At 46.2% G+C, this 69,113-nt stretch overlaps 1 protein-coding gene across 5 annotated transcripts; it reads right to left on the reverse strand.

Moving 5' to 3' along the window:
- Positions 1-3,619: 3,619 nt before the first annotated feature.
- Positions 3,620-37,222, reverse strand: TMX3 (thioredoxin related transmembrane protein 3). Of its 5 annotated transcripts, XM_036244404.1 has the most exons (16): positions 37,098-37,222; positions 36,135-36,189; positions 33,242-33,281; positions 31,935-32,058; positions 25,626-25,671; positions 24,216-24,296; positions 21,484-21,583; positions 20,457-20,534; positions 15,951-16,017; positions 14,874-14,972; positions 11,780-11,837; positions 11,551-11,604; positions 10,730-10,786; positions 7,096-7,225; positions 6,358-6,426; positions 3,620-4,677 (listed from the first exon to the last, which is right to left on the reverse strand). In XM_036244404.1, the coding sequence occupies exons 1-16, from the start codon at positions 37,141-37,143 to the stop codon at positions 4,411-4,413; spliced, it is 1,371 nt and encodes a 456-aa protein (XP_036100297.1). In that variant the 5' UTR covers positions 37,144-37,222; the 3' UTR covers positions 3,620-4,410. The 5 variants fall into 5 exon arrangements, with proteins under 5 accessions (XP_036100297.1, XP_036100298.1, XP_036100299.1 ...); XM_036244405.1 differs by lacking the exon at positions 10,730-10,786; XM_036244406.1 differs by lacking the exons at positions 31,935-32,058; positions 37,098-37,222 and having other exon boundaries at positions 36,135-36,190.
- Positions 37,223-69,113: the final 31,891 nt, after the last annotated feature.

Consider the following 69,113-nt stretch of genomic DNA (forward strand, 5'->3'; position numbering starts at 1 on the left):
TCTGCCCTCGGCAGCACGCAGGATTCAATACACACGTGGAAAAAATAAATGGCAAGAAAGTAATCGCCTTTTCCCTAGTTGTTCAGAAGACCTTTCCAGCTGCAGGAGATCAGCCCAGAGAAAAGCTGAAGGCTTATCCTACTGTCAGGAAGACAGGCAGGAAAATGAAAGAATTTTCCCATCTTAGTTCAATATCCTCTAATACTCTACATCTGTGTCGCGGTCACGTGTATCTCTCCCTAAACTAGTCACACACACCAGTAACCCTACTGGATACTTATATCCCTTTAAGCTTATTCGTTTTCATTAAAAGCGCAACATTCAAAGGATTCTTCAGAAATGTTTGTGAACCTAAGGATTTGTAATTAAGTGTAATTTCGATGTTAAAGAAATCACTTTTTCATTTCTATTCAAAATGTCACACTTTAGAGAGAGGTCGAGCAAATTAAAACATTAGGATTCTACATTCTTCACATCCTTGCTTTTATATAAATTCAAATGAAGTGAGAGGAGAAATACATTGTTGGATAACGACACAGTTAACTTTGGGGCTGTTACTATGTGCCAGTCACGTTCCAAATATGTCTTGTGTTCCTCACGAAATCTTCATAATCCAGGGAAACAGGGCCACCATCCCCAAGTGGCAGGCCCAGGAGCAGTGGTTGGCACAGGCGTGACAGAGCAAGCCTGGAAGTCGCCGTGTGCTGTGACGCAGCGGCCTGGCAGGGACGGGACTGTCATACTCCGGTGGAGTTCACACAGCTGAACACGCTCTGTCCTCCTATCGGGAGCGGCCTGTGCTAACCAGCTGCTCTGTACATGCCCGCAAGTCGTGTGGGAAAGACCTTTCGCCAGGGTGATTCTCCCTGAGATATGCCCAAGGTATAACACATGAAACAGAAATTTAAAAGTTCACATTTGTGTGAACTCGTTTTCCTACGATTCTCCCCATTTGATGCTATGTATCCCCTCTGTGTCCTCTCCCTCCTCCCCCGCCCCCCTTCATGGTCTTTCAGAAAAGAAAATCTGAGGCTTCCGAGTCCCACGTGACAATGAAGTGAAGGAGGGGTGACTGCTGTGTCCACATCAGAGCTTAGAGTGATCTCGGACTTGAATCCCATTATTCCAACTTTACACGCTGTCATTCATGCTGAAAAATACCAGGTTTCAAAAATACAAAATGTATCAAACCTATGACCTCAGGTTCTTCATAGAAAATATAAGGGAATTAGATTAGAATGTCATGTTTCTCAAGTCTGTTCAAACTCTAAACTTGCTTCTATAATTACAAATTACTTACAACTTAATAAAAGGAGAAAATGCTCTGTGGCACACCAGTCTTCTCTGTCCTCTGCTTGCATGCAGAATCATTCATGTCGCACAAGAGATAAATAGTAAAAATAGGCGATGACATGTTTTCAATTAATTTAATTTAGAAAAACAAAGGTTTACAATTGGTGCCCTATGACAGGATATCAGGATTCAACGAGTAATACAGACTTTCAAAAAACCCTTAGAGATTAGTCCAACGTAGAAAACTGTTTGCCCACTCTTGGACTCAGACACATCCAGAAAAAATAGATATTTATAAAAATAAAATGGCAAACCCAACCCCACCTACTGGCAGGCCTGACATCCCACACTGGTGTACTGAATAGTTCCTGCCTCGGAGCAGCCACATGACTCGTCCTTGTCCTACCTCTGCACCAGACTGCAGCAATGACAAAACTATTAAAATTACTTTTGCAAAGTCAAAACAAATACAAAAATAAAAGCCCTGAAACAAATCACAAGAAACAACAGCAATCTACTAAGCAAACACAATATGGCTAATCGCTTAGCGACCCATTCAGACCCTGCTCTGGCCTCTCGGCATCTGGCCCTTCGGGTGCCGACTGACGACCCCGGAGCGTGACGTGCAGGAGAAGGTGGAAGCCCAGGCGCACCCCCTCAGAGAAGCTTCAGAAGCAGCACTGGAGACACGGGAGTGGACAAGGGCCGCAAGCACGTGGTGTGCGTGGCGTGACGAAAAACACGCACTTTCTCCCGGAAACGCCTGTGACTATTGTCTGAGCACCAAAATTAAATTCAGCAACAGCAAGCATCTAGGATTTTGGATTTTAGAAGAAACAGAACTTCACAGCAACTAAAAGGCAGGAAAGTCCCAGACTGAAGGCTACTCCTTCTGTCGACACGTAACCACAGGAAGACTCCTCACTGCATTAGGGCATCTGTCCTACAAGGGCCCTTAAGAAACCTACCTTTACTTGGAAGGATTTTTTCCAGAAATGAAGAAAAGCACCTCTACTAAGCTGACAGCACACCAGCGGGGAAAGCACGGCCGTCAGCAAACATTTAAACTTGTTTTGTGAAGAGTTGAGACATGTAAAGAGCAAGATATTAATACATGGAGGAAGAAATCGACTGTTCACTTACAATCTCTACACCTTTTGTCTTCCCAGTGGACACACTCGGAAGCAGAGACAACACGGGACAACGGGAGAGCCGAGAGGAGGGGAACAGGAGACCACGGCATCATCTAGAGACGAAAAGCTCAGAAGACAAGGATCGCTGGGCTTCTGGTCGCTGACACTGAGCTTGCCGCCCTTTCTTTCTTCCCCTAGAGGCCTTCCATCTGATGCCTGAGAAAGGACAGACGCGTGCACATGACGGACATCCGACAGCGATGACCATGAAGCCAAAAGCAAGGACAAGCTCTCCAGCGTCCTGCTGGCAAGGGCAGCGGCTGAGCGGACTCCTCGCTGGACACTCAAGGGAGGCGTCCACATTAGGGCCAGCTTGTCCCTGCTGAGAAACACGTGCGACCCCTGGGAACACTAAGGTTATCTCCCCAAACAATCCTCGTTACCCTTTGGAGAAGAATCTGCTGGTCAAATTAACAGCGTTTATCTCCAAATTCCACTTAAGAAAACTTCGTTCTAGTATTTCCTGAAACTCCCTGAGATCGCACATGCGATTCGTCATGAAAACAGCAACAGGCTGGCGCACACTAAGGCCCGGTGCCATTACGCACTGATAAAGCACATGGATTCTAACGCTTCAGCCTTAGGATACAGCTTCAGTTTAGTTGTGACCAGCATGGCATCCGGAATAAACAAGGCTGCCTCGAGGGCCCTAAACAATGTCAGCGTCAGGACCAGGGATGACGGTTTTAAAAGGGATGAACATTTTAAAACACTTAATAAAATTCTTTACATTGAATAACTCAAACACTCAATGGATAATCACCCAAATAAAAGCCACCTAATAAAAATCCTCAACTTAGCTAAAACAGCGGCCTCAAGGGCGGTCTGCATTCCTTGGACGGATTTCATCAGAGCTGACAGGCGGGAAGGCTGCAGAATGGAGAGGATAGAGCAGGCGACTGGTCGACCTCCTAACACTGACCATGATTTTGTTGACAGGCTGATTATGTCACTCATTCCCTACTACGAACATAGATATGCCCATAATAGTACCTAACGGATGTATGCGGACAACTTGGATATGTGTATGTGTGCACATGTACACACACGCACATATGAGATGTTACCATAAAGCTACTGTGCCATAAACAATGACATGAGATACATATATATGATATCATATATATACTTTTTTAAAAAGTAGGTGTTTTTAATAGCAGGAAATTTGTAGAAGAATCTCAACATGGGAAACAGAAAAAGCAGGCTGCTCCGGCAGAGCCCCGCCCCTCCCTGCGGTGACCGCGGGACCCAGGAACTGTCACAGTGTGTGGTCCGAGTCGCCAGGCCGAGGAACCCTGTTTCAGCTACAGAAACCAAACACAAGACTCTTTTTGCCACTATATAGGCCAATGTGAAAATTTGCAATGCAACTAAGTATAAAGTTAAAAAGTAACATTTCTTCTCCTTTAAAAATAACAAAATAAAATTGCTATGCTATATAAAGCCAAATTTTTAAAATTTCATAATCTTAAATTGACCCATGGAAAAAGTTATTAGTTCGCCTTAAAGTGCCTAAATTTTCAAGACTTAATTTTGTCCTTATAAATTTTATCTAAAATATAAGAGGACGATGCTAGGAGGTGGAAGGGCTAGTTTTTCCTATCAAACCTTCTACCCGACAGACCCACTGAAATATTCTGCCCAGGAATCTTAATTCTGTTGCCGAATATTCACACAAAAAACCATGCGCACAGAACTGATCGGTTTGAACATCTAGAAGGTCATCTTCGATGGAGTATTTTTTGTTTTCGACAAATGTTTCCTCTCTTTGCTCCAAACATCTCCCCATTTATGAAGGACTACTTTAATCCATGCAGTTGATATTAGCAAAATACAAATAACTTGTTCTCTTCTGTAAAGATCATGATTAAATGTGTGAATTCAATAAATAGACTCTTTAATCATCTGAAACCCGAGCTAAGTCTCAGTCTGTCTTCTTCTCTAGCACGTCCTTGGGCCCCTGCCCCGCAGGCAGCAGAGGGCGCCCGCCCCGCGGCTCCTGCTCAGCTGCGCTCTCCTCCTCCTCGTCCGCTTCCTGGCTCTCCAGCTCGCTCCTGGACACTTCGTACCGCTCCTCCAGGTGGCCTCCGTCCGTGTCGGCCGTGTAGATGCCGTAGCACATGATGCTGATGACACCCAGAGGCAGGCCGAAGAGGAAGCAGCCCATGACCGGGGAGCTCTTGAATACGGACTGTGGAGAGAGAATCAGAGCTCAGCCCTCAGGCTGCGTCTGCAGTGCAGCGGGACTGAACGGGGACTGAACGGGGACTGAACGGGACCGCCGCGTGCAAGGCCTCCGGCGGCCACCCCCTGCTCAGGGCGGGTGTTTCTGCAGTAACTGCCGTGGTACAGACAGCGAGAGAGGAACTTTATGGGTGGGTGGATGCGCGCATGCGCATGCTTGTAACCAGCTCCTGGTGGTAGAAAAAGCATCAGCCCTGGGCAGTGGTTAGGGTGTGGGCCCGAGCACTGACGGGTTCCAGGTTCGAACCCTGGTCAAGGGCACGTACCTGGGTTGCAGGTTTGATCCCTGCCCAGGTTGGGGTGCATGCAGGAGACAACCAAACAATGTGTCTCTCACATCAATGTTTCTCTTGCCCTCCCTCCCTTCCACTCTCTCTAAACAGCAATGGAAAGAACATGCTCCGGTGAGGACTGAAAGAGAGAAAGGGAAAGGCACCAGATGCCCCATCGCCTTTTCTAGCGACGTGTCTTTCTCTCGCACTGGGCACAAGCGCGGGCGATGGCTCCCGCGTGCCTCCTGCCAGAGCCGCTCCTGGGCTGCAGAGCTCCGCCCCCCGAAGGCTGCCCGTCAGCCATGAGGAAGGCACGACACCCCCTTTGATTACATGTACATGTTTCACTTCTCTGGTTAGTAGTGAAGCCACATCAACTTAATAATTTCCCTCCATTTATCTGTCGCTTCAGCTCCCCAAAGAGTAAAAGCAATTGCCCTGGTTAGGTTTTCCGACCACAGTCCACCCTGTGGCCGGGACTGACCCCGAGAGCCATGCAGACTGACCCAGAGTGCAAGGTCACTGTGGACTGAGAAGACGAGCAAGCTTCACAGAACGCAGGCGTCTGGAGCAGACACTGAGCGAGGGGAGCCGCGGGCCGGGCGCAGCACGCGCAGCAGCACGGGGAGGCCGGCAGCGGAGCCTCAGAGGACCCGCGAGCCCTGCAGCGGAGGAGGGGCAGGGCCGAGCAGCCTGTGCTGTCAGCTGTCAGTGGTGCCGAGCACGGGCTGGAGACAGGGCAAGGGAAGGAGGAAACCAGTGGACGCCGGAGCAGCAGCTGGACACCAGGTGCTCGGGGCCATCACGTCGGGGTGAACGGGGGAGGAGGGTCCCTGGTGAGCTGAAAGATGCGTGAAGAAACCTCAGAACCCATTTCTCCCCAGAGAAGGGGAGCTATGATTTGGCTGCTGTTGGCCAGAGTGGATGAGAACACCCGTGGCGTAGCCCAGACAGGCAACTAGGACTAGCTGGAGGCTCAAGCAGGCTCAGGAAGGCCTCGCTCTCAGGCTGGTCGAGCCGAGGCCAGGACAGGAAGGTTCTGAGCGTTCTAAGCGAGAAGGGTTCAGATCCCAGGACTGATGGGCAGAGGAGGGAGACGGAGAACAGGAAGCCCTGCTGTCCAGTGGACGGACCCGGAACCCGTTACTCACCAGTCACAGCAAGGGAAGAAACAGAAACACTTTCTCCCTGACGAACATGAACTCCTAATGTAAATTCAGACGTGCTCTTACCTTGCAAATTAAATGGAGAGCTTCACCCACACCTTTCAAACCCAGGTTTCACCTTAGTCAGACATACAGAACCCAGACACCTATCTACTGTCAATTATCAACGAAGGTCAACGTCACACTTACCACAATGGTGGATTTGGCGTCAAATATCATTCTTTTCAGTCTCTGCAAAATGCTATCACCTCCTTGGGCCTTCAATGTAACAGAAAAAGGCAATTAGCCCGAGTGTGAGTACTAGTCCCTCTCGGTCAGGCCGTCTCACAGCTGCCGGCCGAGGGCGGGGCGGTTCCACGAAGGACCGAGGTACAGGGAGGTGAGCCACGTGCTGAGTCTTCCCGCCTCCTGCATGGACCCTGCTCTGCCCTGGGGAGCGTGTCCTCCCTAGTCACAACCCACCCGGGCCGGGGCGGCCCGACGCTGCGCCCAGCGCACGTGTCCCCAGGATGAGGCTCACGGTGAAAAGTGCCGAAAGGCAGAGACTGAAACACTCCTGATGAGCAGCAGTCCAGTCCCTGGCGTCAGCCACCCTGAGGTCCGCCTCGCTCCCTGACTTCTCGGCCGTGGGGCCACCGAGGCCTCCTGGCTGCCCGACGCCCGAGCTGGGTCTCACAGACCCACAGACAGGACGGCGCTCACGCACACAGGTGAGCTTCATTTCAGCAGGTGTTTGCCCACACTTATAAACTCCCAGGTGACTTCCACAGCAGAAACAGCTGCTGCTCTGGGAGCCAGAGGTGAGACTGCAGGGGGAGGCGTGCCCCTCCCTCCCTCCGCAGGTGAGGTCCACTCTCCTTCCCAGAGTCGGAGGGGACGCTCCTCCGCCTCCTCCCAGCCCCTACGGAACAGAAGTGAGCCGCTCACCTGGACTGTGCCGTCCAAAATCCTATTGATGAACTGGACCATGTCTTCAGTGCTCTGAATCTGTCTGTCTAGTAAGAAGTACTGTTGGTTTGAAGTGTTCAGTACAACGACAGTTGGGACATTCAATTCACTGAAAACAGAAAAACAAAGAAATCAAAATACGCGCTGAATACACAGATAACACACATTCTGATATGTATTTGTATTATAACACACATTCTGATATGTATTTGTATTATAACTAAGTAGCTATAATTAAAAAAGAGGGGCTGTATTAAGAGCTTTGCTTCCTTTTGCCTCCATGAAAAAAATTTCATTTAGCAATTAAAAACATAGCTAAATTAAGATTATATGGAAAATCTTTTTTTAACATATAAGACATATATATATAACATATAACATAAGACGGCAGAGTTTTCATAATGAAACTTAAGGAGAAAAATGATCATTTACGAAGCATCAATTTCTGGGCAGTAGCACTCCTTGCACAGACACACGTCACACGCCATCAGCGGTCACAGGCCGCCCACCGCCGTGGAATGGACACGGGCAACCGAACGGGGACGGGCGTGGTCTCCGGAGCCATGCTGCTTGCGTTCAGACCTGGGGTTGTCCACCGCTGAGTGTTCACAGCTTAGTTCTCATTTATGAATGAGTGCAAGGTGCGGGGGGCCTGCTTGCTATACAATGAGACGAGGAAGCGTGGAGTTCAGTAGTCAGCTCGGGACCCCGCACGTAACGCAGGTCGACACCAGCTCACCCGCACCTCCCTGCCCGCAGCACTGGCCTGCCACCCTCACCAGCACCCAGCTGGGCTTCAGACAGACCTGTGCCACCCACGTGCCATCTCACTGGGATGGGGGCTTGTTCCTTTCGGCTGTTACATAATCACAGAAGGAAGGTGTGTCTCCTACACACCCCGCCTATGGTTAGCTGCATGTCTACACACGTGTCACGCAGGAGGGAACTCTGCAGCAGCAATGACGCACATCACTACCTGTGAGTAACTGAGTCCCGGAGACTGCTTTGCTGATTGTGATTCCCCACCCCTCCCCCACCACAAGGTGCTTGCCCATCAGACGGAGGCTGGGGCGCAGCACGACCAGGTGAAGGGGAGGTGACAGCGGGAGGAAGCTGTCTGGGCCTGTGCCCGGCGCTGGGCTTGCTTCTGGAGCTTTGCGACTGCCAGGAGAGAGGGCCCCAGGACAAGATCCCTCCAAGGTCACGGACACTGAAGCCAGTGGAGCAGACCTGGGCCTGACCGGGGATCTGGAGCCACGGAGCTGAGCCCCAGCTGGCCAAGGGGACCGGGCGCATCCAGTGCTGCTGCTGGGCCCCTGGGTCCCCAAGGGAGCCAGCACCAGCACTGCTACCGGGCAGGGGTGCCGGCTGTGCTATCACTGCAACTTGAGTGATGATGGGAGATGGCATCTCGCTCTGCTGCCTCCAATTACACTCACGAGATCTCAGCACAAACTAACTTAACAGACCAAGGATTCGGTGGTATCCTGTTCAGCTTGAGAGAAAGTGAAACAATGTAGCCAACACTGCGATGTGATCATTTCCTATGATGTTCTGCGCACACGATGATGTGCTGTGTGTACCATGTTCTGCGCACACGATGATGTGCTGCGCGCGCAGCTGCGCTGACACGTGTCCATGTGGAGCAGCAGAGCTTTCGAAGCAAGAGCCCTGAACTTCCAAGCCCCCTGCTTGCGGCCCCTCGGCATGTCAGTGCCCCCTAAGCTGGGGATCGGGTGCCTGCACCTTACTGACCACGCAGCCCAGCGTCGGCCCAGGTGAGGGCCCAGTGAGGACTTTCAATTATATTATCTAACCAGCACTATATGCCTTCTCTCTTCTCTCAGAGACAAAACCATAAAACCACCACCACCACAAAAAGCACAGTATGAATAAGAAGAAAAATCACCACCCCAAACTACAAGAGGCTGGTGATAGAGGGTAGAGATCATTGTTGTTCTCCTATCATAACTTTAGCTTAAAACTTGTAATGTCTCACAACTCACATTAGAAATCATCCTCATGAAGGGGTGTCCATCTCTACTTACTCCGAATATTATCCTGGGTCAAGCAGTTCTTTATTGGACCCAGACTGCTCTGGCCTCTTGCAAACACTGTTTCATTGAGTCAGTATACTGGCCTGCCTCGAAGGCCGTTATGAGAAGTGGCGTAGCCAAGTCCCTACTGTATACGTCGTGAACACCCATTCACCACCCTTCATGAGGCGGGACAGAACAGCAACTTCTCTTAGGTTTGCACAAGGCCAACTGCACTCCTATAACGAAGGGATTTAATAGGTGATGGAAAACGTGTCGGTAACGTTTTTCTACTTTGTGTTGAGTATTAAAAATTCAGGCAGGGCCCAATTTTTCAAGTACCTTTAATTATTCTACAGATCCTATATTCTGTTTTCCTTTGTCTTGATTTCTTCATTATATGTACGACATCTAGTACTTTGTATCTCTAGTAAACCCTCTCAAATTAGAATCAGAGGGATAAAAGCTCGAATATAAACAGAAAAAGGTAACATTACTTTACAATTTTAGGCTTTTAACCAAACAATACAAATTTCCCTTTGAGTTGGTAAGTTTGGTTTCATTTCCCCACTGTGTTCGCTGGAAACCCACTGACCGCATGAAGAAATGAAGGCATCTGCTACACCCATGCCCGTAAGCAAAGCGAGAGATCAAATCACAGCATCACGCTGCCGACTTTACCTGGACAGGGGCACCTGTCTGCAGGGAGCTGGCCCGCTCCAGCCGGGTACGCGGTACACACAGCCCAGCGCACTGCTACGCCCTATCCTGCTAGGCCTCCTGTTCTGCTCTCACAACCTGCCTGAGGTCACCTCTCCCCACCATCCGTTCAGCTCTCGTCACTCTTCAGGTCGTCCCGGAATCACTGCCTCCTCTGGCAAGCCTTCCGCGAGGCCGTCCACCTTCCTGTGCATCGGGGTGGGGGGTCTCCACGCTTCCAGAACCCTCTGCCACACCGACCTTTTCTGTGAGGACCACGCTGTCTCCCCCAGCACCTAAAGACAAGGACTCTAAGCTGTCACGCCCCTATCAACAGTGCCAAACGCCACAGATGACACCCAGCGAAGACGCACTCAATGCCCACTGAGCTGCGTAGGCTCTCAGCTGAGACGTGGTGACTCCGGGTAAGTGTGGCGAATGCTTCCTAATGTCCACTTTGTGAAGTAACAAATCAGATCTTCACACCATGGAGAGAACTGACGAGATCATTTTAAAATTGCATATTTTCCCTATAAAGTTATTTCAGTCTGTTAAATTCTTCTAGGATAGCAATTAATTCTTGAGTGTTAAAAATCTTCTTAAGTTAAATGTGTTCATTAAAACTGAACTGAAGGTAAGGTGTGTATTAAAAAGAAACTACAAAATTTGTAAGTTTTTGAATGATGTCTTCTTTTCAAAATAATATACATTATTAACACAGAATGGGAGACTTTTTTGGTGTGGGAGAGTCTGAAAGTTTAAAGGCAGATTTAAAGACAAAGTGTTCGGTGAGAGATCATGCATCAGCCATTCTAGTCCTGTCTCAGAAACCGAATCTAAGAACTGACGGAATTGATAGGAAAGTAATTTACACTTACTCCATCAGCAAGGTGTTTATATAGTCACTTCCATCCATATGTCCAAACTGAAAATCCCTAACCAACAATGACAATAACAAAAAAAGAAAAAAGAAAAAAAAGAGAGAAATATTTAATACAAAAAAGGAACTGAACTTGGTAAGCATGTAAACACTAAATATTTAACATAGAAATCACGTACAGTAAAAATAGAAGAGCTAATTCTATATGCCTATGAGATAGAATACACATAAGTAAAATTGAACCACTTGCTCACATGTGCTTCAGTGCAGGCAATACAAGCCTGCCCAGCTACAGCGTGTTTAAGAGCCGCACAGCCTAGAAGGGACTGCTCGGAAGATGCTCAGGTACAAGTATCACCCTTGATACATCGTTAGAAGATGCAATGAAAAGGGAATAGCAATTAAATAAAATAACTTATACTGACTGTCTCATGTCAGCAACAAACAGCATGATTTAGCACACAGCAGAAGCATCACTTGTTCTTACATCCCGTTATTCTTTGAGGTCCTATCACAAGCATCATTTGTCTCTCCGACTTGTGATCGCTCATTTAATTTTGTCTCAAATGTGTGAGCATACTTGCATATCTTCTTATCGTAAAACTATCCCAAATCCTGTCAAGAAGCAGGTATAATACAAATCTGTGGACGGGACTCATCAACAAACTTCCAGTCCAGATAATTCGCACAGATGTGCAATGTGCTGCCGTCACTTCAGCTCTGAGCATCTCGGAAAGTACGAAACCCACCATTTGGGTTTATTGTCTCACAAAACAGTTAAACAAAACTGGAGGACTCGGCCGGCATGCCAGCACCTACCTGTGGAACTGATCTCTGTAATCTCTAGCAACTTCCTGAATAATTGACTTCAATCTGTAGACGAATAAACACATGAATCTTTTATTTTTCACTTGAAAAATAAATTATAATTACTCAATTATAACATCTGCCACCTTATCTAATTCTGCAGAAAAAGATAGTTCATCTGAGGCCAAGTAAAGTCTAAATTAGGTGACTTGGAGCTTAACACTCTTTCAAGGCACTTTACCTGGTATGTTCGACTGACACATTTTTCTCATCGATCACTGCGACAGCCACGAGCTTCCCTGAAATGAAGGACACATCTACATTCAACACACTCATTATGCAGACTTCCCATTGCTACTGTCGCTGTGAGTGGGGAATAGTAAACACTGCTCCTATGACGGAATTCCAATGATCTCACACGGGATGTGCTCAGTAGAGTGGATCAGTGAGTTAGTCCACTCCAAGTGATAAATTCCCTCCCAGCTCCCATCCTTAAAATTAAATAATAAATATTTAACACTTCATATGCACAACTTGTATTTTTCCACACAACCCACACCTGATTAAAATGAGAAGTTTGTCAAAAGCAAAGAGCGGAAGACATGCACTGAATCACTGGCTCCACAAGGGTGCACGTACGTGTAACAAGAATGACGGCTACATGCTGTTCCCTTCGGCACCACGAGTCACCACTCGCCAGTGACACACACACATACGCTGGACTCGAAGTTCCTTAGCCCTGCACAGAGCAGGGGTCCCCTTCACCTCGGATATCCTCTGGGAAGGACGCACGACCTTCAGCGTCCACTACGCCCTGGGCCTCGGAAGCACTGTCACTTACAGGCTGTGGGACTCAACCTCCGCCAACCTCACTGGCTTCAGAATCCAGTGTCGACCTCAGAGCTCGGGCAGCCGAACGAGATGGCGCAGACGCATCTGGCTCAGGCAGGTACATGAACGCAGGACTGAGGCAACACTTTCTCACGACCATCCCCACACTGACTCCTTCCCTCAGTCCACACTGCCACGTGGGTCTCTCAGGTCCACACAATCTTGACTCTTCTTTAACCCTCAGCTGAAAACATCAGTTCGCAATGATTATTTCCCCTCTTGACAACATTTCATCTACTCTTCAGTGCTTGGTTTTTGCTGTGCTTCTTAATTCTCAGGTGCTTCACGACCCTCCCGGCCTGCAGACGCCCAGAGCGCAGACAGCTTCCTGCGGGCCAGCACGGCAGACCTCACAGGGAACCCATCCCGACACCAGCCACGCAGCAGCGCCGGGCTGGTCCGCAGGACACGGCCACGCGCAGACACAGCCCTGCACTTGGGGAAAGCCCAGCCCAGCAGGAGGGACCATCACAGACACCTGTGGGGTGACATCACAACAGTTCTGAAGGAAGGAGCAGTACACAGATGCAGTTTGAGGGGATCACTAAAAGATTTCCCAAAGGAATCAATATTGGTCTGAGTTTGATGCATGCACAGAAATTAGCTATGTACTGCTATGCAAAGAAAACAGGATGGTGCAAGGTACACAACCTCTCAGGACACTGAAAGGTCAGTGTGGGAGGGGAGGAGGAGAGGAGGGGGAGGGAGGGGAGAGGAGGGGGAGGGGAGGGGAGAGGAGGGGGAGGGGAGGGGAGAGGAGGGGAGGGGAGGGGAGGGAGGGGGAGGGGAGAGGAGGGGGAGGGGAAGGGGAGGGGAGGGAAGAGGAGGGGGAGGGGAGGGAAGAGGAGGGGGAGGGGAGAAGGGGAGGGGAGGGAAGGGGGAGTGAAGGGAAGGGGAGGGAGGAGGAGGGGGAAGGGGAGAGGAGGGAGGGGCGAGGGGAGGGGAAGGGGAGGGGGAGGGGAGGGGAGAGGAGGGGGAGGGGAGGGGAGAGGAGGGGGAGGGGAAGGGGAGGGAGGGAAGAGGAGGGGGAGGGGAGGGAAGAGGATGGGGAGGGAAGGGATGGGCAGAGGAGGGGGAGGAAGGGAAGGGGAGGGGAGAGGAGGGGAGGGGAGGAGAGGAGGGGGAGGGGAGGGGAAGGGGAGGGGAGGGAAGGGAGGGGAGAGGAGGGGGAGGGAAGGGAAGGGGGAGAGGGGGGGGAGGGGGGAGGGGGGAGGCTGGAGTGAACCTGAGATGCAGGCAGGAGGCGGAAGAGGCACCAGAGCTTCTGAGAAAGACAGTGAGTATCTGAAGCCCGAGACCCAGGAGGTGTCCGATGCCTGCCTGCTAAGTGGCCAAGCGGTACGACACAAGGCACAGCCGAACCTGACTCCTAAGAAGGCCGAGGGTCAGGCACGAAAGGAGCCTGCGCAGCAACTTCTCTCCACGCTCACCGGGGAGCACCGACCATGTGAGCGCCGCTGCGGCCGCCTATGCAGCTGCCTCGAGGTCACGCTGTCTCCCAGGGTCACTGCACTGAAAGCAAAATGTCCCCTTTCCCCTGCACTGGCCTGAAAGAATCGGAAAGCGACTCCTCAACACCGGACAGTATCCATGTCAAGGCCCAAGTCTGAGCCAACACGCGCCTCCCCGGGTGAGCACAGGGAAGGACCCAGCCACCGCCAGACACAATGTGCGAAGCAGGCTCAAACCCAGAACAAACCCGCAGCCTCGCTAACTTGTGTTCTCCACCGGATTCGGATTCAAGAGCAGGAAGTCAGGGAGAGGCGTCGCCATGGCTTCCTCCGGAAACCCACCAGCGTACGTGGTTTCCCTCTCCTCATCCAACCCCCTGCACCCTGCTGACTGTACAGGTGTGGACGGAGCGAATGTGGCAACACCAACCAGGACGTCTTTCTTCTGTAATTCATCACACATTTATAAAACGCTTCCTTCTAGAACTTACACGGTCAGCATTTTATAATTTTTGTAGTCTGCACCTCTTTGGACCATACTGTTAGCTCTTATACAGCTTTCATTCTTGAATCTATGTTTGCTGTGCCTGTCATTTTCAATCATGTAACTCTAGGAAACTGTGCCAATTTGATATTAACATTCTCTGCACAAGCTAAGGCAGGCTTCAGAGGGTGGGATAAATCCTCTTCAGGTCCGATTACAAATTCAGCCTCCGAACATTGCTTCCGGGGGGACATGCTCTCTCCTTCCTGCCCCGGCTGTTCCCTGCCGCCCTCGCTCCACCAGCCCTCCCGCTAGCTTCGGCCCACACACAGAGGCATGCTTTGGGTGATATGAATCTATATTCTCATAAATCAGACTGGCAGTCAGGTGTAAAGAAGAAATGAAATTATAAAGTAGGGCTCAGAATTCTTGTCCTAGAGAATCAGACTGAAGTGATCGACCAAGGAGAAGTTCTGTAGAGGGATGGAGAGCTGTGTGTATGTTTGTACCGGTGTCTCCAAGTTCATACAAGAGGAAGCCGTCCATAGTCAGGTAATTCTGAAACCTCTCCCGGTTGATCCAAGATGACAGGTCACCATCTTCGTACTCTTAAAAATAAAAGAAAATGACAATTATAGTGTAAATATGTCTTTGGGATGTTTACAATGTCCTACTGCATCCACATGGACAGAACGCCAGGGTCGCAGCCCCAGCTCACGAACCCATCCACAGCGTGCGGCCCGAGCACACCCACGCAGGAAGGACGAAGACGCACAGCCATGCCTCACTGAGTCTGCCGCCCTGCCCGGCACCTCGCGGCACCGTCTGGGAATTACTGTTAATTCTGCTAAGTGCTCTAACAGCATGTGGCTCCCTAAACATAAAAAGGCCACATTTTTAAGAGACACAGAACGAAGCACATAATAATGAAATGCCACCAGGACTTGCTTTCAAATAGTTCAGCAAAGAAAAAAACCTGCGAAGCAAATGTGGGTACGAGCTCGCCCACGGTCTCAGCCACGGTCTCGCCTGGGTGGCGGGCATGTGTGCCGGGACCGACGCCTTTAGCAGTGTGTAGCACGTGTGTTCAATATAACAACAACATTTTAGAACCAGCCTGAGTGTCTGCCTCAAGGAAGCAGAGCCGAGTCGTGCTGCTTCCGCGGAGCAGAGGTGGAGCTGGGGAAGAATACACTGGGCATCGCCACCAGTGGCGCTGTTTTCTTTCTTTACCTTCTTGTGTGTCTGAAATGTATCTTTTTAAAAAATCAATCTTAAATATTTTAAATTAATGTATAGAAACTGCATAAGGCTCACTTCTGAAAAAGGCAAATGACCTGACCCAAAAAAAGAACAAAAAAACCAAAGGCACACACACAACCACAAGCCAGGACGAGACGAAAGCACACAGTGGAAACGCCAGGGTGACGCGGAGGAAACGCATCACCAGCCCCTGGACCAGTCACGGAGCTGCAAGCAGCACGGACACGTCACACCCACTAGGTCTCTCGTGGACACCTAGGCCTGCAGGAGGCACGGCATTCTGACTCCACAATGTTCTGCGTGAGCTAAGGCTTCGGACTCACCGTCGTACACAAAGTACGCTCCGTCTTTGAAAACAAGCACGGCGGGCAGCTCCTTCAGTGTTATGTGCTGCAGAGATCAGACGTGTAAAGAATCTTGTCATTATACATTTTCAACTGGTAGCTGTGATTTCTAATTAAAGGATGCTAGGGAAACAAAAACCTAATGACAAAATTATTCCAGTTAAAGAGCACAGTGAATCAAGGTGCGTCCAAGGACAGGGTCTGACGTCTCCGCGTACCCGTCGCCTGCACGGCGCCCTGCCTGCCACGTAATGACTGTGGGAGTCCCTCCGGGCTGAGAGCACACCCAAGGACGTCATGGGATAACGGACAGAGGCTGAAGAGCCGGGCCCAGGCATCCACCAGCACAGGCAGGGTCCAGTCCCTCACTGGGACGAGCTTCCTCCCTGAATAGCGAGGACCCTGAGCCCCCGCCTCACAGCGAGTTAGGGGCTGGACCGGCTAACATACGTAGAGCAGGATGAAACTGTAAGTGCTTTATAGAAGGGAACTTATGGTAATTAACAAGGGATTCATTCAGAAGGTAGCTGCTTCCTACACTTATGTTGTAATCATTTCAAAATAGTAAGGTTATTGTAGGGAAATCAGTATTGAGCAGAAGAAATATAATTTGAATAAGCCACACGGTTATTACAAGTGTTGTAATACTGAAAGTAAATAAATAAATCCGTAGGTAACTAATAAAATAACATCAATCAAAATAAAAGCAGCTATCCTGGAAAGCTTAAGGAGTAAGAAGGGGAGAGGGCACATCTCAGGCAGCACGGAGGGCTCTGGCCACATCACTACTAAAAGGTCAGCACCAGGAAATGGGTAGACCAAGGGCAGGGGTAAAGCTTAGGTACCACTCTGCCATCAAGATGCCTCTGTCCACCCTTGGCAGCCCTGCCGCAAGTACGTGTGCCACCAGCACCTCTCTCGAGCCCGTCCCCAAGGCCACCCCGAAACAGTCCAGCAGCTGAAGCCTGCAGCCCTGTCCCCACATGTTCTCAGTCCCTCCTCTTCCCTTGTGCTCTCTAAACTCTCTCTTCTGTTACAGTTTTCTGCCCGCATGAACATCTTCTCCATTCATCTTTAAATATCCTGAAGTTAGAAATGTCTGAATTCACCTTTATATCCTCTTACTACACTCACTGAGGTTCATAAATATCAGTTGTAAAGCTAAGGAAGCTTTGCATGACCACACATTAAAATTCAAAACATGGCAAGAACATAAAATCATGGGCTCTGTCCTTGTTTGGGAATTCTTTTTTATTTTTTTATTTTGTTTTCTTTATTGATTTTAGAGAGAGATGAAGGGAAAGGCAGGGAGAGATGAAAACATCAATGAGAGAGAACCTCGATCAGCCGCCTCCTGCACGCCCCCCACTGGGGATCAGGCCCACAACCTGGGCGTGTGCCCTGACCGGGAATCGAACTGGCGACCTCTCGGTGCATGAGTCTAAGCTCAACCACTGAACCACAGCAGCCTGGCCTTATTTGGGAATTCTTTATGGAAATAAACATCCTCCTATTACTTTGAAATAACTATTACTCCCTGAACAGACTTTAGCAGCCACATACTCAGAACTAAAAAAGAGATGACAAATATTGATATTTGCAGTAATAATCAAAGAAAGCTAAAGAAACCAGTTGAGAAAGCTAGTCATAAAAAATAATACCTTATAACCAAGAGTGCCCACGGAGCAGGTGCTGCCCGGGCCCACCCACTTGCTAGGCTAGGGAAGCCCACCTAAGACATCTGATGGCTCAGCAGGGACGGACAGGTGCTGGTGGTGCTGGGGCCGGGGAGGCAGAGCGCCCCCTGGTGCACTCCAAGGGAGGCTGCGTGGAGAGCTGCGCAGACGAGGGCCTGTGAGTTCCCTTTCCAATACTAAGATGTGGTCCGTGCACGTCTAGTAGAAGTTCTAGTTCTGCTCATTCTAGGCCTTCATATCACATCAGTAAACCCTGAGATGTTCCAAAATAGTGGTTCATAACCTTGGAGGCATCTGCTTTAGAATCGGATGGCAAGTGCGGCCAATCTTCCTCCCGATCTTCCCCTCCTAACTCAAAGTAAAGCGTACACATAAAGTACAGCAAAATAACTTCTTAGACCAACTAAGGAAACCCAAATGAGTGTAAGCTGACCGGACACTGTCGGAGGTTCCCAAGGAGCTGAAAATCATTTCAGAATACATATTTCTAAGATAAACATCTATGTACATATTACAGGAAGCATTAAACACACACTCTAGGTAACTCTGTAACCTTGAAACAAACAAAATAAATAGATATTTTTATTTTTTTATTGTTGTGAATCCTCACCCAAGGATATATTTCCACTGATTTTTAGACAGTGTGGAAGGGAGGGATGGAGGAGGAGGGAGAGACAGTGAGAGGGAGAGAGAGAGAGAAAAACACTGATGTGAGATTCATCGATTGGTCGCCTCCTGCATGTGCCGCGACCAGGGCTGAGATCGAACCTGCAACCCAGGTAGGTGCCCCTGACTTGGAATTGAACCCTCGACCCTTAGGTGTGCAGGCTGACACTTTAACCACTGAGCCGCATCGGCCAGAGTCAAAATATTAAAATATATTAAACAAAAAGTAAACAAACGTGTATGATAGACCTTTGTGAAAAAAATTGTTTTGATTTTTATAACTTGTACTGATTAAAGAGAAAAAGCTTCCTTAATTTATTTCATTTTTCCCTCAGTCACTGCCAAACATCTCGGGTCCCCTACTCAGAAACACTGGACTGAAGAGAAGTGTGTATTTGTGGCCTTCAGTGTCTCACCCGCATTCTCTCAAATGGCACCAACGAGGTCCCTGTCCCCACTACTCCGAACCTGAGTGTTTCTCTTAAAACGACCAACCTCCAAGTGGACAAACACAGTGCCTCTCTTCCCCTCAGCGTGGTCCCTTCGCCCTTGGCTTCCTGACTCGTGACTTCCTTCCTTCTGATTTAGCTCCGGCCTCTCACTTCCTTAAAAGTTCGCATGCAGTGCTTAAGGAGTTTGTTTATACAGCTTTTACCCTAGACCCCCAGACCCAACTCCACACTTGATGCATGTACTTGGACGTCTAATATGCTGAATCAAATTAAACTGAACAATTCAAAACTCTTCATCACGCCCCATTCCCCAACTTGTTCCTTCTGCAACAGCCCAAGCTCATAAAACACCCATCTACCCAGTTGTTCCAACGAAACCCTAAGTCATCCCTGGTTCTTCCCTTTCCCTCCCATCCGAAGCTCCGGCGATCCTCCTTCCGAAGCATAATTCCTTCACTTCTCCCCAATCCTCTTACTAACCTCAAGCCCAAGCTTCCTGTGCTGCTGCGGCAGTTCGAGACCTCTCTGGACCTACTCTCATCCTTACCCAATTCGTTCTGCACCTGGCAGAGTCATGTCCTTAGAATGAGCATGAGACCAAGTCCTTCACCAACTTCGACTGCTCACATGACCGGCCGTGACCTGCAACACCTCCACGGGCTCCTTCCTTTCTCAGTGCATGACGACCGCACGGGCCCACTGCTCTGCTCCTGCAATGTGCCAGGTGTGTTCTCATCGCGAGCATCTGCAACATCTGTTTCCAATTTCTGGTTTCCTCTGGCCACAGGTCTCTGCGTGGCTCCTTCCTACCATCTAAGTTCCAGTTCAAATGTATTTTTCTGATTGACATTTCTTGATCAACGAGTCCAGAGCTACCACCCTACCTCTAAATGCCCCCACAATTAACCTGCTCCTTTATTTTCATAGCAGTTATGATATCTTGTCATAGATCTGCTGACTAAGGACCACTGCCTCTGTCTGAAGACCCAGCAGAGGACCTCACTGCAACACTAAGTCCACACCTGCTGGCAGGGGCACGCGAGCTCCAACGAGCCAGGGTCCGACCACGGGCTGTCATCCAGCAGGGCTTACACAGTGCATGCCCATGATCAAGGGTGAGAACAGTCATCTCCTCTACAGATACACATAAATAAATCCACTACTTCCCAACCAGTTAAGGGTATGAGTATCACCTCCAATTACTGCCAGTATTTTAAAGAGAAAAAAAAAGCACTGATGTCAAAATAATAATAATAATGAGGCCTAAATACTACAATCTAGTGATATTTGCTTATTAACAAGCAATCTGGCCTGGCAGGTGTGGCTCAGTGGTTGAGCATGGACCCACGTGCCAAGAGGTCGCTGGTTCGATTCCCAGTCAGGGCACATGCCCAGGTTCTGGGCCCAATCCCCAGTGGGCGGCGTGCAGGAAGTGGCCAATCGATGTTCTCTCTCATCGATGTTTCTATCTCTCTCTCCCTCTACCTTCCTCTCTCTCTAAAATCAATAAAGAAAAAAAATAAAAAAACAATGAGCAATCTGGTACCAGTAGAAAAGAGTGAACATGTTTACTGATTTCACACATATCACAGTTAATAAATCTTACAGATAAAATCAAGTAATAAGTTAAAGATTAAAATTAAGTATTAAAGGTGTATTTTAAATATTACCTCAGGACACACCTCTTCTGAGGCAGAAAAGAAGTATGTATATACAATTAATTCTGAAGCAGCATCTATGTATTTCTCCTGTGAAAATACAAACAAAGAAGGTGACTTTAAGTATTAGACTAGACTGAGCTCCCTGGTACCCATCAGAGCAGGCTGAGCCATTCACCGGGCAGCGTCACCACAACCTGCTGCCCTGAGGCCTTGTGTGATCAGACAGACAGACAGACAGACAGACAGACAGTAAGTGAAACGGACTGTCTGTCTGGCAAACGACCACCAGGACTGAGTGTTTTCTACTCCTCCAAATAGTTTAAAACTACACCACATGCTCAGTTCACATTCACTCATTCAGTCTGATGAGTATCGAAAGGAACGTGTGTGCAGACACACGCATATATAAAATAATCTAAAGCAATGATTTTTTTTGCCTTTGAAAAATTTATATTCAAAATACATTTTTCAGTCTCAAAGGTTCAAAATGCTAAAAAATTTAACCGGGTCAATAATAGAAGAAATACTGAGGCAAGTGACACTTGCCCACGTTTTATTCAATTTTGTTTCATGAAGGTACACACTATAGAGAATATATAGAGAGGAAAGCATTTTTATTATAAAAATACTTAGAATGAACTAAATTATTTCCAAAAAGAGTGAAGTCATTTGAGTCTTTGTTGAAGTTTTGACTATATAGAACATATAAATTACGTTTGTGTCTTTGGATTAAAAAAATAAAATCATTGCCCTGGCCGGTTTGGCTCAGCGGTTAGAGCGTCGGCCTGCGGTCCCGAGAGACCCGGGTTCGGTTCCCGCTAAGGGCAAGTGCCTCAGTTGCAGTTTGTCCCCGGCCCTGGTTGGGTCGTGCGGGTGGCGGCCACTCGATGCGTCCCTTTCACGTCGATGTTTCTCTCTCTCTCTCCTTCCCACTCCATCTGAACAAAATATGGAAAAATGTCCTCGAGTGAGGATTAAAAAAATAAATAAATAAAAATAAAAATAAAAAATAAAATAAAATAAAATCACTGGATACCTTCAAAGGTGACTCTCCACCTATGTACACAAAAAACACACGATGCCTCTTCTGCATGTGCTCAAACATCTGCTGACTTGGAAGTGGCCGGATGAGAGCTCTGTTTGAAAACAACAAACCAAAGTGAACGTGCATTTGAACGAAAGACAAAACCAACCAACCCTATTTATATGATAGCCCAGTATGTCTAAATTTATAAAGTTAAAGTGCTGCCTGGCCAGTGTGGCTCAGTGAATTGCGCGTCGTCCCGTGGACTGAGAGGTCCCGATTCAATTCCCGTCAGGGCACATGCCCAGGTTTCGGGCGTGGTCCCCAGTGTGGGGCGTGCAGGAGGGAGCCGATTGATGCTTCTCTCTCACATCAATGTTTCTCTCTCTCTAAAAAAATCAATAAAAACATATTTAAAAAAATCTTAAATGCTATATTAACTGCATTTCAAGTGTATCACCCAATCCACATTAATAAAACTATAGCCCATGAGCACTATTATACCCATATAATAAAAATATAGCATCCACAATTCCACTGTGAAATACTGTCCTGGGAATTATGATACTATATTAAGAATATTTACATCTTATGCTGTCCATTTAAATGCCAGTTTTAAAATGTCCAATAGAGATTAAAATAAAACATTTTTCATAAGTATGTTATTTTTTTAGGAAAAATAAAATGGAAAATGGTAGTCATAATAGTACATAAGAAAATCATAAAATGAAAACAAAATGGTACAAAGATTTTATTATATAAGCATATTTCAAACCAAGGAGACTAAGAAATTACATCAAAGGTAATTACAAAACATATCACTTACAAAATATTACAAAACTAACAGTGGCAATCTTCGTTTAAATGTGCCTACATTGTCTGATTGCTGACCCCACCCCAGTGGTGAAAGAACAAGGCACAGCCTGCAAGGCAACCACTTCCGAAACGCACGTGGGCCCCACTGCATCGCTCCAGCCCTACTTCTGCCGGAGTGATTACCCGCAAGTGATGCACGTGAGCCCCACTGCATCGTGAGCCCCACTGCATCGTGAGCCCCACTGCATCGCTCCGGCCCTACTTCTGCCGGAGTGATTACCCGCAAGCGATGCACGTGAGCCCTACTGCATCGCTCCAGCCCTACTTCTGCCGGAGTGATTACCCGCAAGCGATTCACGTGGGCCCCACTGCATCGCTCCAGCCCTACTTCTGCCGGAGTGATTACCCGCAAGCGATGCACGTGGGCCCCACTGCATCGCTCCAGCCCTACTTCTGCCGGAGTGATTACCCGCAAGCGATGCACGTGAGCCCTACTGCATCGCTCCAGCCCTACTTCTGCCGGAGTGATTACCCGCAAGCGATTCACGTGGGCCCCACTGCATCGCTCCAGCCCTACTTCTGCCGGAGTGATTACCCGCAAGCGATTCACGTGGGCCCCACTGCATCGCTCCAGCCCTACTTCTGCCGGAGTGATTACCCGCAAGCGATGCACGTGGGCCCCACTGCATCGCTCCAGCCCTACTTCTGCTGGAGTGATTACCCGCAAGCGATGCACGTGGGCCCCACTGCATCGCTCCGGCCCTACTTCTGCCGGAGTGATTACCCGCAAGCGATGCAACTCCAGGCGGACTCCTGAGATTTCCCTGCAGTCAGTCACCCTGGTTACCTCAGCAGAGCCCTTCTTCAGCTTAAGCTAAAACAGTAAAAATGGCTAAAACATAAAGACTACTCCAAGTCATGGGGGAATAAAGTAAAATCTACTGGCATTCCCCTCGTATGATATAAAGTTACCCCGAGGCTTACTTGTTCACAAAGCAGAGACAGACAATAAAATGTGCACTGTGAAAATTACATCAATAAGCTTTGTAAACTTTAATATATAAAGATCATTTCCAATTCTTTACCTTTCCTCAAATAATGCAAGCTGGATGGCATCATGCCACCCATCAAAGCCTTCTCAATATTTCCATGTACTTCAAAGCTATTCAGTTATCAATATAATATGTCCTGTAACTCATAGGAAAGTGCGTATACTTTCAAAGTCAACACAGGTTAAATTACCGTGATGAATATTCTCTTCAAAAAGTTGTACATAATCACTAATAATTATAAATACCAACTTTCTTTATACCTAGCAAAGTGTAGGTTAAAAAACAAAATAACTACTTTCGAACCAACAGGAAATGCTGATGGGACCATCTGGGTTCTAACCGTGTCGCATTCCAGGCAGATGTGCAGGAACGCCTCGCAGCCGACACAGAGCAGCGGGGGACGGGGCAGGGCACGTATGGAGCTGTGTCTAAGATGCAGTTTCCATTATCACAGCCTCGGGATTAAAAGCCCAAGTCTATTCAGAATGATAATATGGTGAGGTTTCTCTTAAGACTCTAAAATTAGGTTAACGATAAAAATAAAGTGATGTAAAAACAAAAACAAAATTGTAATAAAATAAAAATTAAGATTCACAAGTTAGAATTATTCAGATTTTGAAAATGAATTAGAAATTGGGAGAAAAATTATTCTATGCTGTAAATAAATTTAAGTGTTAGGTTAACAAGTGTGTAATACAAATCACAGACCCTCCCTTTTCTTTCCAAAGCCTCTGCACATTCTACTAACCCTGTTCTCTCATAAACGGAGGGACACATTTTATTCAGGCGAAGTCCTTCAATAACACTCTATACAAATACGTTCAATGTTCAGATATTGGTATCATACATTAAACGCCCTTCCTAGTAAAAACTTACCCAGATACTCTGTGAGCAAACTCAATAATGTCATCTTTAGTCCGTGGTCCTCTATAATTATACGCCAAGTCCCCCTTTAATCTTAAAAAGGAAGAACAAAAGGAAAAAGCTTGGATTATTTCAACTGTTTCAATATTGAAAGCTGAACATTCTCTACTATTGCATGAAAGTGCAGTATATAAAGTCATACGTGGAGAGATTTAGAAGAAGTAGCATAACCATGTAATATACGGTAGACAACTGGCTCCAGGGTACCAGCAACTCCAAATATAAAAAAAAGGCTGTGATTTGTTAAAATTACATGAAAATAATGTACTGTGTATTTGATAGTTGCACTGTATCTATGCCATCTAAATAATGAATAAGCTACACATCATGGTCAAGAACTGGTCAAAGCATTATAATTCTCACTGTCTTCTCTTTTAAAAGGCAAGTAAAAGGCCAGGGTATTAACAGTGTTTTGATGGTGGTGAAACAGATTTTAAGCACTACAACATCACAGTAACTTGATGGATGCTCCAAGATCACAGAGTAAAATGCATCTCTTGTAGAAAGTTAGATAATTTTCTAAATGCCAGCCAATGAATTATGTGTCCAACTAACAGATTAAAAGGAAAAAATTGTGAAAGACCAGAGCATCTAAAATTAAATAAAAATAGAAAGGATAACTTACGTAACACAAGAAAGTAAAAGAGGTTTAGCAAACATTTAAAAAGTGGGGGAAGAGGGGAGACCAACACAAAACCCAAGAAATAAAAAATAATTACTCAAATTTTGAAATTTGAATTTTTAAAATACTGAAATAAAAATTTACTTTATTATAAAAATAAGTTTCTAAACAATTTAATTCCCCATATTATCAAAATAAGGACATGGACGAAATGCGTGAGAAGTTTCAGTAAAATGATAATACAAAACAAGCCCTTTAGAATTATCACACCATTTCTTCCAACTCATACACTCGATGTCAGACTTGATCAACACCTACAGATGAGAATTAACATCCATAAATTTGATTCTTTGTTTCTTTCATCTCTAATGAAATGTCTATCAGAATTATAGAAAAGTAAATTTGTTAGGAGACAGGATTCACGTGACAAAGCAGAAATACACTCTTGAGCTGCTCCAGGGCACAAGACCTCCTATCACTACAACTACACACCTCGTCCTGCACGGTGCCCGTCATAGTCAAATCACGTTTAGTGAATGAGCCATGAGCAATGCATTCACTTAAATACAAAACAAGCATAAAGATGTAGTCCCTCTCCTTTGATCACACACTGCACCTGGAAAGAATTGCTGAGCCCAAATCCTCAATCCTCCAAGGAAGCTACTAGAATTTAATCTAATAAAACGTAAGTAGAGTGAACTAATAAAAATACACATATAAACATACAACACTCAACTTACAGCTTAATTGTTGGATAACCTCGAACTCCAAACTCTGAAGCAATGCCTTGATAAGAAAAAGAATAAATAATTCTAAATTTTTTTTAAAAATGAGAAACTAGGTAATAAATGAGCCTTTTTACTTAAAAAATATATAGATATATTTATACAAATTTATATAGATAAGCTGTTTTGTGTCTAAAAAGAATATAAACTTACACCCAAAAAGAAAAAACATGACATTCTCATACAAAATACTTAACGATCTAACCTAGAGCCTGCACAAACTACTGTGACAAAATAAAAAATGAGTGCCAAAAGAACCGTTAAAATTTATTTCTAAAGTACTTATTTAAAAGATAGTGCTGTTCTAAAATATGTATATATTTATAAACACATATATAAATAAAGTCTCATTTGACTGCATTTCCAGGACAAATATTTCATAAAATTTAAAAAAAGGCCCATCTCTTCTTCTTTTAATGTTTTCTGAGTCTTAAAAAAACTGCATTGTATTTTAATTTTAAAAACATAAGTAATATCTGCAAAATTATTTACTTTCTACAGTCAATATGATCTAAAAGCAACTTAACCCACAAGGTTTTGTAACAATCTAGAATAATTCTAACTATCACAAAGATTATTCTGAAACCTTCAGGTTAAAATGAGACACAGTTGCATCTTTTTAAGGGAAAGAAGAAATACTAACAAAAATAAGCAAATAGAGAATCAGGACTTTAAGAATTATAGAAATCAAAATAGCAAATTAATACTACATTACTTCACAGATTCAAGGCAACTAGGACAGTAAAGAAAAAGTAAAGTATTCATAGTTAACAAACTATATACAATATATTTACACAACTACGCTAGTATATATAAAGTACACGGCATTTACTGACATGGTCTCCCCATTGGTTCGTTTTCTTTATTCCCAAGATATTTTCTTATCACAGCCGGGTATCAGGAAACTACTTCTACATGTGGGCCTGGTTTACCAATCACTTTCGTTACTATTAAGCTTTGGTTTCAAATCACTGCCCCCAATACAGGAGAATTAACAGCAAAGCAAATTTGTGGCAAAATAACATCCCAAATCTCTGTCTTCCTTTGTCCCCCCGAGCTTCTCTCCTCAACGTGGAAAGGGCAGACGGTGGGTGTCATCAGGGGCGACACAAACAGCAGAGGTCACGGAAATAAGAACTCGGGTTCCGAAGGTGCAGTCCAGCCTCTGAACTGTCGTGTGAACTTAGATCAATTAGATAATTTATCTCGAATGTTCATAAACTGAGTGGGACGGGAAGTCCCTGTGTCACTGTTTTCTCTTTGAAGTGACAACTGAAGGGGCAGGGGGGCTGGGAGGGGTGGTGGTGATCTTGGTTCTGCCTCTACCTTTGGTGACTGAATCACTCAAAGTCACTTCACCTCTAATTACCTTCCGTCACCTCATCTAGACAATGGGAGGAAGAAGCAGGAGCTCAACTCAATTCTATGCCCTTCTCAGCTTCAAAATGCAGTGTTCCCTAGCCCTGGGGTCACCATGCGTCTGACGTGAAGGAATGAGAGGGGTCTGTCTCCAGGGGCCGCTGGGCTGTGAGGAGAAACCTCAGGCCACCACCGGGGCGGGGGACAGTGCTGCAGGCACTGGGGGGGGGGGGGGGGGGCAGGGAGGCTGCTGAACATCCTGCCACACATAGGAACTCCTTCTCCCCAAGTATCTGGCCCCGAATACACTAGTGCTAAGTGTGAGCAGCCGTGAAGTAGTCAGTGACCAGAGGGCTTATAACTTAGAAAGGTAAAATTATTTACAAACACAATCTGTGAACAAGGAGTCAGAATACAGATGTTATTGGCCAGAGGCCACTACACGTTTCCACATCAAAGAGATGCAGAGTACGATCTTTACCATAAAACCGTGTCACACGTAGGTTGAGGAATAAACAGAATTTCAGTGGTTTCAGAATAAAAATCAACCCATCATTACAGCTGATATCAGACCCATCTTAAATTCTGAACAAGGCACAATTCCAGCACTCATTTTGAAGGTACATGTACAGAGAGAGAGGCTAAAATACATATCTGAATGTACACAAGACATTACACATCTTGTTCGTGCTCTCTGGTTATAGTGTTCTAATGCAGCAAGAAATGTGGGTGAATTCCAAGCACACAGGCAGAACAAATCGTGGCAGTTCGGATTTCTCTAGTTCCAGAATTCCGCAGACGTCTGCGGGCTGAGCGTGACGGCACTGGCTCCCACTCGCTGCACCTGCGTGGCCGAGAAACAGGCTACCCGAGTACTGAGAGATGCCACACTGCCCACCCACTGAGCCTACCCACCCCACTCCGAACTCCCACAGGTGACCGGTCATCAAAATCAGCCTCGACTCTGTGATCCTCCAACTTCAGGCTGCAGCCGGCTCACCTGAACCCCAGGTAAACGCAGGCTCTCATGCCCCAACCACCCAACCAGACTTCCATTCAGTGGGGCCGCTGTGGCCTTTGGAACTGAGCTGATATGAGCCCGTGACCAGCACAGGCGGTGTGCAGACTGTACTCGGAGACTGTGGCCGTGACGGCCTGAGAGCAGGCGGGGGGACGGGAGAGACAGCCAGGACACAGCCGCCCTCCAGGCCTCCCCGACATGTGGAACCTGCTGCCGTGATGGCCTGAGAGCAGGCTGGGGGATGGGAGAGACAGCCAGGACACAGCCGTCCTCCAGGCCTCCCCTGCACGTGGAACCTGCTGGCAGCTGGCCCGGAAAAGGAAGTCGATTTCCTCTCCTCGTAGATTCCAAGTTCCACTAAAATGCCTGCCCGGCGCTGCCCTGAAGTATTTAAGGAGCCTTTAAGAATCATATGCCAATAATCTACTGATCATCTCTCGATAATAATTCTTGAATACTAATCAACTTTTTTTAGATACTAAACTACACTTTTTTCTCCACAGCATATAAAACATGCCCTTGACTCTATAATAAAATGAAAACTGAAGCCATCACTAATACCAAACACTAAGAACTACCACATCATTTACTAATGTTTGTTGATTATTGATGAGGGCAGGTTTTTGTCTCTTGCTCACTCATGTATCACCGATGCCTGGAACGTGTCTGGCATACCCTGGGACACGGTGAGCACTCATTAATCACCTGCTGAATGAATGCTTCCTCCACATGTGTCAACAGAAGAAGGACTTTTCAATAAGCTCTTAGTGTGACTCAAGCAGTCACAGAATCTATAACAAGCCTCACCTTGGGGTGCTGGGTGGGAGAAGGGGGGAGGATTAGTATTCCACAGCCAAGGAGTAAAGGAGAGAAAGTCAATGAAGCCTCTGTCCTTCCCTCTTCCTCAAGCCACAGGTTTGCTTCAGGTGTTAATCTCTACATTTCATACAATGCCACCTTTATAGAGGTTTTTCCTCCACTTAATTCAACACAACGTATAACACTGAGTGAACAAGAAATAAAATCTGCCCTGGCTGGTTTGGCTCAACAGTTATAGTTGGCCCACGGACCAGAGTCATGGGTTCAATTCCAATCAAGGGCACATACCTTGGTTGTGGCTGGCTCCCTGGCCCTGGTCGGGGTCGTTTGGGAGGCAACCAATCAATGTGTCTCTCTCACATCAATGTTTCTCTCTCACTCTCTCCTACTCTGTTTGAGGATAAATGGAAAAATATCCTCAAGTGAGGATTAAAAGAAAACAAAATCAGAGGCAAAATTTAAACCTCTTAATGACTTATGAAAATGAAATGAAGAAACTGTCCTATCATAAAGTACCTTAAAAAGCAACAAATTGTATATGAAGTCTTAAAACCTATAAGAAAATTGCTTTAGTCACAGTATTTAAAATACTTTCTTCTCTAAGCTACTCAGGAAAAAAGTCTTTGCTACTTTTCTCCAATTCTCATGCCACTTAACAGGAGCACATAGGGACACTTAACTACTGAATGATAAGCTAATGAATTAGACACTATAATTTCTTTGACATACTGTAAACTATTAATCATCACTGTAGCATCACATGAGCAGTTCACCATTAAGATGGTTACTGATGTACGTACTTTCTCTCATCACCCTTACCCCACATTCCTTTACACTCCCCCCATTCCTCCAACGCGTGGTTCAGGGGTTGCAGGAGTGCGCTTACGACCTGGTCGCACTGCCGGCTTGTTCCTCTCCCTCCATTACCCTGCAAGCTTTTCCCGGACAGGAAGGATTTGTTTGGTTCTTTAATTTCTACAGACAACACAAGACTTGCCAAACAGTAGTAAGCAAATATTGACTGAGTGACTATGAATGAATGACTACGTGAATAAACGTATGTATATGCCTGCATGTCTAATCAACATAAAAGTGTAGACACAATAATTTACTTTCATGAGCAACAGCTGAAAGGAGTAATTTCTCAAACTTTGTTTAAAGCTCATTTCAAGAAATATCAACTCGAGCATATTATTCCACCTTTCCCTACAGCAACTTCCTGCCATTTGGTCTCTCCTCGCAGTTTCAACAATTCATTTGTGTGACAATAATTCCGGCTCTAACATCTTACCTGACTCTCATGCCCTATTCTTAAACATCAACAAAGCAAAATACCACAAATTCAAAACAGCGGTCAACATGCACGTGCAATCATCAAATTTCGTGCTCTTTTCCACGAAAAAGGGGTGGTGTAGTTCAGTAACTATGCTAAGAATCTGATACTATTATTTTCCATTGTTCTTCTTTATGCCCAGAGCTAATCTATCACATCTGTGATTTCACCCTTTAAAACACCTGAGAATTACTACTGCTTCCTCTTACTCCAGCACCCCCACCCAAGCCCGCCCCCCCCCGCCCCCCACACCGAGAGGCACACAGTCGGCCGGGAGGCTTTTCTGGGCTCTCCCTTCTCCCCACCCCGCGTGAGCAGGCACTGGCCTTCTCCCACACGCGCTGCCTCTCAACCGACCACTGATAAAACCTGAACACTCCCCGCCTGAGGGCCTCAACATCCCGCCGCGCCCTGGGCGCCTCACACCTGTGGCCACGGCAGCGAAGGTTCTCCTCATGCACAGTGCAGAGGGTTGGCAGTCTTCTGTTCACAGACCAGGACACGGAAACTACGGGATTCGGCACGTCCCGAAGCCACCAAAGTAGGACGTGGCCAAGCTGGGATGAAAACAGAGGCCTGTCTTGTTCCAAAACTGGACCCAGAATCCAACACTGACTTTCTACAATGAAATACACATGACACACTTCCACTTCCTTCACTGACTAAAGGAAAAGGGAGCCTCAAAGTACTGACTACTACAAGGGACTTCACAGGTGCTACATCACGGAAACCTCAGAGCAACCAATCCGAGGCCTTACGACAACAATGCACCAGACTGAAAATCAAAGTTAGAGGCACTAAGAAACTTTCCTGGTGCTCTGCAGCAAACGTGTATATACATGTACACATGACAGTGTGTATGTGTGTGTGTGTGTGTATATATAAGTGCATATATACAGCAGAGCCAGGATCCGACTCAGGACTGCTTGCTGAAGCCATGCTCTTTCCAAATTTCTACGATACCTCATACTTCTCTAAACTTAATTTTGTCTTTTCCCAAATCCTGTAAGATAGGCATTGGTAGCTTTTCTGGTACAGGGTCGTAAAACAGACGTCTCAGGTGTGGAGGTCCAGTCTCTGTGACAACTACTTACTCTGGCCCGGGAACACGAAGACAGCCACGGACGAGAGCGAACAAGCCAGTGTGCTCTGCTCCGACGGAGCTGCTCTTACGAAACCAGGTGGTGCCCCGATTGCATCCTGGCCAGTGTGCCAGCCTCCTCTTTAAGACCATCTCTCTCTGGTGCGTAGCGAGAAAGCTCATTCCCAGCTCTATGATTTTGCTCTGATATTCTCTATGTAAATACTTTCCTGACCCTCACTTGAATTTATCCTAATTCAACTCGCCCTTCGCGTTCCCATTCCCTCCTCTCCCACGCCATCTCAGAACACTCCCACCGCACACTCGCATCTCAGTCCACACAGCAACAGCACTGGTTAAATGCTCCGGCTTCTATGCTTGTCTCAGGTTGTTGATGATCTCAGGTGGGCTCAACATAGAAACAAGGGCTTACACATCTCTCCTAGGCTGAAGGTTAACATACACTGCACATTACACATTTCATGGTTACCTCATTTAGCTCATAAAGTATAGCTTTAAATTCAGACACGGTTAATTTTACATGAGCACAAATACAGATACATTTCTTCCTCCTACCTTCAACACTGCTTCGCATAATTTAAACATTTTCATTAGGAGAAGAGTTAAAAAGTAAACTGAGTAAATGCTTACTAGAATAGGAAGTAGCATCCATCTTTCCCACTTTAACTGGCGAACCAATGCTTTTCATCTCAAGACCAACTTCATTCCAAATCGGTTCCAGTTTTTTACAGTGACCACACCATGGTGCATAAAACTTGTTAAAAACAAAAACAAAACAACCACTAAAAATGCTGTGTTACTGTGGATAGCGACCTCAATTTTTAAAGAATCTCTATGACGAAATGATCTGATGATAATCTGTTTTAACAAACAAAAAAGTCTAAATATAATTTTCGAATTGGTTAACATAACAAAACACACACATAAACCAGACAGGTTAACTCCTAGCATATACCTCAACATGACTTTAAGATAATTTTAAATCACTCCTGATGTGTATTTAAAGCAGATACATGAGTTACAATAAAAGCTTCTTTGTTCCCAAGTGGGGTGCCTGTGTCATGTATAGAATGAGCCCACCAAATACAGCACAGCCGTCACGTGCCCACCCCGCACGCGCCCATGGTAAACGTTATTCTATTTCTACTACAAAAACTCCCGCACGGCAGGTGCCTTTGCGTCTTCAAGTGTAACCACTGATGAAATGCCGGAGACCAGCAAGATGACAGGTCTGGCAAAGGGACAAGTCAGGCTGCTGAAACTAAAACCCCACTTCCTCCTCCTTCCAAGTCACCAGCCGCCTGGGGTGTTAGTGGCGCTGGGTTAAACGGTGTAAGAAACTGCTTGTCGTACTTCCACGAAACACATCCATCTATCTGTGAACGATGCAGTGTGGCAACGCTCACCACACGGGAGAGAGAAGCGCACAGTGGCCTCGGGCCCCGTGGCCTGGCTTCGCTAAGCGCCACTCTGCTGCCGTGAGTCGTCCCTCCTGCTGTCACCCTACTCTCAGAGGCCTGGGAAAATGAACCCCACACCGCGAGGTCTGAATCCCGTCCACGCCCGAAAGTGAGGAAAGGGAAGACAATCTGACTTGGTTCACTATTAACATGGAATATGCTTTGCTGATTAATACCCACACTCTCTTGTATAACATGACAAAACTGAGTGCATTCTGTAATAAAATCATACCACAACCTCCCTCAGACACAATCCACAAGTTGATCTCGTCAGAACTTCATCAAAATCAGGGTCCTTCCCAGGCACCCTACGGCTCTGAGGCTCATTTTAACATAAAAACCCAAACAGTACTACCTACGAAACAAATTGAGTAATAGACCTCAGTGCTAACTATGTACATTTGGGTACAGGAGAACAGACAATAACACTTCAACTTGCAGGGGTGGTTAATTAGTATAAAAAAATTATATACTCACATCTACAAGCCAAATGTCATCTTTTCTATTGTCTTTAAACCTAAAAAACAAGAGAACAAGTCTTTGTATGTTTCCAATGAACAGCATAGGTGGGGATAATCAACTGATTTCTATAGGAGCATGGAATAAACTCTTTCAGTCAATGTTTTCGTAGACGTTTTGCTCAATGACCTCTGTACCTTATCCACTAACACAGTAATCAAAGCAGAGAACGGCGAAGTCGTGAAGTGGCGTCTGGCAGAAACACACACGCTCAGTGCCTCCTCCTCTGCTCCGCGTGCACCTGGCACTACCGCCAGCCCAGCACGCCTGAGGCTGCCATCCCTGGGAAACTTGTTGTCTCTGGTTGTCCTTGGTTGGCCTCTGGAAACTTGCATTTCAGCTTCTGATAATGGTGACTCATTGGTCCTACGCTGAGCCAACAAGGTTTTATGAGAATAGCTGCTGTCTTCCTGGCCCTTCCAACCCCCCAAACTGGAAGGAGGTCCAGGCACTGATGGGCCTATTCACCTGCTGATGCCGTCACATACCCATGTGGGGGATCTTGACAGCACCCATGTAGCAGATTATCAGAGGGCCACTGACTCTGTGTGGGGTCCCAAGCAAGAGGACACCCTGGGGGCCCTCCAGCAGGCCGCCAGGACTTTCTTCTCCTGGATCCCAGGGACCTGCACCCTCTATTTGGGCTGCACGTGTCCTTAGCTCTCAGTTCACTGATGGCGCCTGTGGCAGGACCACACTGCAGGCCAGCATGGCACCATGAGCTCCCCAAGCTGGCTGAAAGACACACACCCTTTGAGAAACTTACTGGCGTGTTGCTGGGCCTTGGTGCCCGAGTGCAGTAGTAGGCTCATGAGCAGAAATCCCAACCATGCTGCTGAACAGAGACAGCTCCGAACCTACAGTGTAGCAGCAATGGCACAGGAGCCCAGCTGGAGTCCCACACCTCCACAGAAAGGTCTCCTGGGTGTCCCTCCACCTCTGGGAATAACACCCAAGGAGCCTCCTCTGGCCCAGTGGGGCCCCAGATACAGCGGCCTCCTGGACCACTCTGGGTCAATGATGGCTCCTCCTGGTTAACTCGACTGGAATGCAACTGGGTGTGCCCCCCACGCAGCCTGAAGACACCTGCGCTTCACCCAGCGTGGAGGAGGGACTTCGCGCTGGGGGCTGACACAGCCGGGAAGACTGCAGGCGACCTGTCCCTCTGCTCTCCAGCCCCTCTCCCTGCTCCCAAGCCGGCCCCCGAGCACTGCTCTGTTTTCACTGGCTCATGGGGCTGTGGCTAATGACCGAGCCCCTGTGAGGATGAGATCCCTGGACCAAGACTGTTTCTGCTCCAGTGAGTGTTCATACTGACGCGGATGCTCATCAGAAAGGTCCCTACGCTGACCAAGGGCAACAGAACCAAGGAGCGTATCGGGCTTGTCAGCTAAACATGGAAATGAACTGTCATTGACCCCAAAGCAAGTAGGGGTGCAAGTGACACCTTCTGGATCCACGAGGGAACAAAAGTTCAGACACCATCCTGGGTCGAGCTGGTGTGAGAGGACACCAAGTGGCACGAAAAGCTGTCCTGCTTGTCAGAGCCTGCAGTCAGCGGGTCAGGGCACTCACAGCAGGCAGAACATGTTGCACCCCGCGTGATGGTGGGCCGAACCCGCCAGAGTCCACAGAGCACCCATCTGAGGAAGCTGAGGGTTTTGGTGTCTGTGCCTGCTCGTCCCCCCTTCCTCCCCCTCCGGCAAAGTCATGGCTGTCGGCCAATGAAGGAGGAAGTCAACAGTAATGTTCAATGAGATTACCTCCCTGTTGACAATGGTTCCCCCAGAATCTAAGTTTCTGCAAACTATCTGCTGTACTCCCCAGTACCCACTGGCATGGCTGGTCAAGTGCCCCCTGGGACCCTGAGGATTCTTGCTTTTCCAGAACAGCACTGTGCTCAACTGACCCCCACTGCTACACCAATGGTGCTGTGTGGAGGTGGTTAAGTAGGACAACGAGCCGAAGGCAAAGTGACAATTGAGGCTTTACTATCACTTACTCCTACGATGCAAGCCAAGGGGCAAAAACAGGCGCCAGCTCCTCAGTGTCCCATTTCCCAAGTGGAACACACCAGAAAGGGGCAGGTGGGTCAGCACAGACAGAGGGGTTCATCTCACAGTTGGGAAGCACCGAAATAAAGGCTTCTTTCTGCCTCTTCATGGACCCATGGGCAGAGGGAGGATCGGCGTGGAAAGACACTGAGTCCACGTGGAGCAAAGGGCCTCAGCTCAGCCCCTCAAGGAGGTCTCTGCAGAGGTGCCTAGGAAATGCCTTAGGTGAGGCCCCCCAGAAAGGCAACCTGGCTGCAATGCAGATATGTATCTGAGCATGGCTGGCCCCAGAGGCCCAAGGCCATGACAACGACTCCCTCCAGAGACCGCGGGACACTGTGCGCGAGTCTACTGTGGACAGAGCAGCTTCCCCCTCGAGGCCTGCGAGGGAAGCCTTGCAATTGCCTGAAAGACCACACACGGGGTTTGGGTCTGGAGCAGTCTCCTCACCTACTGTAAACAAGACCTTGCGATTAACGCTGCGGGACTGTAAAAACAAGCAAAAACACAACACGGTACTGAATTCCCGCACCCACTTACCGATTAAATCAGAAAAATGTTAACAAATACACGTGAAATGAGAAAATACAACAGAGATGCGTCTGGCATGGTTTTTTTGGAACTTATAACTTAGTAAAAGTCTTTTGAGCACAACCCCATCTTGTACATATAGAGCGCTCAGGACGACTCTTAGGACAAAACTGGTAAGTGCCGTCTCCGTTATTGTAAGATCAGATTCGTACAAATATTCAGAGTTGAAAGAAGTTAAGCTACCACTTAAAATGACGAATACTCACGATTCATCTAAATCTTCTACAAATCCTTTACAGAGGGCCACATCAAGCAACAAAACTGAAAGAGAAAGACAAAATATACACAATAAATGCTGGTTTATATTGCCTTGTACCATATGCTCAGTCACCTATAAAATGTTTTTGACGTTTTTACAACGTACCAAAAAAATTCATCACTGAGCCAGTCCAGGGCACAAGCGATGCCAAAGCATCAACAGTTCACGTGTTTCACAAACATTCGCTCTGGGTGCAACCGTACTGTCACAGGCTAGTAAACCACAGGGGTTCCTTTTAAATAACGCTTTTACTTTCATCCCAGTTCCCCTTTCTCCCATGCCATCTTTTTGGAATAGAGAGAGAAAGAGTTCGATGTTTCTCCTTTTTCCCCCTAATACCAAAGATCTCGGTATAACTCCAAGTACCATTCCAAATACTATTCGTTGTTTTCTTTCATTTATCTTTATTGTTGAAAAGATTACAGATGTTCCTCCTTTTCGTTTTTTAGCCCCAAATTTACAGAGGAGAGAGAGCATGGAGCTCCGGGGCTCCTGCATATTCCGGGTCAGCATCTGCAGGTCGGGGAAACGGGGAACCGGGGAACCTGGAAAACAGCCCAGAGCGAACCGGGCGCGGGGCTGAGCCCAGGCTGCACCCACTCGGGCACTTTCCACGCTGCACAGCCCGGCGGCCGGAGCCCGTCCTGTCCTGGGCCGCCCCCTCTTCGCCCCCTTCTGCACACAGGACGGAACTGTGGACCTAAACCGAAGCTCGGGTGGCTGCAGGCTGGGGAGGTCGCATCCCCCACGCCCATCTGCAATGTCGCCCGCGCTCGGCGACTTCCTGCCACCCGAGGACCTGACCCAGCGGAAGCCGGCCGCTTCCTCCTCGCCCTCAGCCCGCGGAGGGGTGTCCCGGCGCCCCGCAGCCGGCCCAGGCCCGCCCGCCTCGCCCCCGCCAGGCCTGTACCTGCGGCGCAGAGGCGCAGGGCAGCCCCGCGCATCCCAGCTGCCATGGTCGCAGGCCAGCTGCAGGCCGAGGGGAAGACACCACCACCGCGGCCGCCACCTGCGCTCCCGGAAGGGGAACCTGGGCGCGGAAGGGAAGCTGGGCGCTGAGGGCGGGGGCGGGGCCGGCCAGACTCCGTTATGCTCCCGGCACCCGCCGCCTCGCCTCTGAGCATGCGCGGAACTAGGGCGCAGGCGCAGAACGGGAGCGCACGCGCAGTAGCGTCCACAAAACCACTTGCGTTCTAGGTCCTTTGGGGAGCGTGGGAACGGGGCGTGAGGTCGCTGTCCAGCGAGCAGGTGGCTTGGGGGGCTTTTCCGGGAAGTTCAGGGCCCGCTAAACTTGAAAAGGGAGGCGGACTCCGACCACGTAGCTTGCGGTGCTGCCAGGTGTTTCCCTCGCTGCGCAGGTGCTGTGAGCCACCGAATTCCTGAGGGTTGGGTGTCTGCAGTGCTTGGAAAGGTGTTAGGTTGCTGCACCTCCGTGTACTTCAACAGTGATTCGGAATCGTCTTTCAACCTGTTTACAGAATGGGAGATCTGAATTACCGTGGAAAACTCCATTAATGCAGTTTGGCCAAGTAAAAGAGTCGCTTTTGGGGGAAAAAAAAAAACAAAACTTCTTTTCTAGAAACTTGGAAAAATGATGTTGATCACAGGAGATGTTTTTTGATGATTTGTTCCTCTGTTTTCTTTGAGAGATAAATGAAATACTGGCTATAAAATATTTATATCGCTTTCTCTATGCAACCCAAATGATTTATAAAAGCGACCAAGTTTTATATGGTTCTAGCAGCAGTCACTACATCTAATTCAAATGAGATTTTCATAGGACATGCAATTTCAGGATTTAGATTAAGGCAGTTATTGAATGTGTGTTTTGAGAACAGAAATGGATTGTGATGTCAGCCAATTCAGTTTAGGTTCAAAATTCCAACAGGCAGAAATCTCAAAAACGTTTCTATTCCCAGTGATTAGAAGGTTAAATTATAATCTGATTGAGAGTTAGCAGTAGGTTTCCTCTCCTTTATGCATATAGATAGTATCGAACACAGACTGTCAGGTTCAAATATATTTTTTAAGTGAGCATCTAGTTTATTCTAAGACCTTAACGTGCATACATATTAATCCTCTTCAAAGTTCTCAAAGTACGAAATATATAGATAAGGATCAGGGGCTCAGAGTAGGTAATTTGCTTAATAATTAAAAGGATGAAGTTGCTATTTGAAACAAAGTCTCAGACTATAGAGCTGGTGTTCTTTCTTTCCTCTTTTTTTTTTTTTTTTAGAACATCACTTTTATTAGTGACTTAGGTGAAGCACGAAACACAAGAGATCAGATTGTTCTCAAGCTAAGAACAAGGCTTTTCCTTGCAAAATAACTATAAATCATATGCTAAAACCAAGTAAAACAGCAGGATGACTATACATCAAAAATAAACAAATTGCCTGAAACTTGCCCTTTCAAACGTAACCTATTTCAAGTCCCAAACCCCAGCCCCTACCATCTCCTCCCATCCATGAATTTCTATAGCACACTTTCTGTAATTCATAACACACTTCCCTGTATTCTCTACATTGCTTTTATACAGAGAGGCGCCAATCATATCTCAAGCTGGACAGTAAGTCCCCTTGATAAGAGAGACCTTACAGTATCTACTACTACTATGTAACAGGGACCCATCCAAGGCTAGTTGGCATTTATTTTTTGACAAGTATTACTCTCTAATCTTGTTAGAGTGAGAAGGATGATGTGCGTTGGTGGTAGGATTTGGAATCTAGGAGAGTAAGATACAAATTGAAAAACAGAGCCAACATCTAATACGCTGCTGCCTAGACAAAATGGCTAATATAGCTTTGATTTGCTAATACTAAAAGTCAAACTACAGTATAATTCTCAACAGCACAGTATTTAAATGGAAAAAAACCTAAACACACACTTTATTGCAACCGAAAGTCACATATCAGTCGTTAACTTCTACTCTATTTAATGTCATCAAAATTGTAGATAATGTATAACCCCAAAACAACACAATACACTCATTCAATCAAAAGCGATTCTGACATTGTGTTCTTGCTCCTTGTGAAGGTGACCTTGGAAAACCTGTGCTCCCTCTTCTACCTTCTGTTGCAGCAGCCTGAATTCTGGCCAATCCACTGTAGAGTCCATATGAGCATTCAGAATTCTGCAGAACTGTTGGAGCGGGTCAGTAGTGTCAGGGGAGCAGATATTTTCAGGTGCCCAGTAATGTCCATCAGATCCTGGGCCATTCATTCCTGCTGAGCACCTGCATTTTCTGCTACTTTGTAAGTCCTCTCACACTCATCTACATGCTTTGGATAAACAGACCTACTCTGGTCCACAGACTCCTATAAAGGGGTCAACAGATCTTCTAGTTCCTTCTGCTTCGACAGGACAAAATCTGATTCTCTTTCCAGCCTCTTCTGATCCAATTGCACTTTTTCCACTTCTCCATATAAAATAGTAGTCTTCTCACCATTCCTCAGTCCGTGGGTGGTCCCAAGCATTGACCTGGGTGGTCTGGAGAAGCTTCCCTTGATCCTCTAACTCAAGGCTCCATTTGTTTATCAGACTGTCCAGCTGATGATATGTCATCATGGGAGTTATGCTCGAATTGACAGTTGAAGTAAAAGGTATAAAAGCAACACCAACTGGAACAGTGTTATTAATCCCAAATGATATTACTGGTTTTCAACTGAAGGTAAAGCCATTAGCGGTTGTGGTGGTGGTGGTAGTCATTGATGGTGTAGTAGACGCTGCTCCACCCACTCCAAGGAATTTTAACCCAGATTCCAAAGTTATACCACCGAAAGTTGCAGCCAAAGTTTCTAGGGTGCCAATTGAAAACCCAGTAGCAGCAGTGGAGGTGGAAACATTTGAAATTGATATAAACAGCATGGTACTTGAACTAGTAGTCATGGCAACAGTAGATTTCTGTAGCACTGCCTCTCAGGATTTCTTTCTGCCTTAGAATTCTCTCCCTCCTCCCTCTCTTTTCTAGCCATCCTATTTTGCCTGATGGTACAAATGCCTGACAGTCACTTTCTCTGGGAGTTATGCTAGGTACTTCCCAACTTAATTTTCCATATCCAACTGGTCACTACGTCTCTTGCTTCTGTCATCATTTTCTCCACCTCCATTATTCCCAGGTCAGGTTCTCATTTTTTCTCGCTTGGGTAATTGAACTAACCTCTTAATTAGGCTTTGAGCCTCTAATTTCACCTCCCTGCAAGCCATCCTGTGCATCAATTGCTAGATTGGTGTTCCAGAAATACAAATCAAAACATGACTAGGCATTAATAGCGCTCCCTGGAATGCAGAATAAAGTCATAGATCTGACATGAAAGTATTCTCATCATCTGTTCTCCAGCTTCTCTCCCGTCACCATGCACACGAGGCCGAGCTCCCTGCGGAACCCGCCGTGCCGGTCTCGTCCCCCGTACCTTCTGTACACCAATTTTCATTATGTGTTAGAATGAATGTCATTAGCAAAAACTTCTACGTTGTATTTTCTTTTAAAAAGGCTTTACTTTTTAAAGAGGTATTTCAGGTTCCAAAGCAAAATTGAGAGGAAAGAGCAAAGAGACAATACTCCCCCCCCCAAAGAAACAGTCTAAACATTTTTTATTCTCATCAGATTTCAGAATTCTCTGCCTTCCACAGCATGTGAAAGAAGGTATTAGTTTTAGAATTTGCCTCACAGCTTAAATTGGCACGTGGAGGACAACGAACCCACCCCCGATTGAGATCCGTACTTTCCAGCGTGGGACCACTGAGCTCCATGCGCCCAGTAAGCTGTTGACACGTGGCTAGTGTGATGGAGTAACTGCATGTCTACTTCTAGTGCTTAACTTAAACTTAAATGTAAAGCTGGTACTTGATTCAGGTATTGGAAAACTTTAAGTTATGACTGAAAAACTTCGTTATGTTAATTTCAAAGATGGTCAGTATTGTTAGATATAACTACATTTTTTTTTTAAGTCTCTGGAATTCTCTTTAAAAAAAATTTTTTTTTCCTTTACTGCTTTTAGAAAGAACGGAAGGGAGAGGGAGAGAGAAACATCGATGAAAGAGAACATTGATTGGCTGCCTCCTGCATGCCCCCCACTGGGGATTGGGCCCACAACCTGGGCATGTGCCCTGACTGGGAATCAAACTCGGCGCATGAGTCGATGCTTAACCGCTGAGCCACACTGGCCGTGCTCTGGAAGTCTCAACATATGTTTAAGAATATACAGAGGTTCTGAGACCAAAACTTTGAAAACAAAGTGGACATTTATGGAACTGCTCATCCAATAGGCAGGGAATGCATACTTGAACTTACATACCATAACGTAAGTCTCAACAGTTCAGAAAAAAAGCAGTATTATCCATATGTTATCTGACCACAACACAATTAGTTCATCTATAACAAAAGATAAAACTATGTCCAATTTGGGAAATTTAAAATCACACTTATACATAACATCTTTGTAAAAATAATAAAAATCAAAACTAGAATATACATGGAACCAAAAAAAGAAAACATGTCTATTAAAACTGTAGGATGTAGCAAAATCAGCATTAGAGACATTGTTAGCATTCAGAGAAATGTATAGACAGAAATGCCTTTTAAATTATAGAATTAAAAGGAACATTAGTGAACTAAACTTTGTCTTCAAGAAAAGAAATAACAAGAGATAAAAGAGTGACGTGGAAGGTAAACAGGGACACTGATGTCATTGTGCGACACTGTCCTCTGCACTGAGAACCTAGCACTGAACAAATGGACCAGTGCAGTTCCCTTTCTAGTGGGCCGTAAGAGCTTGCACTTACTATGGCAAAGGTATACTCCGGCAGTGTGTTCTAAGTGCTTTACATACATTAAGTTGTATAGAGAGAGAGGAAAAACAAGAGACAAGAGACAGATTCAAAGAAGTCCCAAAGGTGGACTTCTGAAATAGCCCTAGACCCGTGAAAGAGGATGAAGACATGAGAAAACGTCTGAAACATCCAGAAATCGGGACACCTGCTGAGAGGCAGGTGGAATCTTCCCTCACACGTGGAGAAGTGGGAGCCAATTTAATATTGAACCAGTTCAAATAACACAGCTCCCACACCTGTCCCATCCTCTCTGCGTGCCAATCTCGAAGGGACAAGCCCCGTCTAGCTAGCTGGGGAAGGCAAACAGAGAGAAGGTAAGTCAAGACCCCCGGTCCCATTGCAAGTGTCCAGCCTAAAACAGACTCTGTGAGGGGAAAGGGAAAAATGTTCAATGGTAAATCTAGTTCAGGATTTTGGTTAATACTAGGAAAGGCTATGCCAATTTTTAGATTATGTTGGTAACTTCAAGTTAGTTAGAATTATCTATTATTCATGCAGGCTTGTTAGAATTTTCATACAAGGTCAGAGGACAAACATCCCACTCTGAAAAATGTTCAGTGAATGATCAGAGGACATACAGTTATACTTTATGTCGGCATTATCGCTTATTTAGTATATTAATTGCATTAAAAATACTAGAACCAAAAGAGGACATAAATATGGATAACAGAGGTTAAAAAGATAAATAACATTATCACAGCATATATCAAAAATTAAACAAAATCAAGGAATTCTAAAAATATAACTTAACCAAGATTGATCCAAGAGCTAGAAAGACTGAAATATTTGGATAGCCATTAAAGAAGTTGAATCAGAAATTTGAAATTGTCTCATAAGAAAATGTGCTTATCCAGCTTTTATGAACTAAAAATCTGTAACAAACTCTTCCAGTGAATAGAAAAATAGGGCACACATACTAATGCTAGTATACTCAGTAGCAAAACCAGAGGAAGCATGTGCAAGAAGGGAGTTATAGAGGTCAATTCATTCATGAACAAAAATGGAAAACAATCCAAATGGAATAGTATCAAACCAGATACAGCAATGCACCCCAAACAACAAAACTGTGTGTTGTTTTTGGTATTTTTTTGTTTTTGTTTTTTTTCCAGAAAAACAAGCATGGTTTAACATTAGGGGAAAAAATTGACCTAAATCTTCCATAGCAACAGATAAGACATGAAAACTATGTAATCATTCAAACAAGTGTGATAAAATAATTTCGTACATATTGACTGTCCGTCAACATAGTAGACTAGGAAGAGAGGACTCTTCTCCATCACGGTGTGTCCAGCAGGTTGATTCCCAGCAGCCCTGGAATTAGCCTGAGCTGCTTGGCTCAAGCTCCTGCATTTCGCGAAGCCCTGGTCCCAGTACCTGAAACATGCTGGCTAATAATGTTGCCTTTGTAACCACGGACCCCAGGAGTCTGGGGGCTTTTATTAGCTCGTCACCTAGTTTACTGGTGACAATGAGGTTGATGGTTTGCATCTGATCTTAAGGAGATCCCCAGAGAGCTCTGCTCCTGAGGCTGATTTTTTTTTTTTAGCAGGAATATGCCTATGTCACCAGCAAACTATTGAAAACCCAGTGAGAGTCCTGGACTCCGTAGTTCCAAGATGTTCTCTGCACACAGAGGTGGTTTCTGATACAAAAGAGACAGTACTTGCCGCTGAGACCTGTATCGAATGTGCAGACCGGAGCTCGTACCAGGCCCCCAGACCCCTCGCTGCAAGAAAGCCTTTGACAGCCATTCAAACCCTACTTCCGTGCTACACGGTTTCCTTTTTCTCTATCAAATTATAGGTGTGTCTTGCTCTTTGCAGTCCTAGCAGTCTTCCTTAGCAATCAAACCCTGTTTCCGTGCAGTGGGCCTTACAGGTGAGATTGCTTGGAGACTTCTGACTCATGCTTTAACAGAAACATGACTTATTAGTAGTAGTTGTAATTAAATTAGATCTATTAAAATGCAAAACTTCCACTCATCAGAACATCACCCCAATATTGAAAAGACAAGTTATATATAAGGATAAAATATTTGCAACATGTAGAACTGAGGAAAAATTACTGTTACATATAATGCCCTATAAATCACATAGAAGTAATATACTAGAAATGTAGAAAATATCTATGTATAGCCATTTTACAGTAGATTGACATTATGAGTAATGTGAATATCTGGCTAATGAATTCTTCAGCCCTATTTATGATCAGAAAAAGACCTATTGGAACCAAAGTAAGACATAATGACATAATTTAACACATGTCCAATTGGTAAACATTAATACATGTAGTAGCATGAATGAATCCCACTATTTTACAGGACCACCAACAATGTTTGACAGTCCGAGTTGCTCTGCATCTGCCAGTCAGGCATACAGAAAAAGGATGATTCCGATACAGGGGATGAAAATGAACTCTTGGTGCAGAGGTGGGTGCCAAGCAATACCTGATTTGAAATAGCTAGGCTTTGAGATCAGTTACTGATTAGTCTGACGTTGCAACGTAGAAATGATAGAACCTGACAGGCGCTAGCAAAATTGGAAGACAGGTGCAGACTGAGGGCAGGCTGGCTAAGCCAGTTTCTAGTTGCTACTTTCTGTGTTAGCAACAGTGACAGTTCTGAGTCTCCTCAGGTAAACATCATCATCTCTGGCTGGCAAACGGAACCTGGGCCCTGTAACTGATGGGTCGCCTAGGCCTGTGAGACCCTCTGGCACTAGGAGAGTAATGTCAGTAGGCAAGTGGATGGTGGTGGGCAGGGGCCAGGGAGGGACCTGCTCAGTGAGGAAACAGAGGCATTTTGCAGACTGCCCCAGCATTTCCTATACCCCTTGTGAAAATAGCTCCTGCGAATCCGAGATCAAGTAACAGTGGCCCTGGTTTTGTTTAGGGTGATGTTTGCACTCGTCCTGCATACTCCTTTGGCTGCTGTCTTTGTGGGGATAGTTCAAGGAGAAGCCCTTGCTGGTGGAATGGACTAAGACAGGGGACATTCCCACTAGAGTAGGAATGGCTCCCCCACTCTCCCTGCCCACCAGTCACATGCCAGGCTCTGCTGAGGCTGCAGAGACTCGGCTGCCACATGCCAACGACACAGGTCTCTGCGGAGTGCCCGCCCCCGGTTATAAGAGCCGACGCACCATCGTGGACACCTGTGTGAGCTTGCTCTTAGCACCTCGAAGGATGTAAAAGAGGCGGTTTGGGATGATTTATCCCCACTCCTCCGGAGACTTCAAGATCACACAAAGGTGAGGGTTTTACAAAAGAAAGGAAATCGGACAAGAAAAGGGCAAGAATTCAGAACCCTGCGCTGTGGGAGTCTTTAGATGGTTAATTTAAAAGGGCACGAAAAGGAGGGAATTGGCCGCTTGCCCACCAGAACCTTGAACTGTCGCAGGCAGTGAAGCGGGGGTATCGCTCTGCCCTCCTCACACCCCCCTGGATGACCAGGAGCCAAGCAGATGCGCTTGTCTCGCCCCTGGTCAGAGGGGATTCGGGTGGAGAAAGGCTGTCGGGAGCCCCCAGCATTGAGTTCCAAGGTCCCTGCTTCTGATACGAAGGCACGATGCCAGTTTTCTATTCCTGTAGCTTAAAACCACAGACCCCTGTTGTTTCACATCCTCGGAATCCGCCGCGCCCGTGGGACAGCCAGGGCCTCCCACGAGCACGCGGGTGGAGTGCGCGCGGATGCTGTCAGCCCGGCGCAGGCGTGCGGCCCGGGCCTGCTCAGCAACCCCGAGGGGTGATGGAGCTAATTTAGGGGAACCAGGGGATGCAGCTCTAGAAGGAATAAAGATCGACGTCTCCTTAAGAGTTGAAATGTATTATTTCGAAAAGTATACCGCGGGGAGGTCCCCTTCACCCGAATGTGGAATGTGTGTGGCCATAACGACTGGCTAAAAATTCCTTGTTCCACCCGGGACCATGAGAAAAATAACTTGTAGGTCTGCCCTGAATCCCGTACTCACCGGACACGAGGAATGGGGGCTGCTGGAGGGGCCGACGCCTACTGAAATTGTTCATCTGAAACACCACCCTACGCCCAGGGCAGCCGAGATCGCGGCCCTAGTCTGGACACGTTAGGGGCAGGGGTATTAGGGCCTGGGCGCTCCGCTGACCGGATGCTGCGGTGAGGAGGGCGGATGGATGGCCGAGGATGACCGTGGCCGGAGGGAGTCCACCCCGCAGCCACCCCGGTGCTTGTCCGACCTGCAGCTGCCGCGGATTACTGCAGCTTGCTGGAGGAGCCCGGTTTTCCACAGCTGGCCTAGCCATGCCTTTTCCCCAAGGTCAGATGCTAGGGAGAGTCAACAACAGCGTGTGCTCATGTGGAATGGTTGCCAATACCCATCTGCCTCAAGGATATTTGAACTCCCGAGTGTGTGGTCACAACTGACTGAGGCAGGTCCCGTGTGGTACAACTATACAGTGTTTCAGTGCCCTATCGCGCCGATAGGAGTTTTCTTAAACTAAGAATCAAGCTCTAAGCAACTTTTTACTATGATCATAAATCATGTGACTGATTGAGATGGTAAATGAACCCTGAAAAACATCCAGGTCCTTGCAGAGACTATAAAATTTGGGAGGATTACATGGGCTGGAGTGTCCCGTGATATGCTACAGACCACTTGGAATAAAGTCTTCTTGTTCCCCGCCCCACAGACTGAACAAGAGACCTGATGTCTAATAGGGCTATTTGGCTTTTGGAGAAATCATGCCCTTGTTTAAGGATACTGTTTGGCCCAATCCATTTAAACAACCTGGGAAAGGTCGTGTGTGATTGGAAGCCTAACCAACGAGCATCTCGAAGCTGCGGAGGCTGTAACCCAACCGCTCCCCTTTGCACTCCACGCTGTGGTTACGGACTGAACTGAGTCCCCTCAGACTCCTTTGTTGAAGACCCAAGTCCTAATGTGGTGATATTTGGAGGTAGGGTCTTTGAGCAGCCTTAGTCATTTACATCAAGCACCCTAAAAGCATCATTTTCTAGGGGTGTTATAATGCTCAAAGGGTTGGGAAATACTAGGATACATAATAATGACAAATAACATATCAAACAATTTTGTTGAGGTAAAAAACAATAGAAGAGTTTTCTTTAATATCAGGAACTAGATAGATTTATTATCATGATACCTATTAAATGTTGCACTGAGAGTTCCGACTTGTATAATAAAACAAAGAGGAATAAAGGATAGCTGGAGAATGGGCAGAAAATGAAACTGTCATGAATTACAGGTAAGTCTCTCTATATTGAAAATTTTAAAACTGTCATGCAAATTATTAACACTAACAGAGGTTTACCAAAGTGGGTAAGAAGAAAGTCATTATGAATTAATTGAATTTCTTTAAAATAGCAATAAAGAGAAAACATACATTTAAGAACTTATCATTAAGTAGATCTTCGCCTTGTAATAAACTAAGGGTGTGTGAAAGCCACATGGGTTATATATGTTATTTAAATAAACTAAAAAAAAAAAAAAAAGAACAGCAAAGAAGTGGAGAGGAAAACATATTAGTGGATAGAAAACATCACACAGGTATCTGTTATCTCCTAGCTTATCTATAGACTCAATGACATATTATTGAAAATCTTAGGAAGTTTTTCCAAGGACTTTGACATGCTGATTTAAAATTTTGTATAGAAGAGCCAACATCCAAGTACATTCAAGACGTTCATACAGAAAAGCAATAAGGTGAGAGAACGTATTCTGCTACATATGAACACTTAAAGCCATAAAAATGAGGACGATGCGGGATTGGCAGAGGGACAGACACGCTGACCAATGGAATAGAAGGGCCAGCTGAGAAACAGACTCATGCATGAAACCTACTGTGTCAGAGCTCACACTGGAGTGAAGAACGTATTGCAATGAGACAACATCCATGAAGAACAATGGATTTGGACCCAAATCTTACACCATTGACAAAAATAAGTTTCAGTGAGAAGGAAGACAAATGAACAAGCAAAATATTGAACACTTTAGAAGAATACTTAAGAATAGCTTTGGTACTTTGGTGCAGAACAGAATTGCTTCAACAGAAACATTGCCAGTCAAAAGGAAAAGACGGATACACTTGTTGAAACACACCACAGAGAAAATGATGTGAAAAGACAAGCAACAGAGCTGGAACTGTTATGTACAACATACATAAATAAAAAAGGGTTAGTTAATTAAAAATAATCAATAAGAAAAAAATACAAAGCACATAATGGTAAGCAAAATATATGAACAAGCATTTTGCAGAAGAGGATATATTCAACAATAAACAGAGATGCTCCACTCCATTAAAATGTGTTAGATTCAGAATGAGACTTCATTGACATACCAATTGACTTTGGTTTTGTATGAGATTGTGGAACATTGGGAATCCTTGCATTCTTGATGTGAGTAAAATTTATGTTTATGAGTACAGTCCACCTAAGTTTTTCTTAGATTTGTTTTTAAATTGCTTTTCTTTATTGATTTTAGAGAGAGAGGAATGGACAGGGAGAAAGAGATAGAAATATCAATGAGAGAGAACATCAATTGGCTGCCTCCCGCATGCCCCCCACTGGGGATCGGGCCACAACCTGGGCATGTGCCCTGATGGGGAATCAAACCGGTGACCTCCTGGTGCATGGGTCGATGCTCAACCACTGAGCCACACTGGCTGGGCATTAGATGTTTTAATACTTAATATAAAATGTAAGATCTCATCCAAATAAACTCCTTGATTATGCATTTTACACAAGATTCAAGGGTGTTTTATGGCAGGTCAGATCCTCTTACCCATTACAAAGATAAACATACAAAAATGTTAATGCTCTATTTTCTTTTTCATAAAAATATCTGTATTTACTTTTAAGTGTCTCTAGGGTTGAGAGGTGCTAACCCAATCATGGAAGTCAAGTAATATTCCTGTTAATTAGGTTATTCACTTCTAGAGCCTTAGACCAGGAGAATATCAAGAAACTTAGATTCTTGTCTGTGACCCTGAAGAAACACTCTGAACCTTATTTTTAGTTCTTATGCCAATTATTTTCATAATTTTAAGAGAGGAGTGACTCACGTGAGAAATCTGTCTGTTTATTGCAGCCGGCAGGATAAGCAGCTGGTTAGATCAGTGAAAGCTGTTGCCCTGGCTGGTTTGGCTCAGCGGTTAGAGCGACGGCCTGCGGTCCAGAGAGACCCGGGTTCGGTTCCCGCCAAGGGCACGTACCTCGGTTGCAGTTTGTCCCCGGCCCCTGTTGGGGTCATGTAGGTGGCAACCAATCAATGTCTCTCTCACATCGATGTTTCTCTCTCTCTCTTGCCCTCTCTCTCTCCCTCTCGCTCTATCTGAAGACGAATACAGAAGTGTCCTCGGGTGAGGAAAAAGAAAAGAAAAGTGAGACTGTAAATATCTTCTCCCCTGAACTTTAAAGACCTTGAAACATGAATGCAATCTTGTGTTTATTCATACTTTCCAAAGCAGGCGTATCTTTCTGATTTTAATGATAGCAGATTGACGTTGGGCGTCACATACCTTCATCTGACTGATGTCACACATAGGAGGTCATTCCCCCGAGTCAGAAAATGTCTTTTAAATGACGCATTTAATACTTACTGGATTCTGTATCATTCATCAATATGATAAATGTGTCAACGACACCAACAGAACTGAGTAATACATCCAGCAGGATTATGTTCTGACCTCTCGACCTTCTTTGGTGGATTTAAATGAATATTTCTCATTTTGTGTATCATGGACTCAGGACTTTAGGAGATTTAATGTATTTTAATGAACCATAATCATTATCCCATTTTTGGATGCTCACATGGTCACCATCAAACCTTGACACTTTCATATATGTGTCCTTTAGCTCTGGTTTCACTAACCCTTGAAGGAGCATTTTGGATGTCACAGAGGTTGGCCCCTGATAAGGAAGCTCTGTGTCCTCTTCTGGGTCCCTTTCTAGCTGTCCTCCCCAAATCCCAGCTCCTTCTCACGGACTTGCTTTTAGAAACTACTATCTCCTCAGTCTGGTCCCCGCTGAGATTCCATGTCTCCCGACCACTTGAGTGGACAGAAGGGAAAGCAATTCTAGTAATAACTACATAGCTCTGTAAATATAGACTCGTTCTATAATCTACACATTAATGTTAGTTCAGGTACATACCATTTGTCAAATTCATTCGGAGGGAAGTTTTTCAGACAGACAGTTGTTTCTAAGACTGAAATTTCTGAACCCTGTTTCCCCTTTAATGAAAGTTAAGAAAATTTTATGAATCGTTGTAGTCTAAGCTTTTTTTGAAGTAAACACATTTTTCTTATAAAACTATGATTACATCTCATGTCAAAGGAGCATAGTTTATAGTTTTCCATATTTAAGTTTTAGAATCTACTAAATATTTTCTATTTTTCTTTCAAATAAAAGTAATTTTTTTAGTCCTCTGACTTTAGTATGCTGAGATCATGCTGAGGAACTTTCTCCATTTTGGTGTATGTTCAGGTATTCAGATGTTCAAGTTCAGAGAGTGGAAGAGTTGATTTCAGAAAAACCCTGCTTCAGGGAAGGAATCTTGAACCTCTTTCATGTGGGCCTGAGTTTATTGGAGTTCAGGCTTTTATGTGAGCACCCTGTGTATTTTAAGTATTTCTAGTATTTCTAGGGTAGACCCCGCAAAGGGCTCATGAAATAATCATCACACCTTGAGGTCTTACTCCTGTAAGTGGGCGTTTGGCATTTCTTGAGGGCTTCTCATGGGAATGTCTCCTGGCTCTCTTTCTCTTGTACTCTCACCATGAGCAATGTGATTTCATCAATTCAGGGCTGAGGTTCTTCAGTTTCCACTGAACTGTTTCTGATATCATGGTTCGTAGAACCATAGATGGTTTGGGGGAGGAAGGAAATTTCCCCTTCCTTTCTAGGTTCTTCTGGCTGGTCAATAATTAAATCAACATGAGATCAGAAGAGAAAATAACCAAATTTCATTATTAAATACATACGGGAACCCACACACATGAGAGTCAGAGACAAAGTTCTAATGAGGAATATACGGCCTTCTGCGCTCAGGAGGAGGTAAGGCGTCTTGGGGCTTCAGATGGGGAGGAGAGTCACTCACAGGCCGGTAAGAGCAGATGTTCAATAATTAGATGTTTGTCTTGCCCTATAGATAGATCATAAAAAGCTATTTCTGGAAATCTCTCTTATTATGAGTAAGGCCCCCAATTTAAGTTTTTTAAGGGAGAGGTAAAAGTTTCTCTTGAGCCCACTGGGTCTCAAATGTCTTCAGCTCAAATAACCCACAAAGTAGCAGATCTTGGGGAGGCTTGCTCTGAACCCCTTCCATGGAAGAATGTAATTTTGAGTCCTTCCAGGTATAAGTTTACATACCAGGGACCATGACATGAATGGAACAGGGCCAGACCCTCTTCCCCATCCATGGTCTATGAACCTACCATGCAGTGATCCAGCGTAGGCACAAAAGGAAGACATCCAAATTATGAGAAGTATATGGAGATGTAGGAGCTGGGGACAGGTTATGCAGAGTCTAAACAGACTGAGTTTATGATCCCTATGTGGATTCACAAGTCCTTTTGAACTAAAAACAGCTCAAAAATGGAGCCAAATCCCAACGAGTCCGCTCCAGTGAGATGGGTCTGAAATGAAGACTCTAGTGACAGACCTCTTAAGTGTTCTGTGTTTGTCCTGGAAGATAAGACCACAGACTCACAATTTAAAATGTGTTGTCTAAGAAATACATGCAGTGGATTCCGAAATGGCGGCGGAGAGAATGGAAGCTACGCAGACCATCTCCCAGGACCAAACTGGAATTACAACTAAAATAAAGACAAATCATTGGGAAAAACCAACAGAAAAGAAGCTAGAGAGGACTCCTTTAATCACAGTCAGAAAGAGGACACAAAATCGGGCTGGTAGGAACTGCGAAGGTGAGAGAGGGCGGGCTGGGAGCCCACGGATAGCAGCTGTTTTAGCTGTGAGCAGTGACCTTGGGGTTAAAATGCCAAGCGGCTCCACAGCGCAGAGGGCCGGGACAGAGCACTAAATTAGCTACAGCCACTCACCTTGGGCTCCAGCAGAGGGAGGGCAAACCAGACTGGAAATATGTGGAAAGACTTGGGAGGTTGGAGAGCTGGGACAGCAGTGGGAGTTTTTTGCTGAATCACTGCTTCACAGGACAGTAGCCATGTTACTCAAAGAGCCCCTTCCCAGAGCCCCGTGGAGAGGCAACAGCCCCTCCCTCAGGAATTTAACACCACCCAGCCAGGCCAGAGAAATGCAAATTGAGGCTCATTAACAGCCAGCAAGCATCTGCCCCACTCACTGGAAATCCTCTTACCCTGAACACCTGAGGGCTTTTTTCATTCAGCTGAGGGCTACAACCCAAGGCTCATCAAGTAACTGAGACTAATAGCCTCCAAGCAAAAAACTAGAGGATAACTGAACCTTTCTTGGGCTTGCAACAAAACAATTAAAATACCTAGGAATAATCTTAACCAAAGAAGTAAAGCACCTATTTGCAGAAAACTACTGTATATTGAAAAAAGAAATAGAGAAAGATATTTAAAAAAGTGGAAGCATATACCTTGTTCATGGATTTGGAAGAATTAACATCATTAAAATGTCCATAATATCTAAAGCAATTTATAGATTCAGTGCAATTCCCATTAAAATACCAACATCATATTTCACAGAACTAGAACAAATACTTCAAAAGTTCATATGGAACCAAAAAAAGACCCCAAATAGCCACAGAAATTTAAAAAATAAAAATAAAAAGTAGGGAGATCACAATACCAGATATCAGGAAATACTACAAAGCCACTGTAATCAGAACAGCCTGGTACTGGCACAAGAACAGGCATATAGATCAATGGAACAGAAGAGAACCCAGAAATTGACCCAAGACATTATGCTCAATTAATATGTGACAAAAGAGGCAAGAGCATACAATGGAGTAAAGACAGCCTCTTTAATAAATGGTGTTGGGAGAATTGGACAGCTACATGCAAAAAAATTGAAACTAGACCACCAACTTACACCATACACAAGAATAAGCTCAAAATAGATACAAGACTTAAATGTGGCATGTGAATCCATAAAACCTTAGAAGAAAATGTAGACAAAGTTTCAGACATCATACACAGCAGAATTTTCACTGATATAATGCCTAAGGCAAAAGAAACAAAGGAAATAATTAAGACATGGGATTTCATCAAACTAAAAATCTTCTGCACAGCAAAAGAAAAAAGCATTAAAGTGGAAAGGGAACCCACTATATGAGAGAGCATAATTGCCAATGATACATCAGATAAGGGGTTAATTTCCAAAATACATAGAGTGCTCATACAACTCAACAAAAGGAAGACAAAGAACCCAATTAAAAAATGGGCAGAAGACCTAAATAGATGCCTCTCCAAACAGGGCATACAAATGACCAAAAGATATGTAAAAAAAATGCTCAACATCAATAATCGTCAGAGAGATGCAAATTAAAACAACAATGAGGTATCACCTCACACCTGTCAGAATGGCCGCCATCAACAAATCATCAAACAACAAGTTCTGGTGAGGGTGTGGTGAAAAGGGGACTCTAGTGCACTGCTGGTGGGAATGCAGACTGGTGCAACCACTATGGAAAACACTATGGTGTTTCCTCAAAAAATTAAAAATTGAACTGCCATTTGACCCAGTGATCCCACTTCTAGGAATATGTCCTTAGAGCCTGAAACACCAATCAGAAAGAATATATGTACCCCCATGTTCGTAGCAGCACTATTTACAATAGCTAAGATCTGGAAACAGCCCAAGTGTCCATCAGTAGATGAATGGATAAAAAAGCAGTGGTACATTTACACAATGGAGTACTATGCAGCTGTAAGAAAGAAAAATCTCATATCCTTTGAGATGACATGGAGGGACCTGGAGAGTGTTATGCTAAGCAAAATAATCCGATCAGCGACTGAAAAATACCACATGATCTCACTTAATTGTGGAATATAATGAACAAAAAAAAAGCTGATCAACGAAACAGACCCAGAGACATAGAAAGGACTATAGTTCAGACTGACAAACCTCAGAGAAGGGGGGTGTGGGAGAGAGGTGAGATAAACCCCAGAACTTACACGCATGTATGTCTAACCAATGGACATAGACAACAATGCTGGGGGGGGGGGTGAGATAGGGAGGAGGGTGTCTGTGAGGGAAAAGGAGAAACATCTGTAACAAAAATAAATTAATAATAATAAAAAAAGAAACATATGAAAAAAATAATAAAGGAGTCCTGGCTGGTTTCGCTCAGCGGTTAGAGCATCGGCCTGCCATCCAGAGAGACCTGGGTTCGGTTCCCGCTAAGGGCATGTACCTTGGTTGCAGTTTGTCCCCGGCCCTGGTTGGGTCTTGTGGGAGGCAGCCACTCGATGTGTCCCTTTCACATCGATGTTTCTCTCTCTGTCTCTTCCTCTCTTCTCTTCCCACTCTATCTGAACAAAATATGGAAAAATGTCCTCAGGTTAGGATAAAATAATAATAATAATAAATGAAGGAGAGGGGAGGAGTATGCATCACCTATTGGTTCCTTAATGCATCGCGATGACAAACCTGGGTAGGCCCCCTTGGGAATGACAGCACCTGTGTGGTTAAGGGCGGGGCAGGCAGGGTCGGGCAGGTAGGTATTGTGATGCTGACCATGGGAGAGGAAGGCGGGACCTGGAGTCCTGCGCTAGGAAACCTCAAGATCTTTGAAAGGCACTGAAAAGAGATTTCATTGCGGTCATAATGCGTTTCTAATAACATTTCAAGGATCTGTCCTTTGTTAACTTTATCTTGCTTAAACTACTGTCTGCCTGGGGCTGAGTTTTTCCTAACTGGGCTTTGCCAGATGCACTCTGACACTCTTGAAGCAAAGTAAGAGTGCGTCTGTCAAAGGGGTGCTGCACCCAAGCACACCGCGCACACTGCTGTGTAACTCACTCATACCAACTTCAACTGATAGGAATTGATAGCCTTCATAGACAAGTAAGCTGAGATTTAGAAAACAGACATCCAGCAACTTGCCTAGAACGAGAACGTACCTAAGAGGCCAACCTCCTCTCAAAGTTCAATTACTGAAAAGGAAATTGACTCTTGATTGCATGGGTTCACTCCTTCCATTTGGTGATGGTATTTTCCTAAGAGCTCAGATGGTTTCTGTTGGCCTGGAAGGATGTTTAGGTTTGAATGTTTTTTAGTTAGGAGCATGGCGCCCTCTGCCGGAACCCTATGTTTCAGCACCAAAGAGCTAGGTAGGTCTGAGCAGCTGGGGAATTTGACCCGCCTCCTGCCCGCCTTTCCCAGGAGAGGTTACAGATACACATGCAAATAGAGAAATAAAGTCCGTGCAATTTTTTTTTATAATAAAGATTTAGTATGCACAAAGCCCTTTGAGACACAATTTTGAAAGCGCAGAAAGCTTCTAGAATATCTCTGCAAAGAAACCCATACTACAAAGAAGCTTTAAAAGTGAGACAGAAAGCATTTCACAGCGGTTGCTATAGCAGCGAAAGGAAACCTGTCCCCTGGGAGCAACAGAACAGTCACCGCCCCAGGTTTCAGGGCACACTGAGAGGCCCAGGGTGACCGGAGGTACCCAGGTCTGACAGGACAAATGCCAGCAAAGGGTCTGGACGTGTGTTCATTACACGAGGCTGCTGCAGCACCTGAGCAGAGCTGAGCGCAAGGAGCATGCACCGATGTGTGTGCTCTGGTCAAGTCCAGGCTGCATTTGAAGCCTGCATGATGCGGACTGTCTTGAATGCCACCGGATGACAAGAGCAAGAGGGTACTCTCATCACTTGGCTAGGGACAGCTATTATACATCACGTATATTTAAACCACAAATGGGAATCCGTGAATGTCAAGGGTTTTATGTGTCATGATTTGAAGTCTATGATTTAAAGCAATGCCACCTAAGTCAATATTCTGAACACGAGCGACCCCATTCATTTCTTCTCAGGTTTTCATAAACGCCAACATTTCCCGACGTGTTTTCCAAGCTAGAGATCACAGCCGCTTACGTGCCTTTCCTGGGAGAAACACCAGGCCATTTCAGTGACCATTCTGTAGACATTTTCTATCTGCTTTCCACAACTTGGCAGGACGAAGGCTCAGTGTGCGAAAGGTTCAAGTAGTTACTCTATCTCCTTCCTCCCCAGCCTGCTGACATTTTCGAGATTTGAGTTTGTATGGATATTACTTCTGTTGGGATTTGGTTTCTTAGACCACGTGACTCTTTCACGATGACATGTGACCATCCTTCCCAAGTATCTCAAAACCACGCGTCAGCATCTCCCTCTCGGATGTTTATAAAGGACTTCTTTATTTAGAAACACTTCTGACACCTTACATTGTTGACATGCATTTTTATTATAAAAGTTTATTTTTATTATAACACTATATTTTTATTTTAGCAACCTATTTAGAGGAACATTTGCTTGCATATATGATTTTATATCTGAAATTCTTTTCTTAAATACTTAAAAACACGCTCTTCTTCGTTTTTCTTGTGTTCAGTTTTGTGAGGTCTGATGTCTTTCTGATCCTTGTTTATTTGTAGGTGGTCTGCTCTAACAGATTTTATACATTTAGAATCTATGTTATAGATGAACACTATAACATGATCTCTCTTCATGTAAAGATTATAGTAGATGGACAGTGTAATATAGCTCTGTGTCATATGGAGAAATCATAACAGAGGAACAATGTAAATTCTATTATAATTTATATATTGTGTATTATATAATGAGATTATAAGATAATCTATACATGTGATTATATAGATCTTTGATGTGAAATTGCACTGTCATGTCCAGGTATACATTTTTGTTTGTTTGTTTGCTGTCCGGCATGAAGGAAGATCATGTAAGGAAACGGGTGCACACGGACCCCGCACAGGTTCCCTAAACTTCCACTCTTCCCACGGGTGTCCGGATCCGGCTGCAGCTGCCATGCAAATCCGGAGCTTTGCAACTGGAAGCTCTTTTTTTATTTTTTTTGATGAGATGTGAGATTCAGTGTAAACCCACCAGTTAGAAACACCTACTATTGTAAGATCTGTGTTGCTCACAATAGTTCTAACTGAACATTTTCACCCTTTAAGTACTCCTTGTGTCTTTCTACTTATGTACGTATTTATTCAAGTATAGTTGGCACACAATACTATATCAGTTTCAGGTGTACAATAGTGATTCAACATTTAGATACCTTATGATTATATAATTACCACACTCAATCTGGTAATTATCTGTCACTGTGCAAATTTATCACAACATTATTGACTGTATATCCTTTGACCATTTCTTCTGAGGATTTTACTCCATCCTTAGAACCTTACATTAGAGCGGCATCATGTGGTAGTGTGCGGTAATGCAGGCCAGCTTGCCAGCAACGTAACCTGCTTAATTACTTTTCTCATGAGGTCCACTCTTCCGTGACCAGAAACACTTTTTCTAACAGTCCTTTTTTTTTTTTCCTTAAATTTTTTTTCTTTATTGATTTTAGAGAGAGAGGAAAGGAGGGAGAGGGACACAGAGAGAGAAACATGGATGAGAGAGAACATCGATTGGCCGCCTCCTGCACGCCCCCCACGGGGGATCGGGCCCACAACCTGGGCATGTGCCCTGCCTGGGGATCGAACCAGGGACCTCTTGGCGCAGGGGTCGACGCTCAACCACTGAGCCACACCAGCCGGGCCCTAACAGTCCTTTTATGCCCAATACTATACCCTTTGATACCGAAAAAATATTTCATCACTATAACAGAGTTAAACTGGATAAGAACTTTCGAGACACGTGTTTTTGAAATAAGTATTTGTCGTCTGCGCAGATCCCACAAAAGAGGGCCTAGGCACCCACCAAGGCGGTCCCTGCATCCCCCCTGCTCAGACCCACTTGCTCTCACGTCGAGATTTTCGCTGCAAGCGGCGCTTCTCCAGGATTCTCGCCGGTTCCGCGATCCCCGAGGACGCCCCGCTCGGATCTGGTCCCCGCGCCCTGGCGCACACCGAGGGTGAAGCCCGCTTTGGCGAACATTCTGGGCGGAACCAGCGATACGCACCTTCCTGGGCAGGCAGGCACCGCTGAGCCAGGGATGGTTCTCCTTCCTCACCACCGAACCCCACGCCGCTGCTGCTAAAGGGGGGTGACGCCCCGAGCCCTCCCGGGACAGCGGGGACCTGGGGCTCCGGGGAAGCAGAAGCGAAGAGGCGCGGAGCGCGGCGCGTGGGTCAGGACCGAGCTGCGACCCCGGGACAGGGTCGTGGATGATGCACTGTCTCCGCGGTGCCCCCGGCGGGCGTGCTCCATGTTTGGCCATCTGGGGGGATGAGAAAGGACCCCCGGCCGCCAAGAGCGATGACCCCATAGACCTACGAAGAAGGTGTAACCGTGTTTATTACTCCCATGACGAGGGAGGATTTCTGGCGAGACGCTGGCTCACACGCAAATCCGAAAGTGGCTCAGGAGCAGGGAGCCGGGCTGAGGGCCTGTTGTGCTTAGTGCCGCCGCGCAGGCTCCCGCGGGTGCTCTGAGGTCCCCCTGGTGCCAGAGGAAGGGGCCCTGGGCGTCCTGTCTGCCTTCCCGGGTGAGGGGCGCGGCGGAGAGGCAGGGGTGAGGCTGTGACAGCCTGGCCGCGGTCGCATCAGAAAGCAGCGTCCGGCTGTGTCCGGCTGTGTGCAGGCGGCCTCGAGGTGCCGGGCGCGGGTCCAGGCCAGAGTGCCCCGAGCTCTCTGCTGCGGGAAGGCCTGGCTCCCGTTCCGGAAAAAAATGCAACATCTGTGCAGCTCAGTACAGTAAAGTGCACGGAAATGAGGCGTGCCTGCCTTCGTCATCTGGGGCTGCTCCAACAAAGGACCACGGAAGGTCTTAGAAGGACAGCATGGATCCCCCCGTCCCGGAGGCTGGACGTGCATGTCAAGCTGTCTGCAGAGCAGGGTCCCCCGAGGCCCCGAGGCAGGGCTGTTTCTGTGCTCCTGTCCCAGCGCCACTGGTTGCCGGCGGGCCTGGCATCCTTGGCGTTCAGGTGCGTCACACAGACCCTGCCTGTGTCCTCACAGGGCATCCTCCCATTCTTACGAGGTCACCAGTCACTGGGATGAAAGGCCCACCCTACCCGAACAAGCCACCTCACCGGTATTTCCAGAAAAGGTCACCTTCTCGGCTGCCAGGGCTTAAAACTGGAGCGTGTCACCTGGAGACGATTCAACCACCGTAGACCGCTCTGTCCCTTGTCCCTCTCGGGCAGAAGGGGTTTGTACCTCCCTGAGATGGACATACGGCGGAATTAACTCTTGATGGCTAACGTGTCGTCTGTACGTTGAAGGCGTCTGTCCCTGACCACTGCTGCTGGTGGCTGGCGCTGGGCGGAGCTGGAGGCGTGCTGTCCACCCACCCCCTTCGCTTGTGCCCCTGAGCTCCTCAGGGAGGGTTAGGTCACAGGAACAAAAGCGCTTTGGGGACTGTAGGCTGCCTTCCCCTCCGAATTCGCAGGGTGTGAGGACAGTGCTGCACCATCTTCGACCTGTTTAAAGGGAGGCCGCGTGGGACCGAGGGCACTGACAGCTGGTTTGTGACAGCCCCGTCTTTATTTCGGGAATGCCTGGACCTGTGGCTTTGACGCCTGACCCAAGTAAGGGGAATGGGATTTACAATGTGTCGATTCTGAACCTCAGGACTGGTTTTGTTTTCTTATCATTTTCAACTGGTGTGATGGGTCAAGCAACCTGGCCTGAGCCGGTGATCAGACGTACATTAAAAATCGCTCTCGGAACTCCTGCCTTGAGCTGCGGGGAAGCCGGATGCACTGCACACACTTGGGTGGTTTAATCACACAGCGCTCCAGTGTGTGCACACAGCGCTCCAGTGTGCGTGCAAACAGGCCCCCGGGGTGAGGACCTGGCTGCCTCCCAAAGCCCAGTGGTTGCCTTTACTCCATTCTCATTCTAGAGGATCACATCCTGCACCTTTAATAAGAGCCTTGCATGAGTGACTCGGCGGAGCCTTGTCCTGTCGGACATCTGGACTTCTGAGATCTCTGCAGACTCGAGACTGCATGAACACGACTTCTGAGCCCTGCAGGAACTCTCTTCATTTCAGGAAGCGATTCCCTGCCCTGCTGCTGCTGCTGCTGCTGCTGAAAAAAGCTCAGATCTATCCAGTCGTGAAGACTATTTTTTTCACGGAAAAAGATGTTGGGGAGGAGTTAGTTTCTTGAAATTTTTAACTTACGAGAGCCAGAAATTTTGATTTTGGAATTTGATTCCTTCGGATTTTGAAGTCTTTGGACTTGAAAATGTTTAGTACTGGCATTACATTTTTTTTTACTGGGAGTTTTATTAATGGGAAACTATACTCAACATAAGGAACCTTCCTATGGTGTTGGAATTTTATTACCAGGGTAACTTATTGTTGTCATTTTATCTCACTGAAGGGCTTCTGCTGTGCTCTGTGAATTACTTGATTGGACACACTTTGGATGGCAGACAGAACAGGGGTCGTTTTCAGTCTTGGTGGCAGACTGGTTTAGGAGTTCATATATTCTTCTGACTAATTTCAGATCACAACATCAACACTGACAATAACTGGACAGTTGAGGAGAATACTTCGATATTCTTCTCGTGAGAATCGGGAGGTTAGGTTCCCCGCTCTGGAACCTGGACCTTTTGGGGGACTAGCTTGTAAAGACTGGAATGCAGAGAAAGGGGGGTGCCTTTATTCCCGGACTAGGTCAGGACAACCGCACGGCTGTGTCCGGCGCTCCCGGGCACTTGTCTGGGCCCCTGGCGGGCTAGGGAGGCCCCACCGCTCCAAGGTCTCCAGGCTGGGAAGAAGCTCGGGCCACAGGGAGTGACGATGCACACTGCGCCGGCCAGTGACACCAGCTGAGGCCCGACCAACAGCTCTAGCCACGTAGTGTCGTTCACCAGACAGACGTGCGAAGACCCCTCCAGATCACTCCCCACCTGTGCAGTCACCCCAGCTGCCAAGGTGCCCTGGCCAAGGCCCCAGAGAAGGTGGAGCGGACAAGACGTTCACATGTTATTCTGTGAGCATTATGTCCCTGGGTGTGGAGTGACTAGTGAACCAGCACTGTACCCCGTGCCTGGAGCCAGAGTCCCTCCACGGGAGCGGGAGGCGGCCCTGGGGGTGCAGTCCCACGAAGGCTGACCTGGGACATCCTTGGCGACCTCTGTTCCCTATGGACCATGGCGCTGGCCCGGTGAGCTGAGAGAGACGAGCTGACCCTGTCGGGAGGACTGTCCTCCCCCACTTCCCTTCAGGGCTCAGCCTCCTCGGTCACCCCGCAAGAGGTGGGGGTGGGGGGATGTACTTGCGGGGAGTCTGAGAAGAGACGGGTTATGCTTGGTTCACCGCAGTTCCTCTGCTTGCTCCTTGGGACCCAGCCCGACCGCAGGCAGCACACCTCTGTGCTCCGCTGACCGCTCATTCCCTCCGGCCAGCACCGCGGGGAAAACGTGGTGTTGTAGCTGCTGCTGTGACCAGACTAGGGCGCAGCCCACTTCCTCCTGCGCGCTGCGTCCTACTACCGCTTACAGGTGTGAAAAACCACGGCGACGGGTGCCCTCCGATGGCCTTATTCCTACCCTAATTCCTGGTACGTTCAGAGCTCGGGTGGGGGTGAAGGGTGCCATTTACTGGGCTTCCTCAAGGTGCCAAAACCATTCCTCTGCCCCTGGCCGGTTTAGCTCAGTGGTTAGAGCGTCGGCCCGTGGACCAGGAAGTCCCGGGTTCCATCCCAGTCTAGGGCACGTACCTCGGTTCGTCCTGTAGTTCATCCTTAGCCCCGGCTGGGGCCGTGCAGGTGGCAACCAGTCGATGTGTCTCCCTCAAATCCATGTTTCTCTCTCTCTCTCCCACTCCCTCCCACTCTGTCTGAAGATAAATGTAAAAAAAAAAAAATGTCCTTGGGTTAGGATAAAAACAAAAAAGAAAAACAATTCCTCTGTATTTCTATCATTCACCCAATCGTGTTATTTAAAAGGCATGTGAGTCATCTAACATAGGAGACAGTAGCTCTTTAGTGTTTTTACTAACTTATAGCAGATCAGAGCTATTACATGTACTGTGTGGCATCTTACCTGAGCCTTAGAAACGGACCCCGGACGGATGCCCGGGAACGGGCCACGCAGCCCTCCTACCACCCTCACAGCTGCTTCCGGAAGGACCAGCTTGGCGTAATTTCTGGACCTGAGAGTTGCCCTTATTTTAACTGCATCTGAATGCAGTTCTTCAACGAGGAGAGGATAAAATACTTGGAGATTACTAAAAACACACGCCAAGGGTTTTCAGCTGGGAATCCTACTGTAATAAAAAGAAATTTCAAAGGGCCGTTGGAAGATGTATTAAGTTTTTCTCGGAAAGGCATCTGAAACAGTTCAGTACCCAAGGTGTCGTGCTTCTTCTAATCCAGACCACATGAGACCACACCCAGGGTGACGAGGCCTCACTGCAGGCCTTCTAAGGAGTGGGGATGTGTGTTTCGGAACGGATGGTAGCCCCATGACTTCTATGATCTGAAGAAAAATACTGTCTTGAGTCTGGCAGGTGAGGCTCAGTGGTTGAGCGTCGACCCCTGCACCAAGAGGTCACCAGTTCCATTCCTGGTCAGGGCACATGCACAGGTTGTGGGCCCGATCCCCAGTGGGGGGCATGCAGGAGGCGACCAATCAGTGTTCTCTCTCATCAATGTTTCTAGTTCTCTCTCTCTCTCACACACACACACACACACACACACACACACACATACACACTTCCTCTCTCTCTAAAATCAATCAAGGAAAGAAAAAGAAAAATATTATCTTGAAACTTTTATCTCTACAGGCAAAGATTTAGTTCTGAAATTCTCCTTCTGAGTTTTTGGTTTTATACTTCAATCCTACAAAGATGAGCCCTTAAATTTGCTGCTTATTTTTTCTCTGTAGTTGCACAGAATCCGTATCATTACTCGGTTCCTAGTCTGTCAAGGGTGAATTCACTATGAAAAGAATATGTCCCGTTTGGGAAATTCAGTGATTTAGTGTGCTTACAGCATAAGGAATGGGAAGAATGGGGGGGGGGGGGGCCTGTCACTATGATCAACTTTACATGAAATGCCAAGGACCTTGGCCTGCGTTTGATAAATGATGGGGGACCACTCAGGGTTTTTAAGCAAGAAAACCACCTGTTAAGGCTTATGTTGTAACTAGATTACTGAGGAGGAGTATGTAAATGAATTTGTAGGGGGTAATACCCACATGGGGAGAAATGAAACTGAACTCTTCCCTCACATCTTACAAACATTATGGGTAGATTACAGGCAGGCATATGCAAAGTCAAACAAAAATTCATTTAGTACATGGATAACCCCTCGGCATAGCAGGGTAGGGGTTTTTAAACAAGACATAAAAATCTCCAACTAAACCCAGCCAGTGTGGCTCAGTGGTGGAGCGTCGACCCCTGCACCAAAAGGTCACCAGTTTGATTCCCAGTCAGGGCACACGCCCAGGTTGTGGGCCCGATTCCCAGTGGGGGGCATGCAGGAGGGGGCCAGTCGATGCTCTCTCTCATTGATGTTTCTGTCTCTCTCTCCCTCTCCTTTCTATCTCTCTAAATTCAATGAAGAAAAAAAAATCTCCAACCAAAAAGAAAATATTGATAAATATATCGCTACTGACAACCGACCAGATGTTCAGTAACGAAACGTTTGTCAGAACCCTGTGTTGTCAGCTCCGGCTGTCGCAGCCAACCCACGGGCTGGGTGGCTGGAATAAGAATGTAATCTTCTAAATGCAGCCACTATGGAAAACAATACGGTGTTATCTCAAAAAGTTAAAAATTGAACTTCCATTTGACCCAGTGATCCCGCTTCTAGGAATATACCCTAAGAGGCCTGAAACACCAATCAGAAAGAATATATGTACCCCCATGTTCATAGCAGCACTATTTACAACAACTAAGATCTGGAAACAGCCCAAGTGTCCATCAGTAGATAAGTGGATAAGAAAGCTGAGGTACATATACACAATGGAGTACTATGCAGCTGTAAGAAAGAAAGATCTCTTATCCTTTGAGACGACATGGAGGGACCTGGAAAGTATTATCCTAAGTGAAACAAACCAAACAGAAAAAGACAAATACCACATGATCTCAGTTATATATGGAATATAATGAATATAACAGTCTGAGGAATAGGGTAGACCCAGAAACATGGAAGTAGGGCACAGACTGACAACCCTCAGAAGAGGAGGGTGTGGGGGTAGGAAGAGATAAACACAGAACTTATATGCCTGTACAAATAGCCGATGGACATGGACAACAAAGCTGGGGACGGGGGGAAGGGGAGGAGGGTGTCAATGGGGTAAATAAGGAAAAACATCTGTAACAATAAAAAAATAAAAAGAATGTTGTCTTCATGGTTCTGGAGGCGGGGAGTCCTGGAGAACGGTGCTGGCCGGTTCGGTTCGGGGAGACCTCCTCCTGGCCTGGGGTGGCTGCCTGCTCACGGTGTCCTCACGTGGTGGGGGAGGGGAGCACGTTCCCGGGTGTCCCTTCTTACAAGGGCACTGGTCGCAGCCCAAGGGCCGGCCTTCACGACCCCGTCTAAGCTGAGTCCCTCCCAAAGGCTCCAGAGGCTGCCGTGCGGGGGCGGGGCTTCACCAGGTGGCATTTGAGAAGGGACACGGTTTCGTTCCCAGCACAGCCTATTTGATATGAAGCCTCTCCCTCTCCTCCTCCTGGGGTCACCCCCACGTCACCTAACTGCACCCACGCTTTTGTCTCCGGCTCTGCTTTCGACAACCCGAAGTCGGACTTGCCCCGGAGGGGACCCTCGGGACGCGCAGGCGAGAAGGCCGCCAGTGGATGTGCAGCTGCGGGTCCACCATGGACGGGATTGCGTGGCTGGTGTGCGGAGCTTGGCCGGTTCAAGGACCGAGGCTGCAGGAGGAAGGCTGTGCCCACCCTGGTAGGACCTGGTACCTGGTTGGGACTCTCTCAAGCCAGTGGGGGGACACGGCAGGAGCTGAAGCTGTGGGCCTTATGCCTGTATTTGCCTGGAAGACGTGAGCATGAGGAAGAGCCTGGAAAGGGGTGTGCAGACGCGGAGGGGGCGCCAGGAGAGGGTGGGTTACGGGCTGTGGTTTGTCCGGGTGAGAAGAGGTGGTGCTGGGACTAGGAGGTTGGGAGCAGAGGCGATAGGACCCTTGCCTGGAAATTTAAAAAGAACATTTCTGATTTAATGGAAGATTTGACCCGTTGACTATAGGGACACCTCTGAATACCCTTTGAGAGATTGTTTAATTTTTGTCACTAAAAGGCAGGAAACTGCTTATTAAAAATCATGATTTCCTCAATTTCCTTATGCTTTTAAATCTCTGCTGGTTGATACAGTACACGGAAAATAATAACCATATTTCTTCGTTCCAAACAGTACCAGTCAGCAACCGCTGCGTAACAAACATCACCCATCTCAGCAGTTTCCAACAGTAAGTGTTCGTTCCTTGTGCCTCCGTGTCAGCTGGAAGACACCAGCTCATCTTGGCCAGCCTCTGCTGTGTCTCTTTAAGCGTCGAGGGCAGGTCTGACTGGGCCCCGATCCCCTCTGGGGTTTGGGCTCGGCTGTAATCCACGGTCCTCATTCTGGGGCCCAGGCTACAGGTACAGCAGCGAGCAAGGGAAAGGCCTTTCTGCTGCAGGGACAGACACACAGGAAGAAATACCCGATGCTTCTGAAGAGTGACCGAGTGTGACTCCTGCCCACTGACAAAGCAAGTCACACAGTGAAGCCCCCCACTGGTGAGCTGGGGACATGGACTCCGTGTCCCCGAGGCCAAGGCATCCAGCTACTACCGGGAACAGAGGATCCTGGCTAGCAACTTGGCCTGTCACAGGAGCTAAGCTAGATCGTATTCTGCCCGATGAACCCTGGACGATTTTGGCAAGACTTTTTACTCCACTTCTTCCCCCACTATTCAGTCAAAAGTAGTTCCTTTCTCTGTACCTTGTTCTTAAAGGGACGGCTGATACCATTTTTATAAAGAAGTCTGTGCAGTTTTGTAAGGTTTTTCTCGTGCAAAGTTGTGATGACATTGGAAAGCCAGATAGATTTTGAATGATACGATCCAGGCTTTGTAGAAAGCAGAAAGAATTATCTGTGATTTTAAAAGGCTAAGTTTGGAAATTGAGAGCCAGGCAGAGTGCTGAGTGTAGACGTTACCCTACCAAAGGAATAGCATTTCCTGCTTTACCATGAAAGAAAAAAAGGTTTTAGTGTGTAGGCTAGAAGAGGTGGTTCTGAGGCGACCTAGACTGGTATCAAGGCTGCAGATGAAGAAAGTCTCTGAGTGGGGAGGTGATGAGATTTGAGAGATTCACAGAAAATCTGTTTAAATAATCAGCGGCGGAAGGCTGGTGTTAAGGCAAATAAACCTGAAGGTAGCCTTTTAGACTCTGACATGCTCCAGGGTGGTCATAGCAACCCAGAGGTCCCAAATCTGTAACGGGGAGAGGAAGTCCTCAGAAAGGACCTGCATCAAAATGAGAAAATGTAGAACTGGGACAAGTCAAAACAAGCCACCATAAGGGACTAGTGACACCCGAGGCAGATACTCCTTCCCATCACCAAAAGCACCAAGATTGTCACATGTCACAAGACAGCAATGACCGAAGGTGACTCGGGAATTAGGCGCTCACTTCTCCAGCTCAGGATGAGTGACAATGACCCATCTCCCTGATCCCTTGCTCCCTGGGGCTCAGAGAAGTCCCTGTAAAGAAGGAAAGGAGAAAGAGGTTCGGAGAAATCTTGACTGCCTCGTTTTCATGCTTGTGATACTTGGGTGAGCGTGTAACACAGGGTGATGTCCCACTTGCTCTACAGGACGCGGAGGGGTTGTAGCAGGGGAGCAAAAGCTTGGAGTGATGCAGATATGTGGCCATGACTATGTTTGGATCGCTACTAAGAGAATCTCAATTTCCAACCTGGAACTGACTGAGTAACCTTGATTTGAAGGAAAAAATAGAGCTTTCTGCCATCAGCGCAAGTAGGAGGCAAAATTGAGGTCACCTGGAAGTTGAGTGTATTCATTAGAAAAGAAGGGAATTTACATTTCTGCACAGATGAGTTGTTACTATGAAATATAAACACCACACATAGCTGGAAATGAGAATTCCCAAGATGCTTAGTTAGTTCTTCAATGCCCCGTCAGGGTCTCTTAAGGTAAGTAGGTCTCTCCTGTTTTGAAACACTTTAGAATCATTGTTTCACCATGTGGCTGTTTGGATTTTTCTTGTTTCAGTTCTGCACATTTCCAAGGTTAGAGATTAATGTAACAAGGTACACAATCAAATGTAATGAGGAGCAGAATCCAAATTCTTCCCCTGTGATATCAGCTAAAGACCCCACAGTTCCCAACCCCCCAGTGTGAATGCCTTGGCCCTACCTTCAAAGTCCCAGCCCGCCAGAGCCTTGTACATAATCTAGTACCAGTTAACAAATGGAGATTTATCCACTCAAATGGATTTATTTACTGACATCTCTTTTGTTGCCAGCACAAGGTGAATGGAAAGTTGGAACTGAGCCGAAAAAGCTGGTCAGCAGCGGCAGCCTGGCCAGATAATTAGGACAGAGCTGTACGCAGCACCGTATCCTCAGAACTTGTCGGGTACAAATGATCTGCAGCTGTGAATAGCTCCTACTATTGAAGCACAGGGTAAAATGTTTTACTTTTTGACCCAAACGGTCTGGCTTGGCTCCCTCCACAGTCCTGATGGCCAACTTTCCACTGGCTTTGTGTTTTATAGTAGTGGGCAAAATCTGGACAGTGAAGTAACGGGATAATTTGTTTTTAATTTTGTAAAATGTAGCTGAACTATTTAATACGTTGTTTATTATTCATTAAGATATACTATCTCTTGATAACTGATTTAAATAATCAAAGGTTAATTTTATGTTTATTTGGAAATCGAGATTTAGAAATAATGGTCTCGTCCAAGGAAAGAAGTAATGTTAACAATGGAGTGGAGTCACATTTGTCTTGATCATTCTAAACAGGCTAATTAAAAGAATAGGTTTAACAATTTGTTCGGGAGAGCTAGCGAGCACACATTCCCAGAGAGCTCCATAGTTTAACAGAAAACTTCTGGAAGCAAGAATAGCAAGGAGATGAACAATATATTTAGGGGGGGGGGGACCAAACTGGGCTGAATCTAGAATAGGGAGTTAAAGCTTTCTGGTAAGAGGGAAATGAGCAAACTAATGTTACAGCGTCCTCATTCCTGGGACACGGGTGATGAAAGGTGGAATCTAAGAGAAAAATTACAAAGTGAAGGAAAGGATCAAATCAATATCAACATACACTCAAAATTGTACCATTAGCTGTAAGAGCTTCTTCCAGATTAATATATTTCCATTCTTGGACGTAATCTCTTAATAACTAGAGAGAGAGAGAAAAAAAAAAAAAAAAAAAAGCCAAGAGAAAGGAATCGAACTGTTTCTCCCTCAAATGTCAACCTGGCCTTTGTTTTCGGTGGTCGGGGCTGCCTGCAGCTGTGAATGATTTGCACTCCAGAGTTATTGGAATGAGCAGAGGAAGCACTAGCAACACTTGGGACCGGAGCCAGGGAGAAAGTGAAGGTTAATTTGACACGTCCTGCGGTATCCAAGAAGTCAGTTTGCTTTGTAGGTGCTAAACAGCAGACCAAATTTACTCCAAATAAATGTTTTCAAAATTAATCTTCTATATCCTAATTTCTTTCACAAAGTTTTTATATGATCGTATCTACTGGAACGTATAAGAATATAACCGATTAAAAACTCCTTGCTACCTAGCATCCTTGTATACACTTACTTATCTTAATAGTCAATTAATACCAAGGTATGACTCTTGTCTCAGCAGCTTTGCTTAAAATAATTTTATGTCTTAAAATGAAATATAATTTTCACTAAAAACTATATTCTTCAAGTTTACAAAAAGTAAAGCGTCTTTACTGGCTGTCATGAAGATTTTGAGAGATGTATAAGCATCCTTTTATTTTAAAGACAGTTGTCTGAAAAATAAGCATGTTTGATGTTGGCTGGGAT

This window comes from Molossus molossus, unplaced genomic scaffold (assembly GCF_014108415.1).
Source record: "Molossus molossus isolate mMolMol1 unplaced genomic scaffold, mMolMol1.p scaffold_m16_p_6, whole genome shotgun sequence".
NCBI lineage: Eukaryota > Metazoa > Chordata > Mammalia > Chiroptera > Molossidae > Molossus > Molossus molossus.

Coding starts and splice junctions, on each gene's coding strand:
- TMX3 (XM_036244404.1), bottom strand. CDS start 37,143: ATGGCAGCTGGGATGCGCGGGGCTGCCCTGCGCCTCTGCGCCGCAG. Junction 25,672..31,934: donor GGATGCTACTTCCTATTCTA/GTAAGCATTTAC, acceptor TTTCTTATCAAG/GCATTGCTTCAGAGTTTGGA. Junction 20,535..21,483: donor GTGGAGAGTCACCTTTGAAG/GTATCCAGTGAT, acceptor GTATTTTCACAG/GAGAAATACATAGATGCTGC.